Source organism: Tinamus guttatus, unplaced genomic scaffold, assembly GCF_059628265.1.
Source record: "Tinamus guttatus ecotype Peru unplaced genomic scaffold, ASM5962826v1 Tinamus_guttatus_pri_ptg000513l, whole genome shotgun sequence".
Taxonomy (NCBI): Eukaryota; Metazoa; Chordata; class Aves; order Tinamiformes; family Tinamidae; genus Tinamus; species Tinamus guttatus.
Genome location: NW_028289047.1, coordinates 75,587 through 147,675, shown reverse-complemented (window position 1 = coordinate 147,675; position 72,089 = coordinate 75,587). Strand labels below are relative to the sequence as shown.

The window sequence follows — 72,089 nt, the reverse complement described above, 5'->3', positions numbered from 1 at the left end:
CGAGGTACAAAGGCCAGACTGAGAAAAAAGTGCACAAACAAACCCACACAGTGACCTCCAGACCAAAAAGAAGTGAGGAGGCAGCATCTAGGACAGAGGGAGAAGAACCATGAATCAGTTCACAGAGAAACAGCAAATAATTTATTTTTGGTTTTGTTAATCTTTATGGAAGGTCATAACCTTTCCAAATCTTTTTCAGTCATAATAATTTTCATTACCTTCTTGATGCGGTCAAACAAGGCGATTAGATGTCCGATGTCCCTTTGCAAAATATCTACACACTCAGAATAACTAAATGTTATCTGACCTGAATAAATACACACTTCTTTTTTTGTTGTTTGTTTGTTTCACTACTGAAAGTTTTGAAAGATATTGGAACAATCACTTTTGTAAAGAACTATCTGTAAGAACTGCATTCTCCTACCTCCATTTTTCCCTCTAGTTGTAGTAGGGAGTTGTAAATACTCAGTAGGCCTAGGAGCAGAATAAGCTTTTTTACCTATTTTTCATCACACACTACTTCATGAAGGTAAATAACAGTCCCTTCCCCTTGGTGCAAACACCCTTGTGCTTCTTTTTAAGGTTATGAGCTGAATATAAAGAGCATCTCAAGCAAACAAGACTTTCCATTGACTCTTTAGGTCCATATCCCAAAGGGCTGCCTCAGCCAGGCTGCCTTCCCAGTTGGTATCAGTAACTTTAAGGCAGGCAGCTCTCTGAGCTGAGTTAAGAGCAGGCTGCTCTCTGAGCATCAAGCTCTGGCTTCTCCTTTTACCCTGCCAGAGCGGTCCTGGAGCATCACCCCTGGGGAACTCTGCCAAACTGGCATGTGAGAGCGGTGAGAATCATTCCTGTATGGGCAGCACAGCACAGGTAGCATTTGAAAAAAAGAAAAAAACAATAGTGGAAAACAAAGTTTAAATACTAATAGCCCACAACTGTAGATTTGTGGATGGGAAGGTAAAAATAGCTTTGTTTTCTTTCCCTATTTGGATTGGCATGGATAATGCCAGTTGCGAAATGAATTTTCAGAGGGATGAATTTTCAGCAACACGTCAGAGGCATAAATGCCTATTTCAAGTGAGTTTGCCTGTTTGTTTTTCTGTCCCTTCTATTTTGACAAGCTTATGAGGTTTATTCCCGCAAGCCAGTCAGCATGGCAGCATTAGGGGAAGCCTGATTTTTATTATTATTATTTATTTATTTATTTTCCATACAGGTCAGATAAATTCTTCCCTGATCCCTAAAACATGCAGTTCAGTAATAATCTTATCAGGTTGACATTGTGCTGTGCGCAAGGTCCAGCAGAAAGGGGCAGCTGGGATTTATTTTTGAAGTTAAAAAAGATCTTGAGGAATGGAAGTGCTTTGGGAGGAATTAGTCATGGATAATCTTTGTTAATGAAGCTCCAGGAAGGAGATAATGAGGTGCAGAAATGTTTGCAAGTCCACGGAGAGTTCATTAACAAAGATCATCTAGACAAATAGCTGCAGGATGTAGTTTGCAGCATGCAAAGAGCATACTTGCAGCAGGGACGACATTAGAACACCAGCCTGGCAGTGAATGTGCGTGACAGGAGCTTGGCCCTTTGCACAGGTGTGTCCTTGAGATATTCCTCTCGTGCTCCGCTTTTTGCCTTGTGGATAAAATAGGAAGAAGGAAGGCAGGCTTGTGGTTAAAATCACTCTAATAAGAAAACCTCTGTAGTTCTCACTGTGCAATGTAATTTATGTCCTGCTTGGGATGTTGGGCTCTTCTCTTGATGTGCACCTCTCCACAGGGTGATGCTTTTCCATCAGCTCCCTGGAGCACGTGGCTAGTTATGGCTGTATGTTGTCTGAGGGATACAGGCTCCATCTGCAAGCACTTTTGCAGAGGAGGGTTGGATTTGAAGAAATCTGCGTTCAAGGGCTCGTGATCTCCATGAAGACTCCTCCAAACTCACACAATTGCCTGCTGGTCTGCAGCTGCATGGCTATGAATAACTGCGGTTTTGCAGTTAAAGGTTCTTCCCTGCCAGGATGCCTCCCCCCTGGCCTTTGCAAAATGATCCAGAATCCAAGTCATTTGTGAGACTCCCAGATGCAACCAAAGAAAGGTGAGGTCCCATCACTGAGACCATCAGTGATGCCAGGGAGTGAAGGGGATCAGCACATCCCAAAAGTGGATGCATGAATGGCAGCTCCTGAACAGCACAGACAAGAAGGCTAAACACTTAAGCAAAGTGCTAAAGCGTTTGAGGATAAAGTGGGGGAGGCAAAGCACTAATAAAAATGTTAATCAGAATATGTGGAGGAAAGAAACAGGACACATGTCATTCCTTGATTTGTTTAAGTGCAGTTTGGATTGCAAATTGAATTTTGCTGAAGATGCAGAACAGCACAGGCATCATTTAGCTTCTTACACCAGCCATCCACAGCAGGGTCACAGAGACTGCAAACTGCAGAAATACTGATAGAGAGAAGAAATGCCGAGAGTTATTAGTTGGGTGCCTGTCTTACACAGTCATCATGGAGGACAAACAGATACGCACACCTAGAATCTAAAGCTATACAAATAATTTAAAAGTATTTGATTACCTGCCGGTAACAATTACAGTTAACATACAATTACCTACCGGTTGACAATTACAGATGGAGCAAATTTCCAGGTGGGGACAGCATGCTGCAGAAGTGATGCATACTATGTCTTGGATTCTCTTACTCCAGGATCCGGGCATGCTCTTCTTACAGGTTTCCAAACTTTCCTGCAGTCGCAGTTACTTAAGCTGTGAGTAACAAGGTGGAGAAACAGCAGGCCCTGGCTCTGCCCAGGGTCTGGGCTGGCATTGAGCAACAACCTGCAAGTCCAGTGAGCCTGGAGGATGCTCCCTTGGAGTATTTCCAAGGAGGTTTTCAGCTCCCTAGAAGAGCTGGAAAGGAAAATGAGATGTTTTGAGACAGTTCTATGGACATAAAAGATGAGGAAGCACAGATATAAGCAACACATGGACTGTGTATTAGCAAACGGGGTAAATAAAGCCACGAGCAACTTGATGGAGCACTGATGCTCAGCGAGTTTTGCACAGGAGGCTGGACAATGCAATGTTCCTTTCCACTTAGGTTGTTCTAGGATTCTGTAATTTTCTTTTTCCTTGAGGTTTTGAATAGCTGAAATAATTCCTATCATGTGAACTATCAGACTGGAAGAGGCCCGTAAAGAATGTTGATTTTGAAAAGAAGAAAATCTCCAAAATTTCACAATGTTTTCGGGGCTAGTTCCATTGCATTACACAATTTCAATATCTGCCTGTGATTTATTGTTGCTAAGAGCCTAGTCTCTTGCTCTTTCGACAGACTGCTTGCTTACATTGCATCTGAAATGCGCAAATTTCTAAATATTGTGGTCTTTGACAGAAGGACTTTCTTAGTTTTCAGAGTTTTATTCAAGGAGTTGGGGAGAACATCCCAACCAGATGATCTTCCCATCTGAAAAGGAAAAATATCATTTTTTTTTCTTTTCCCTCTCATTTCCTCCTCAAATAAGCTTGCATTTTGGAAGCCAAGTATTTTGCAGCCACCAAGACACTGGTGCTGATGAGATGTCACTCTGACTTCTGATATAAGGTCTGGGAGCTGCCTGTGATCTCAGCTGGAATATGAGCAGTGTTGTGATTCATACACTTGCTGGCATGTTTTTATAATTCAGTCCTTCTTAATGCTTACACACAAATCATCACACTTGCTCCTGGCGTGAATGTTCTGAAACCAGGCCCCAAATAGCAAAACACGATTAGCCCAATCAGCTAAAAGTGGAGATGAGGTTTGCATCAGCAGGAAGGAAAACCTCTGCCAACCGAAGAGACAGCCCAAAGCTGGAAATCTGCAAAAATCCGCTGGGCACCAGTAGCGAGCTGACATCTGCCGTGCCGGTACATTGGAAACAACACAACCGAGACAAATCCCAGGCAGGGAGCCCGCCGGTGCAGGCTGTGGCAGGTGAGAGCTGCAACAGGACACACTGCTGGCAGGGAAGCTGTTGAGCCATCGCATTTCAGCCATGCAACCCTGTCTCCATGCCAGGAAATGGAAAATGAAAGGCTATTGGAGGCGAGACCCCTCCAAAGCAGTGTCGCTGATGGCCTCGTCTGCGGAAAGCAGCAGCAGCAGCAGCAGCAGCAGGGAGACCTTCCGGGCCTGGGCTGGTGGCTGCCCGCGCGGGATGGAGCCTCCGCCAGGCACCGCACACTGGGTATCTGCTGCACACAGCTTCACCCAAGGCTTGCTAGGCCACCACCGACACCATTACCTTCGTTTTATCTGTCACGCTACTTATTTTATTCTAATGTGATGCAATACCATGAAACCAAGGCTAAATGATAAGTTTACAGACTCTTCCCTTTAGCTAAAATATATGACTGTATGAGTATACGCAGATTCTCCATACGGGGAGTTACTTTAACCCAAAGTGTTTTTCATACGTTTTACCTAAAGTCTGGTCTGCTGACAGCTACTAGCTGATGATTTGTTATGCTTTTAATATAAACAACACGAAACAGACATTCTAGAAGGCATTACAACTGACTCAGCAATTATCTGTGCTTTAAATTTTATTTCTTTCTAAAGAAAGAAAGTTTTATCTTAGTTACTCAGTGGGTCCCTTAAGGTTTGCCTAATCTCCTCCATATTAATTCCAGTTCTTAAAGACAGGAATCTTGCGCTATTTAATAGATTTTGTTATTTTAAATCTAATTCAGGCTTTGAAGGTTGAAGTAACTTCTTAAATTTTTGCCTGCATTTTTTCTATTCTCTATGTGTGGCAACACAGGAGTTCAGTCACTAATGCTTTTAGCCTCTGTTTCAAGACAAAAAAAAACATTAAGGGACTCTTGCAGCCTGCTCTACCACAGGAAGTCTAATCCTGGTTAGTAGCCGTGCATTTCAAGCTGTCATGAACACAAGCAACCTCCTATTTCTCCGGGTTTATTTATCTCTTTGCACGCCCAGCACATGTGGTCGAATCATTTGACTGTCTGCAGACAGGAAGGGGGGTCTGCAGTACACGGTGGTGAATTGTGGTGATCCCCTTTCTGGGAGCAGCACTTGGTCCTTGGATCTTTCTGTGCTTGTTGGAAAACGCCAGCGAAGGCAGGCGGGTTTCAGAGCAGTGGCCGGTCGGCTGCAGAGCTGCTAAATTCATCCATGCTTTAGTGTCCAGGTTAAATTCCGGAGTGAGACACGGACAGACTTTCATGTTTCATAAAACGTGGCACTGTTTTGACTGGAGCTGCTCTAACTGTGCCTGGGATGGAATTGTACTTGACTGGAATTTTGGGTCATTCTTCTTAAGAGCTGCAAATGTGGCCCAGGACCTCAGCGTGATCTGCTTCCATGTTCTGCATATTTTCACAAGGACTCAAAGAAAGGTGTATTTTGGCTGGGGCTAATCTCTAAACTGACATCCAGGAGAGTTTGCAAAAAGTTTTCTGAATTTTTTCTCCAAAGATAGAGGAAGATTTTTACTTTAAAGAATTATTTTTCTGAATTACTTTTATGGAAGTTAAGACATTGATTTACCTTATGCTACTTATCATATCATTCAGTATGTACTTGAATATTAAGCACAGTAATGTTCTTCCTGAGCTAATATTTCTATACCCGGAACTATGAGATTTACTGCTATATTAATATCTTCCTGTTGATCATGAGCTGCATGGTTTTCTAGTTTAGGTAACACATTTTTGAGCTAAAACACAATTAAGAGTTTGAATTCTGTGCAGTGCTTTCCCCAGTGTCCTCTTAATTTGCATTTCTTATTTGCATTTCCAATAAGAGAAAATATCTGAATAACATTGTGGTGAATAAAACCAATTCTCTGTTATCTTTAGAGTAAGGAAAATTATCCATATCTTAAGGAATGTGGATTCAGATCCACAGGAAAAGAAATTAACATGGTCTATTAAAACTGCTGGAAAAGGAATGGAAACTCAATCTGTCCTTATTTATTTACTCATTTTAAGGCTCAAGTGATGTGACTTCATTTAGTAGATCATGTATTTAACTTGAGGTCTAGATAAAGGTTTTCAGAAAGAGAAATCAGATTTGAAGACAGCTTTCATATCTCTCTGCAGTTAGTAACTGAAAGTAATGACACTGAAAATAATCAGGATTTAATATAGAAAACCACTTTTTTTCCCTATACAGTATTTCTAGAAAATTATTTGATTTAAAGGGGTACTTTTAAAATGAATTTTATGCCTTCCTATTAGTTTAGTTGTTTCTAATTTATTATTTTAAGTAAGTAATCAATTTCAAATTATGCTTTCTTTTACTGTTCTAGAAACTAATCAAGTTTGGTTTGAGGCTGCAAGTATTTCATTGTGATTGAGCCTTTTTACTCCTGGGAAGAAGCTGTTTAGTGAAAGATGTAGGAAAATACAATACTGATTTTTCAGAAAATGATACATGTAAATTATTGTCATGATATACCTGAGGTATATATTATGAATATTACAGAATTATTTCTCATTTCTTTTGGGAATAAACTTGAAATGTCTCTAGTAACCCAATTTACAAGTATGTTTGAAAAAGTAGTAGCTAAGCATTAGATTAGCTAATACCAAGACATTTGATTAGTTAAAAACTAATATCTCATTTGTAGAGCTTTTGCTCCTCCATAGGGTTAGGCTAATATGACTATTGCTTTAGTCCATTATTTGGTTGCAGTGCAGAGGAATATTTATTTCAGGTCATGCCATATTCCCAGGTTCTTAGAAAATATTGTTGAAGTCTATAATTCCTGATTGGCAAAAGCTGCTCCCAGGTAGTTTGGGGAAAAGCTTCAGAAAGCAGATCTAAAGCCTGGCATGGGACTGAGACTGCTTGTGGTTTGAAGGGTGGGTTATATCTGGTTACTGCAGGATTATTCCATACACAGACACCCAAGGATACCATTTTACACTTAATTTTCTAACAATCCATTTTCAGTATAAGCTAAATTAAGGCTGCAACAAGTGAAACAAGTGCTGCAATTCATAGTTCTTCTGTGATCCTTGTGCCAGCTTTACCTTGGAAATCCTGCTTCTCTATCTTTTTTCCCTCAGACTCTTTCAGGCCATTTGGTATAACAGGATCTCTGTTCTGCAGCTCAATGAGAGTGACAGAATCTGGATAGGTTTTACTATTGTTTTTTGCTATCTGTATTAAAACTGTTCAGGTTCACCAAACGCCGTAAAGGACCGCATTTTGTCCTGTATTTCCACAGTTTCTCAACTTTTTTTTTTTTAATTTAAAATCTCTTATCTTTTACAGTTTTCTTTTCCCATTTAAAAAAATTTTTGACAGTTTCTAGCCATTCCCATAAGATGATATTTGCACATTTTGTCACTGCACAATTGCAGGAGGTGAAACTGATATATTCCTGAAAAAGCAAAAATTGAGTGAGTTCAGTGAGAACCCAACTTAAATGTGAAAATGGTACAGCTGGGTTTCTGATGCTTGACTGCATTGCTACAATATCTGCTTTTTACTTCAACACACTGAAGTGCCTTCAATTTGAATATATCAAAATAGCTTTGGATGCTCAATTTTCTAACCATATTTTATCTGCATGCCTTGCACTAGTATTTTATTCAGCAACATAAAAACTCATGTTAACAGCAGAAAATATTTTAGAAGGGATGAAGACCTGCGAGGGGTGGGACAAAAAGGGTCTGTGCATTCTGGGAGCTTGGAGCTATTAGCACAACACGGAAGAGGGGTCCCACTGTACCAAAGTGCCTTTGGTAGCAAAGATGGTTTATTGTAGGCCACCTGGATCTGGATCTGGAATCATCTATATGGTAAAGATGCCATCCAGGGATGTAATCTGGTGCTGGATGTCCATCTTCAATAATGCCCAAACGTAGGTAGGTGACTCGACAACAGCGAGTAAAATATATCAGATGAAACCAGAATGAAATGGCCCATGAAAAAAAAAATCAACTTTTTTTCCCTTTTTTGACAGGGACCCGGTTTCCTTTCCATCGCAGCCGCAGCGCAGCGGAGGAGCCGCGCGCCCCAGCTCCTCGTGCGCGTCGTGTCGCGCTGCCCCTGCGCCTTCCTCCCCGGCAGCGGGAGCACTGAGTGAACTCGTGCAGGAATTGCCAGGGACTCGGGACGCTCTTCCTGAAACCCAGGCAGCTAAAATCCGGGTGTTGAGTACTCGTGTTTTACAGAAATCAGGACAGGCAGCTGTGATCAGGTCAGTGCAAAGTCACAGTGAGCCCAGCGCCAGCCCCTTATTTCACATGATTTCCTGTAAAATCCCTTCCGTCCCAGAAAACAGGGAAGTAGGTTCTGCGGATATTCCTCAGCACTTCCTCGCTGAAACCACAATTTGGCTGCTTAGCTCTGCACCCTTCAAGCACTCACGCACCAGCACGTTACTTCCCTGCTGCACAGTGGTTCGGTGACGTATTAAACACACCTGAAGGAAAGTTACAGGGAGTTGGTGTCTCTGCTACTTCCTTCTGCCTACCCGTGGGAATCAGTGAAAATCATAAAATCCTTCAGAGACATTTTCAAAGCTATTCTCTGGCAACATCAAGGGTCCTTCTGAACTTGCACAACCTGTGTCCTGCGAAAGAAAGGAAGACGTGTTTCTAAACTGCCTCTTCTCAAGCACATGCAGGTTCACATAGGTGAAGGGTGCTCCTTCATGGCGAGAGGATTATTTATGTCAAGTCTGCAGTCATGGAACAGCTTTTTACATCGTGGTATGGATCGCCCAGAGACAACCCGTGACGCCAGTGTCTCAAAACATTAAAATCAAGCTCTCCTAACCTGAGCGTTGCTTGTCTGCTGTCTTTTTGCTCTTTAATATGCCCAGTTCCCAGGGCAGGGAGGAAGCACTGCTGTTGCTGCATAGCACTACGCTCACAAGACTTGCTGGCCACATATTGGCCTTTCTTTTAGGCATTTTGTTTCCGTATTCTCCTGTTGCTCAATATCTGCTGCCTTTCAGCCCCTACAGTGACAGAGCAACCTCAGGCAGAAGGGAAAGTTCAAAACTGAAGGGAAAAAATGCAGAAGGAATGGCCATGTGAGAACTAGAAGTGCTGCTGCTCCTGAGCAAGGGCTTGAACTTTGTCACTGGGTAAGGCATGTGGCACACCAGCAGACCCAGAATAATGGAAAACATGAAGATTAGGATCTGAAAATCAAATGCATATGACTGGTTGGTAAAATGCAAGACTAGTTGTCCTCACCTACAGTCACATTGTCCCATCCTCTAATAAAGAGGTTTCAAATCTCCTGATTGTGGGATATCTTTAGGAGCAACCTTTAGTAAGGATGTCTCAGTGCCCTTGTTTGTTTTTTGATAGTACTTTAGACTGGATAATTTTTCAGTGAGTATCTTTTAATTGCTGGTATATCTTTTTGCTGCCTTCCAAGGAAATCCAGATTACTCCAAAGAAAGAAAATCAGTTTTCATTTTAGTAGTTACATCCTTGCTACAGACTTCCCTAACATGAAGGCAAATGTTATCATCAATGAAAGACAAAACATTTTGAAGAAAGGTGCTGAAAAAATCATGAGACTTTGAATTTCAGCTGCATCTTCTTGATTTCAGACAGATTCTTGTTTCTCTAAATATTCAAAATATTACTTCAATAGCTGCTAAGTCATTTTACTTGGGGGGAACTAAGGCTCTTTTTGAGCTGAATGGGAAGTTAATTCACCTATAATTTCTTCTGAATTTCTCCGTGGTGCCAGCATGCATTTTATCCAGGAGATGAAGTGGCAATTCTTGGGTATTGTTTTTTGGAAGGACGTGATGTCACAGTTATCAAATTTCAAGCAAGATTTTTTCTTCCAATGCATAAAGTTGCTGACATTAAATCGCAGTTTTTATAAAAACAAGGGTTTTTTTTAGAAGTAGCTAAGGAGACCTGATTGATAGGAAGTGCTGAGCATTACAGGTCTTTTGTTTAATGACATCTATGAGGAACTATATCAGCTTTGCAGATTTGGGATGGCCTGGATTGGTCCATGTACCAAACAGAAATCTTTGCCCTTGTGATTTTTTATTATGTAAAACATCACTAACCTTTCCATTGACAGATAAACAGAGTACTTTCTTTTAGAAACCAATATGGGGAGGGGACGGGAGAGGCCCTGGAATTTAATTTGTCTCATTTAATTGGGGCTGTTTAAAAAGACCATGGAACATAAATGGTCTATTTTTTTTTAATGGCATTTATTTAAATTCCCTTGTGCTTCTAAAGAACTCGTTAGGTCCAGGGCGTTGGAGCCCCTGCTTCCACCACAATACAAATCCTTGCAGAAACAGGCAGGGGGCTGCCTGGCTTCCAGCAGGGACCCTTCGCTAATTAGTTGGGAATAGGCACCTTAGTTAACTCTTCATCTACCAGAGGGAAAAAAAAGGTATGTAGAGTAGAAGGAACCATTTTTATTTTATTTTATTTTTTTTCCCCTGATGGTTTGAAATAGAATTTAAGAGATCTTAACCTTTTCTCCTCAAAACAAAACCCCCCAAACAGCATTTGTTGCTGCTCTCTTTCCTTTAATGTTCAATGCTTCCCATTGCCAAGAGGTTTGACTCAGGCTGGCCTCGTCCATGCAGCCCCTCCGGCTGCGCGGCCTGGGAAGCGGAGCAGGTCAGCGGCTGCCGCGCGGTGCCCGTTTTCTGTCGTCATCTCCCACTCTGGCACAAACCAGGACCAGTCGCGGCAACGTGCTGAGCACAGCACAGGATCAAGGGCTTGAGTCTGCTCAACCAGCCCGTGGCATTTTACGGTTATAACATTAACCTTCCCAGAGCAGTCAGTTTCTACAGGAAAGCTGCCCTGGGGTTTCCACCTGCTGCTGGACAATCCACACTTTCTCTTTTCCCCTGTTTTGCAGTTGAATACAGGAGCTCGGGCAGGTTAACCCCTTCCTGGACATCCATGTTATTCTTGGCATCTCCAGCTCTTGGCACCTCTTGGCATGTGCAGCAGCCAGTGTCCTGTGAATCCCAGCTCTGACCCCCTCTGCTTCCACTTCCCGCACGCTGCCAGAGGGGCCCTGGCCTTGAGACTCAGGGTAGATGCCCCAAAAAACTCCCCCCATCATGGCAGAGAGCTGCTGGATGGACCAAAGAGGACCCAGCAGGTCTCCAGTGCTGCTTACCTCCCTTCTATGCCTGGGAAGACAACACGGGTCAGGAAGTCGCACCATTGTTAGCAAAACTGTTAAATACATGCGGGTGCCTTTGCATGGTTACCATGACAAGAGCAACTATAAAATTAATCAGCTGCCTTATCTTCTGTATCTTTTAAGTTTTTCCGATAAGCTCAGGTATTTCCCCTACACAATGCTCTTTCTCAGGAAGACTCCTCAGCTGCTACCTGCTCGCAGACACCTTAGAGATCTGGATTTGGAAAAGCTTCCAGAAAATGCATGTTGAAAAGTTTGATCCCCAGAGAGGCTGATTTGCCCCACCTGTAGGCTCCTTCTGATGCCCTGGAACCCCACAACCATGATCCAAGTCCACTGAGTGTGAATGAAGACCAAAAACCCGGGCAGATCAAGCACTGAGCATTGCAGGCAGGCTCGACACACCGCAGGGCTTGGCTTGGGCAGCGGTGGTGTTGGGGGCAGTGGTGCAGTCACCGCAGTGCATGGGCATCCCTTTCCGTCTCGCCAGGGGCCTCGTTGAATTTTTCCTCATTTGGCTTTTCCGCGGGTGCACAGCATGGTGTGATGCTCAGCTGCACACCGGGAAACAACGGCCCCAGTCACCAGGGAAGGCCACGTGAGTGGCGTGTCTAGGGATGACCCCATCTAGTGATAGAAATGACTGAGCATGGATGATGAGATAAAAAGGCATATGTGTTTCTAAATGGCAAAGCCTGTCCTTATTAGGAGCCAGTGTATCCTAATCCAGAATGTTTTGCAAAATAACGTGAATCTTGCACTGCAGCTTTTGATACAGTTCTGCACCATGCGCCCTAGCTCAAGTGCAATTTCCTAGAGCACTCAGTGGTTTCTGAGTGCTCTGCTTGGTCAGAGGTGTTTGAGTTGTGCTGCAACACACTAGAATATTCTATTTTAAATGTAAATCCTTTGCAGTCGGTAGTGAAACCAGCCTGCTCGTGCTGGCGCCTGCAGCAGTATGAGAATAAAGATGACGACAATCTTCTCAAACTAATATTTGCTACATGGAAAACAGCACAGAGGAATGGTTAACGCTGCCATGGCCTCACAGAAGAGGAGGGGTCATCACCCACACTGCACAGGGCCATGGAGCGGGTGAAGATACAACACCAGCCCTGGAGCACTATGGAAAAGCTGCACGGCAGCTACACTGCTGGCATACGACTCAGACGTCACTCTTGCTTTATACATCTGCTTTAACAACACGTCTCTTCTTTGAGGTAACTTTTAAGAGGTTACATACAATAGCTGAAAGTGTTCTAGCAACTGAGCTCTCTGTATTCCTTCTACCACCTTCCTCTAACAGAACAGTGTTATTAACTTGATGGCAGATGCTCTGCAATCAAATACGTGGCAAAGGGAGGCACACAGGGTAGCCTCCATGCAAAGGTAACGCGGAGCTGAGATTGTGTAAATCATGCCACACTCATGATTTTGCCTTCCCATGTTGTGCATTTATACTAAGCATACCAGGAGGCTTATAACTGAGAAGTGAATTTTTAAGAAGACTTTAGCTATACAAATATTATCAAAACCAATATGCCTGCAAGTGGACATTTCTGTGGTTTGTGCATCAGCCCATTGGAGCTAAAGAGAATTACTCTGTGGTTTTGAGCATGGCTTTGGCTCACACTTTTTTTTTTTTTTAACCTTTTCTGTTAGGCAATAAGCAATAAATAAACCATCTTCACAATGCCAGACCTTTCTAGGCTTTCAGTTTTCTGGCTTGTGTGCAGCTGCTCTAACAATTGCTATTGTTTTCTGTCCTTGTAAAACTTGTGCTTGTCTGGAAATACCACCATGACTTCCAAAACTTTCTCTGAAAGAACAAAAGAGTGCAAAGCAGGGCATAAATGATCACAGAAAACCTGTGCTGTGATGAATTGGAGCTGGATGATCCCATGTTTCTCTGAAGGCAATATATCAAACCTGAGCAAGGTTTTGGCTTGGCAGGGAGCAGCTTCAGGAATTCTCTGGAAAAACACAGTTTGCTCATGACCGAGTTGTGAAGCAGAACAAAATACAAAATATATCCCTCTCCTCTGAAAGATCTGCATCAAAAGATTTCAGACTACATTACTTGACCTGAAGAAACACGGAAAGTTTTCCAGCTATAATTCCACCTCGGCAGCTCCAGAGACACTTATCCAGTCTTCTCAAGGGGCTTTGGGCAGCAAAGCATTGCTGTTAGTGGCGTCTTCTGGGGAAAATGCTGCTCCAGGAGGTAGCATGCTGAGCTGCCCCACCTGTTGCTATGACTTATCTGAATTTTGGTGTCAAAAGTAGTCTTAATGCAGTCAAAAGCCAGTATATAGAACAGGAGAACCTTCATCCTAGATCAGAAAACACAGTATAGCATCAATATATCTACATGCAAGCCACAGAAATTGAGGAACCCATACACCTGTGGCCAGGAGCATTTATCTGCCAGCACAAGCATCCCCTAAAAATAACTATTCCTTAAGTCTCTCCCTGTGTTTCACTCACAGCTTGATTATAGTGAAAACGGCGCTCTGGAAAGCTTGGCCCAGCGTTCCGCCATTTCCAAGTCCTGGGGAATGTGCTCTCAAAGTGCAGCTCCAACTACACTCATGTTCAGCTCCACTGCTGAGGCCAGGGGTCTTCTCAGGGCTCCGTGTGGCCTCACCAGAGCCATCTTTGCCATGTCTGCAGATAACGGTAGATGTTAGCAGCTCCTGCCCTTGCCTCTCCTCTTCCCCTAGCAGCCCCAGACAACTCCAATTCTGGAGCCAGAGGGAGCATCCCCTGCTCTTGCAGTGCTCGTACCCACCAGTCTCTGTGAAGGTGCCTCTGCCTGAAGGGGCAGTGGGAGCATCACGTATGAGCCAGGGGACAGAGCAGATCAGGCTGAATTTGCCTTCGGATATGAAGATTAAATTTAAAGTCTAGCTGAAGACAAAAGTAGTAAAGAAAGCTCTGGGGTCTGAATAGGTAATTTTTTTCTCTCAAAACTGTTCTGTGAGATGGGGAAAACTGTGATGAAACATATGCATTTATTTAATTATTTTAAAAGCCTTTCAGTAAAACCCCTGTCTCATGGGCCTGAGCACCTAGATTGATCCAAGTCATAGACCTCAGGGCAGGCCCTAAGACCACATTGCTTGCCATGTGGTCAGTAGTGCTGAGGCAAGAGCTGGTGTCTTGATTCTTTGCACACTCTCAAACAACAGCAACAACAAAAGGAAATACTTCATTTCTATTTCCAATGACTTTATATTCCTTTTTAATCGAAAGATGTGAGCTGTGAAAGGGAAGGGCCTGATTTAGGCCGGGAGCCGGGAGCGGGTGACGCTCCACAGGGGGGCAGGGCAGGTGCCAGTGGCTGCAGCACCGACCTGGCTACACAGCCGCAGAGCAGCCGCTGCCCCTGTCACACCAGGGCTGTGTTTACTCAAGCGGTTTGTTAGGGCACAAGCACTTGCATATAAAAATGAAGCAAACACACAACCTGTAAAGAAAAAGCGGGAGAAAGCCCTGTTTCTTCAAAAGGATCCTGTTGTGCAGTGAGCAACGTGCACTTAGCATTGAAGGGTACCTTCTTTGAGCATGATTTGATAGGGAAACAAGGGTGTATTTTCTAGGATCATGGTATTCATGGCCCTTCCCCACAAGAGGAGACATTCAAGTTCAAGACTGTACAGTACAAAGAGAATGGGACTCTCAAGGAGCATCTTGACAACTGGGCTTGAAAAGTGTCTACTGGTGACTGCTTTCCCTCTGGGCCTTGTCTTTACTTGGGAGCAAATTTATGCATTTATTGAAGTACAAAAAACCCCTCTCTTTTCAGGGGAAATTATTTATAATTTGACTTGCAACACAAAGGCTATTTCAGCTGTCCCCATTCCTCTCACTGCATTACTTCTGCCTATAAAGATGAGTTTTGCAGGGGAAAACAATTTCTTCCGTTCCCTGCCAGCACGCAGAGTTCTTGTCACGTTGCAGTCTGTGTGTATTTGCTGCTGACTCTGCAAATGACTTGTCCAGATAGCCCCCAAGGTTGACAACTGAAAACATGACCCTACAGTTGACCATAAAAGGATGGACGGTGGAAATAAAAATCACAAAAAACAGAAGTGGTGCATCCGTGTCTTCCCAGATCTCCTCTGTTATCTTTTCCCTTATCTCTTGAGCAAGATAGGCCTTTTGTTACTCATGTTCTTGCGAGTCCCTCTCTCCTGGCATCCCTCCATGGTTTTCTGCAGAAATAGTTGTCTCTTCCCCTACAGCATCCCTCTGGCTCTCACTAGCTTCACTCCAAACCAAAAAGATGATCCTCAGCTACAGCTCAAGCCCAAAAGGCTTCCAGACACTTGTCCTGCACAAGCTGCAGCACTAGGATCATTACTGGAAGCTCGAAGATGAAGTGTCGTGTAAAGGCTACTCCTAGTAGAATCACAGAATGCTTAAGGTTGGAAGGGACCTCTAGAGGTCATCTAGTCCAACTCCCCTGCACACGCAGGGTCACCTAGAGCACGTGGCACAGGACTGCCCTTTCAAGTCTGCGTCTGCTGGCTCGTTACATGCAGGAATGGACAAAAAGAGGCAAAGTGACTCTGCTGAGGCCCACAGCAAACGTGGCCCTGATCCTCCTCCATGACACTCTGGGAGCTGTGGAAACAGGGGTGCTCTGGGGTTAACTGATACCCAACTGGAAGCAGCAAGAGTTGGATTTTCAGTACCGAGGGGAACTTTTTTCATGTAAAAGTAAGTTGATGGGTCTGCCAGAGGCCTGTTTCCTCCTCCTCATGGGCAGAATACATTGCAGGCACAGAACTACAGGGTATATAGAGTAAGATCCGTAAGAGAGGATTATCAGAAGATGGGGATGGCAGTGTTAAATTAGCACTCAGGACACAGATGAGAGTCTAGCAGTTCTCATTTTATGTTATTAGTGGTTCAACCCGTGACAGACAGTGCATCTCCTATCTTCGCAGTTTGATACACTTGCTTTCTAAGAGATATGCACTCTGAAACAACTAACCGCAGCTGATCAGCGGAGGAAACGTAGCAAAAGGCATTTTGCTGTACAGGAGAAGAAAGAACACTGGGTTTTGACAAGGTTTTTCCCATGTGAAAAGGAGAAGCTTCCTCAAAATAAAGAAAGAAATCAATGCAGAAGAAGAAAGTCCAACAATACAGTTTATCCATACCACTTCTTTTTACTCCTCATTTAGAAAAATGAGTGATTTTCTAATGCTTTACTAATGCATGCTCCCTTTAACTGCTCTGGCAATCTGTGGAGAACCCAGGGAAAGGCTGATCCAAAACTTGGCAGCCAGAAGATCCTTACAAACTTCGGGTCAATCTACCTGTTAGCTGTACTTTTTAAATCAGAACTCTCCTCAAGATTTTCTTAGACCAGTCATTTCTCACGAAGAATCAGAAAAGTTTTATTGGTGCCAAAATCTAAGACAAGGATTTAAATCATATAATGCTAACAAGCACTTTTTTTTTCTTCTTTTCCTCTGCTGATTCTGAAAGTTCTATATTTAAGGAGTACTCATGCACCTTCTCTGTCTTGATTTTAAATCTGAGAGGAACGGAATAAAAAAGTAAATGTCAGAGTAGGCAAGTTTGAAATCCTTATCTCTACCTTCGGCTGGAAGACATAAATACAATCTGTTTCCTAGTGCCTAGTGAGGCTAGGCTTGTTTCTCCAACAAGAAAACATTTTTACTTTCTCCCCTACAAAGAGGAAAAAGTGCAATCGTTGGTTCCCACAGGATGTTGACTCCACTACAGAAAGGACAAAGGGAAATAAACACAGAATGTAAGCGAAAATATATGCAAGATAAGAAAGGTAAAAAAGTGAAAGTCTAAGAACAACATGTTTGCTTAAAGATGTCAAAGGCAGGATGGGAAAGGATTTATATTGGTTATGAAAGCTGCTTGTTTATTTGAAAAAAACAAGGGCTGATTACAGTGATTTGTGCCCAGGGATGACTGGAAAGAAACCTGCTGCTTCTGCAATTCAAAGACTTGTATCTGTAGCCTGTGATTTCATAACAGCTGGTGGCCAGACTCCTACCCCTGTGAGAAGAACCTTCTTTTTGAGAAATGCTAAGACTGAAGCATAAATTTCACTCAGATTACTCACCTCTCAGGAAAATGCAGCAATTTTTTCCAAGAGCCAGACAAAAACCTGCAAAATTAGAATATAAAATATAAGCCACAAGAAATGGTAATAAATTGAGGCAACACATGCAAGGACCTCCTATCAGCAACCTTTGATAGGAAGCCTTGCAAGTGGTTACCTGCAGACTCAGCACTGCTCCTGGAAAGGCAAAAATGCGCAAGGTCTCAATGTGACACAAAGAGAATGTTTTTGAAGGTCACCTTTAAAACCCTGCTGTAAAAGGATGAGCCTCTAAAGCTTTTTGTCAAGTGAATGCATCTAAGCACTATCTTGCTTTATATTTAGATCAGCACATTAAAGTGTAACTGCATAACCTATCTGCTTCTTCTAGACACATGCAAGAGATTTGGTTTGTAAATCTTTTTCTGTGTGCCCCACAGAGTTCTGCATCCCAAGTTCCTTGGATCTTCTTAGTGCTGTGGTATCCTTCCTAAGGCACCAGAGTACTGGCAAAACACATCCCTTGGAGAAAGCCCACATCTGCCTGGGCTCTCCCATTTCTGCTGACATTTTCTTATTCTGAACTGCAGGTAACGAGTAAGATCTGCTTAACGAAAGCCTGCACTTGCATTTATTAGTTTCCATGAATTGAGGGCTCTGGGTTCAGGAAATGTCATCGCTCCTTGCCAGTGAGTAATGCTTCTGTGACTCCCTATGACAGCCAGCTCCGGCTCTGCTGATCTTCAGATGCTCATAACAGGTTTTAAGAATGAACAGACTGCAAATGAGTATTAAAAAACCCACTGCTCTATAGCAGTTTTAACCATTTGCAGGGGACAGCCTGCAGGAATACTGAAGAAGTTTGGTTAACAGCTGCTCTGTGAACACTGGCCCCAATGAGACCTTGTTCTCCTTGGAATTTTATCTCATGATTGACTACAACTCTAACCGGACCTAAGCACTACTGTTAAATGAGCTCAACCCTTAGCATATACAAGAAAATAATCATGTACTAATAAAGCAATCCAAGATTTTCATTGCTGTTAGCCTTAGAGAGACAGAGAGACTGTGCAGTGGGTTCCTTAATACAGGACAGAGCATTGACTAGAGTAGTGTAGACTCTCTGGGGGCTGATAACAATAGAGGCTAAATTCAAGACTTTTTCCGTTGCCATTTTCCACCAAAAGGATGACTTTGTGATTCCTGTTGCTCTAGAATCACCTCTAAAGTGCCTATGGGATAAACATCATTATAGGGAAACAGAGAGACAGCTAAATTGTATTAGGCTTGTTTATTTAGAAAATAGTAAGCAAATCAGTAAGAAAGAGTAATGCCAAGAGAAACATTCATCCTATATTAATGAACTTAGATGAACTGATCCCAGCAGTAGGAATCTTTACTCACATGTGGTTCACAGCAAACCAGACCTAAGCTAGCGAAAGGAGTCTGGATGTAAAGTTCAGGATAAGCTGTCCACGGTTCTTAGACTTCGGACACGGCATTTTCAAAGGGACTTGAGACTTTGGAAATCTTAAATCCGGATTTTCAGAGAATGGAGGGCCAGGGTTTTTGTGAAATAAAGTCTCTTCAGGTATCTCTGTTTGCCCGCATCGTGCCAAAGCTTTTCAAATAATTTTCACCTCGGCCCTATTCCCATGAGAAGCAAAGCCTAATTACAGAGCTTTTGCCCAAACTGAAATGGCATTTTAGGATGTAGATAAACACAGGAAGCAATTACTCAGTACTCAAGGCAGACTTTAAAGGAAAACATAGGGGGAGAGAAATTCCAGGTAGCAAATATAAAGCCTGAAAGGAAAAATATTTCACTACCATCCTGATTTACTGTCAGCAGCTGGGACATGTTTGTGAGTAAATGGAAAACAGAACGACATCCAAGTGGGATTAAGACAGAATTGTTGCTTGTTGAAGGACTCTCTGCCCAGTATTCTGATTTATCACTCTTGTGATTCCAGAATCATTGCCATTTATGTCTAATCTTGTTACTCTGAATGCAATACACTTCTCAATGCACAAACTCTCTTTTTTTTTTGTTTTGGAGGGTAAACCTGAGTAAAGCTAGAATTGGGTCTTATTGTAAACTATATTATTGGACTATGAAATATTTGTTTTGGCTATCAGGGACAGCATAGCTGGCCTCCTCAAAAAAAAAAAAAAAAAAAAAAAAAGGATCATTCCTCCTGTAGCAATTATTTGCAGGGATGCAAGAGGAAGAAAGCCCTCGATTCTCCAAAGACCTCTCAGAAGTCCAAGCAGGAAGTATAACAGAGTATAACAGTATAACTCAACTAACTAAATCAAGCAATAGTATTTAAACACTGTTTGACTGATCAGTGGAATGAGCTTTTAAGAAGGAAAAGAACGTAAGGTGAAATTTCATATTTGAACAACAAAGGAAAGCGAAGATTTAAGCGCAGAAAAGTCACAAGGCTGGAAATCCCCTTCTACCTAACCTCACACCAACTTCCTGTTGAGTAATAGCATTGCTGTGTTCTCTGAAAACTGCCGTGACCGAACTGGGAAACGTTCTTACAGCCTCAGTCTCCTCATGAAAACGGACAGGGTATTTATTTGCCCCAGATCTCAGGTCTCCTCTGTCCTGAGTGAAAACATAAAACCAGTCTCTAAGCTAATGTAAATACACCTCACTCTACAAACTGAAGAAGGGACAGTGGTGATATTGACACAGGCTGAGAACCTCGATAACTTCATAACTTCAGGAGAAACTGAAGACATGAAAAGCTGAGGCATAAAGTTGAGTTCCTCAGCGTATTATGATATATGCCTGATTTTGTACTCATTTCATGGTACATCTGTCAGATAAAAGCCGCACAGAAAAAAGGGAGTAAGGGAGTATTTGAAAGAGCTGGATAGAGCCAGATTTCATTTAGCCACACTACTCTCAAATCAGCAAGCTGGTATGCACTGCTTAATCACACACACACACACACACACAACAAGACCTTTCCACCCATTTGCCCACAGGAAACTTATATCCTGCAAAAATGGAAATTGCTGAAGCACTATTTCCATGCCTCTTAGATGATGTTTGTAATTGCTGCTCATTTCGCATTCACTTGGTTCTACTTTAATATCTGAATGAATATTGCAGGTGATATGAATGATCTGGCCATTCATCACCTGGAATTAAAATATATAGAGAGACGCAGTGCTCACAAGGGGGCAGAGCACAACAGAACTTCCCCAAATCTTCATTGTCCAACGGACAGAGTAGGGTTGTCTGACACAGACAGGCGGTAAAGCTGACAACTGGCCAGTACCACCCCCAATTTCTCCTTGCCCACAGCTTTATCCAGTGTACTGGGACAGCCAATTTGTGCCCATTACCTTGGCGGCCATTTAAGAGAGCACAGCAATCCATCCAGCTCTCTGTGATCACTGCAAAGGAAACCTTTAAACTGTCATTAAAACCAAAGATAAACCACAGCATACAGGCTTAAAAGCTGCTGAGAAATACTCCAGGGTACAGATTAAAGTCAGCAGGAGTTGGGGCTTTGGAAAATAACCTTTACTGGGTAGTGAAATGAACACCCATGGTTTTATTGCTTTATTCATTTCTCTGTTGCTCACAAGTCTGCTAATATTTTTATACTCCAAGGGGCAGACACTCAACCTTTCCACCTATGCTGTGAAATTATAACTGTATTTCGATGTACTTTCAAACTAAAAGACAAATGACAAAACATCTTTCCCTCTCTCTCTCTTTCTGCCTCTATGTGTGTCTCTTGTTTTTTTGGACTGTGGTGTTCCCATAATGAAACCAGGGAACATAAAACTGCATTTGACATATGCAAATTGTGCTGCCTCAATGTGGAAAAACCCCAATAAATAATCAGTCTTTCTTATTCAGCTGACAGATTACAAGAACAAAAGCAGCCTTTCTGGAAAACAGAAAAAGCATTTGAAAAAAAAAAAGAAGAAAACCCAAACTCTTAGTTAACCAGACCAGTGGTCTGGCATGGAGACTTTCACAATTTCCTAGCAATGCTGTCACTAGGGAAGGACACATATCTGGGCTGGAGACCATGCCAGCTCACACCAGCCGCTGGCCAAGCTCTGCTGAATGCGCGATGGCTCTGTGCAGAATGGCAGAAGATGTGAGGAAAAAGAATGGTGACTCAAAACACGTAAATCTGAGACCACACGCAGAAATAATCAACATATGGGTACACATACCTGGCACTCCACCTGCACACAGCAAACACTAGCTTACTGATCTCTGAGGTTCAGGAAAGCTGTGCTTTCACTGCTCTCTTCTGGTCTAAACTTACTTTCCCTAAGAACTTAAGTGGCCAAAGAAAACTTGGGAAACAGCATCCTGTATCTGTATCTAAAATACAATTGATTGATACTATCAATGCCAATACAAACAAAAAAGGTGTTTTGTTGGCTGCCTCTATTACAGCTAGAGTAAAGAAATCACAAGCAAGACTTAAAGGACATTTCAGTGACATGTTGCAGGAAGTATATGAGTTTTTCACCTGACATATCCTCACTTGCATAACTGGATTTTTGCAACAGCCTGCATGTTACGTCCCTACTATAAAGAAAAAGGTAAAAAAAAAAAAAATTGACTTAAGCTTACATAGGATTGTTTATGCAAGAATAACAATTTGCTGCTTTCTCTACAGAGGAAAAACACTTCCGAAATGCTGCAAACATAGCTGTGTGTCTAAACTAAACAGTTTCTCAATACGGCACTCCCTCAGCATAGCACCAGAAACTGCTGCACATCAGCCATAAAATCAGGGCAGCTTCTCTTGGCCAACTAAGCCGACCTTTTTTGGGCTGGGAATGGAATATATGCTTTAAACGGCAAAGCAAAAAAACTGAGTAGTGCCACGGAGAAGATAGTTTTAGCGTTAATCGAAGGAACAGTGAAGGATCAGTGAAGGATAGAAACATTTCTGGAATCACTGGAATGTATGGTACATGAGGACATCATCATGTTAGTGATACAGATAGATCGGTTAAGACGCTATACAGTAAAATTCGGAGCTGCCATATCATTCCATTAACTTGTGAATAAAGACTGTAAATCTGAAAAATAAAAATACTTTGCGTAGACATTCTTAACTCCAAAGCCCTGTTCCAAGTGGAACTATTTAGAACTGCCCTCTCATAGCCAAATATTTTGGTAGGCCTAGTTAACAATTAGAAATCACACAGGTGACCTTTGCATGATACCCTTTCTAGTATAACGGCGTATTTGCTCCTAATGGACACGCAAGGGAACTGGCCCTCATTAGCCATGTTCTTAAATGAGATTCAGTCTACTGCAGAAGCCTCTTTTGTAACCAACAAAAGTATATCCATTGCAACTTCATGTGGTTCTTTAGTCCAGTAGTAGTTCTTTAGTCCAGTAGTAGTTGCTCTGAGCAAAGTTTTAAGAACTTCCTTCTATTTTAATATTTTCTTTTGATTTCATGATATTTAAACCTTTTTCTTTTTCCTAAAAAAAAAAAAAAAAGAGGAAAAAAAAGGCATTGGAAAGCTTGGCAGCCACTGAGCAACATTTGCGAAAGGAACAACAGAAGTCTGAACATTTGCAGAATTATCCGAAGAGGACAAGACTAAATAATTTTGTCCTCATGCTTCCCACATACTACACTTAAACAGTTATAGATGGAAGATAAGAACATGACAGATAAAGCACAACACAGCTCTCCGGCCATATTCACTGGTAAGGGGGACTTTATATTCCTGGTCCTGCCTGATGTAAGGTAACTGCAGGTGTTAGGAAAGGTGCATGTAGTTTTTCAGAGGAAGAAATGTCTCTTTAAATCATTTTCTGTGCCTTCAGCTCTCACTTATTTAGGAACAGCTGCTTATAGCTTCTCCCAGGATAAAAGCAGCAGGAGAAAAAGGGCATTGCACACCTGGAGAGAAAGCAGATATGAAATTAAAAAGTCAGTAGAAATTAGAAATACTTAAAATTTCCCCAAAGGATATCATATATCCAAAATGATGAAATAAAACACATCACTTGGAAAAAAGAAGACTAAAAATGCTCTTTATTTCATCAGAATGATTTTTCTAATATTTTAATCTTGAAGCAATGTTTGAACAGAAACACGAGTAATCACAGGCACTTTATTCCTGAATCTAAGCTGCACACCAGCTTGTTAAACAAACAGTGACTTTCATGGCTTTACTCAGCTTTAATTTTAAAACACAGATTAAGAAAACTGCAAGACAGGTAGCTCCTTATTTAAAATAGTTTCCTAAGTCAAGAAAGCTCCTCAGCTTTTTGGCAAACCGCAGTTTTACAGATAAGTGTGCTATTGATAATTATTGCTAATTGCTATCAGCAACAATTGCAGTACCTCTGGAACACATCTGTTGGTGACACTATTTAAATATGACACTTTCATGGCTAACAACTCAATACTCGTTATTGAAGTAGCACTACTCTTAAGTGAACGATGAAAATTACCTAGCTTTTTTACTTGGATACACAATAGGCATTTTTCATGTAGAAGGGTTGTATTTTCCCCCACAATGGGGGAAATTTTGTATATCTGAAGGAATCTAAAAGAGCAGTTGATCATAAAACAGTATCAAGGGGATCACGGGATTATTTATGCAATAAAGTAAATACAGGTACTCCTATCCGTCACCCTTGATAGAAGAGCTAAAGCCTGTAGCCAAAACACAGGATGCTGATGTCTGATAAACACCCGTTTGTCAGGAAACGTTCTCCTTTATACCCCATACCACCTGGAAACAAGGGGACACATAAACATCTTTCTGCTAGTAACAAATACATTTCAGTTGCTCACGCTATAATACATTTGTGCTGCACAGGTCCACCTGTATCTGACATACATTGACTTTGGTAAGGAGACTGGATTTTCTCTGCGCTGACTCGAGGGGATAAAACATTAGAGAGGAGAGACATTTTCATTCTCTAGGAAGGATGATGTGATCCCTGCTTGTGTCATGTCTGTGGTAGCAGATAAATGCACGGCTTCACAGACCAAAGCAGCAGGCGGGCAGCGGGCTGTGCTGTCCAGAAAGGACCTGGTGAAAGGGAAAAAAATCCAGTCAAAAAAAGAATACTTCAAAAACATTCAAGACAAAAGCACGAAACGCACAGGACATACATTATTCATGCTGATGGGAAAAATGGGAGAGTTTCTAAGGGTTTTGGAACACATGAGGTGCTGGTGATGTAGGTGGGGAGTACTTCAGAGTGTCAGATCACTGGCAGGTAACCTGACCTGGGTGAACCTTGGCCATGACAACACTTGGCACTGTGCCATAGATTTGGCACTGTGCTTCTATATCTGGATGGACAACACATACAGAATGAAGTGACAGTTTGGGTGGAACGAAGCAACGTGAATGTGTGACAAAACATCTTGGTGTTAATGCATTTTTTAAAAGAAAAAGATAAAAACCTGGGGCTGATGCAGTCAAAGCCTCTGTGCTTTGTGTACCCAGACTTGCATTCACCGAGAACAGTTTGGGCTGCTGTCAGTGGGTTTCCTAGCAGGAATTCACAACCTGGTCCTCTGAGATAACATAATCCTTGGGGCAGCAGAAGGAGGCACGCTGGCAGGCATGCGAACAAAGCGCTCCTTTGTGATGGAAACTACAGAAGCAAAAGGCTTAAAGGGACCTCCAGAAATAATCTGAGACCATTCTGATCGCACAGAAAGATTAGCTGTAACTGTTTTGCTCCTGACAGATGTTTGCTTAACCTGCTCCTACAGACCACCCACGTGCCAGTTTCACAGCAATTTATTCTAGTGCTGTCTCATTTAGAAACAATACTACTCATACTGTTGTTCACCAGACAGGCTGGTCTTTCTGTAATTGCTTTTTGTGTATTTGTGCGTTATCACATTCCTTCTCAGTCTCCTCTTCTCCTGGATAACCAGCCCCAAATTACCCTACCTGCAGGTTGGATCAGACAGATCTCTGGTCTCTTTTGCTGAGGTCTTCTGTCTGTCTGTCCGTCCCTCTCATCATGCCCCATCTTTCTTGGAGTACACTGCCCACACTAGACCACAGTCTTAAAACTGGACAGGAGGCAAGGTTGACTTCATATGTTTTTCAAATCACATTTTCATTCAGAAATGGATCCAAATGTTGCTTATTTTAAAATAAACAAGTACTGTGTTACTTATGAACATGACAGGATTTCTTCTGAGCACTGAGAACGGTCGTCTCGCACATGTACTTTCCTACCCCGGGCTCCCACATATTTAATTTCTGCCAAGGATTCTGTCTGACCCCTCTAACGCAGGGGAATGCATTTAGGTGTTCCTATACACAGGAGAACAGAGGCTTACAAGATATTTGCTGAGTTAACAAGCCCCAGTCCATAATATTACACGATAGAAGAGTATGATCCCTGTCAAAATATACTGAGCTCCCTACGGACAGTAATTGAGGATTTTGCTCCCACTGTTTTTAAAAGGAAAACTGAGATGGAAGATCAGGACCTTAACTCCTCTGCACTCATTCATGACTGACTCATACTCACATGAGTTTCTTCCATTCTTATTGCCTTTTATCTTAAAATAGCTCTCCACCCTCCCTGGCGCTAATTGCTTGGACATAGTTTTAAAGAACATTAATATCCCTTTGTCCCATTTTTGCAACAGAAACTGAGGTAACTGAGGAGTTTTTCAGCCCACAGTGTCCTAACGATGTGCCTTCTGCTGCGAACCATCTGCCAGGATGTGCCAGCTAAGACACTAGCACAGTTTTGCCCCCTCTGTCTTGAGTGTCAAAAGCTGATTCTGACAGCTTATGCCAAAAAGTAAAAGCAACCATCATGACTGCAAGCACAAGCTCATGACTGTATCTTATTGCCAAAGAAAATCTGAAATCCCTTTTCTGATTAATTACTTAGAGAAAGAAACTGTGGAGGTTTTATTTGGGGATTTACACTGTAAGAATTGAATTAAATTTCAGAAAACCACAAGCAATCCCACTAGCCTTTTTAAGGAAAAGCTTATCCTGCAAGCCATTCTCTTTCTGAATGCCAAATAATCAGCTTAGCTGATCATCTCTTGATGCTTCCTCATGGCCCCCAGGCTGTACATTCCTGATATTATGAGGAACATAAATCAGGAGAATAGTTTTCTGAGACAAATACATTTCAGAGACTAATATATTCAAATGAATGACAAGGTGGGGTTTTTTTTTGTTTGTTTTTTGGTTAGGAAATTTTACACTTACATAAATGTAAACAATTTCTGAAAGACATATATTTGTTTTACCTTTGAAAAAAAGGGAAGTTATAAAATTATTGTTCCTACATGGAGATAAAACACAAAGGATCAAAAAACACAAAGCAATCAATTACTTGAAGATTTCTAGCACATCTTTATTGTAGGCTTTTGTTAAAGATAACCACTTTTGAAAAAAATGCATTTTTAGATGTCTTGAATAAAGTTGTTAAGATTGGGGATTGTTCCATAAATAAGAAAAGCAGAGCACCACTTCTTTGGCATGACTTTACTTTTACAGTAGCATGCTGTATAAACATCATTTATTTAGCCACTATGAAATCAAAATATCTCTGAATTAAATTTCTGGCACTAATCACTTCCTGGATCCCTCCTTTACTAAGGTGTGTTCCTTATTTTTCAGATGCTCCCTGCTTGACTTCAAAGATACATGGGGCACCAATTCATGCAATGGACTAAATTCCAGAGAAGGTGCTCCCTGATGGACTATTAATGAAGTTTCTAATCGCTTAGGAGACCTTAATCAAGCTCTTTGGCGAGAAAGATTAAAAGTTGAGAGAAAGACTGAAAAGCCAAACAAGTAAGCTTTGAGCAGGACAACTACAATGAACTGTACATACCGTGCTGCTGAGAAAGAAAGGAACAGTATAAGGCAGATGGCAGCAACCGACCCTAATCCGACGGCGGTCACGTATTGTGGAGCGGGCGATAAATCTGAAAGGAAAATATCAAACTATTTAAGTGAACAAACGGCCCAGTTTCAGTCTGGGGATTTACTGGCTGAATCTGCTCCAAGCTAAATAATTCTAATAAAACTCACAGTTTAGGCTGACTGCTCCATCAGGCAATAATGATTTGAATATTCAGTAGCCAGCAGCCAGCTAACAAGCATGATTAAATGGTGTATTTCTCAGAAATGATTACATTTTGCTATCCTTCACCCTTCCTGCTTATTTTTTCCTTTTAATTTCTGATATGCAGTGTCAACATTTTCTCCCTTTCCCACTGGCAATTTCCACCCCAGTCACATGTCAAGGTGGTCTCTGGTGCCAGGAAATCCTAATTAAACAACGTAATGATTTTCTTTCAATATTTTTGCGATTCATGTATTGTTTTCCCATTCACTTTTTCTCCTCAGCAAAAAATATATAAATAAACCCAGTCATAACAGTATTACCCAAGACCTCCATGCCAGAAGCCACCTAGCTCTGAACAGAAGGTTTATACTAATTTAAGGAGGACAACACCAGAATTATTAAGAAGAACCTGTGAAGGGAGCCTGAACAAACAAAAAGTTGATCCCTCTACCTTCCTCATGTTTTCAGCAGCAGGGAAAGTTACTCCTTTCTTTCTGGATTTCCCACAGACATCTGGGCCACTGGATCTTATTCCTGCAACACTGCACACCTTTGCTTCCTGTTAACTCTAGCACATATAAGTACTTGATGCTTCAGCAGAAGTTTAAGTTATCACAAAAAGAAATGCAAATTCCTTTTTCAGTGAAATTACTGTGCACATCAATGAAGAGAACCCAAATGCCGAACCACCGGGGGAGCGATTTCTGCTGTATAAGTGGATGTCCTTTTTTTTGGCTCATGTGAAGGCACAGGTATAAGAAGCAGGCTGGGATTTACCCATAACACTTTCAACAGTTGGGTTGAAGCACAAAGACACATATGACAATAATAATAATAAAGCAAATAGGAGAACTTTAAAAGTTTGCCCAACTCTGCTAGTGTAGCAAGGTTTGTATCGATGTTGCATTCCCCTACCTCACGGGAAAGCTTGCAAAAGAAAAAAAAAATCAGTTGAGGACCTCATGAGAGAATCTGTTTAACTTCCAAGCATGTCCAGGTTTTGGAAACAGCTAAACTAGAACAGTTGCCACATGCAAATTAAAGATGTCTAGAACAGGCGTCAGTCCTCCAAGAAACTACAGAAATGCCTTCCCCACACATTGTAGAACATGTTTGCTGGAAAACCCTCGAATTAATTCTTCTCAGGCAACCTCTAATGACACAAGGAAGCACACTGTGCCTCTGACTTTATACAGCAACAATTTATCCAGCAATGTGAAGCACTGTCTGAAAGGCATCCGAAACAGTGCAGTTGGCTTGAGACCTAATTTATAGACCTGTCCTTCCACAAGTGGAATTAAGTGGAATACTCCTTAAAGGATTCAGTGAGCCAAAAATACTCTTGGCCTCTCCAACTGCGCAAGTCTCTTCAAGCCAAGAACACCGTCTGCTTAAAAGTCTCTCCAATACTAACACACAAGCAAAGGCAAAGCCCATATTTTTGCCTTTCCACCCCCAAAACACACATATGGCAATCTCTCACAGCATATATATATCACAATCTCTCTCAGTGCTCTACAAGTTGGCAAAAGAGAAATTCAGAAGAGGGCAGTTTTCAGTCCTTCCACCGCCATTTTACAGTTCTTGCCCCTTCGGACCTGCAGAACAGGCCTCAAATGTACTGGAGCTTAGCAGAATTTCTCATAAAAACAAGCAGCTGAGATGATATTCTAAACAGGGCAGCAACCAAATTGTGTGAGTAAGCAACTAGAAATAAACATACAGTTATCACTGGCAGATCAATAGCGCCAGTCAGGTGCGGCTTTTTCTGAGTAACAGAGGAGAGTCACCGCAAACATACAAAAGTATCTTCATCTCTTTCAAAAATATTATCTCACTCCCTAGTGCCACATTTCCTAACACATTTCCACATCTGGTCTTTGGACCCCAAACAGACTCTAGAGGGGACTCTCAGGGGGCCACTTTTTTTGTTAGGAGAGGCTAATGTTTGCCTTTTCCTGTAATATGATGAAATAGGTAAAGATAGTTCCTCCTAATACAGAAGAAAGGATTTTTTTTTTCTATTTTTCTGCATTTTTCAAAGCAAGCTTTGAAAACTACATTTATCTCTCATGTTTCAAATCTTAGTCGCAAAACCAGTGCTGTAAATGTGATGTCCAAATGTTTCTCCTCTAAATACTGAAGTGCACAGCAAAATTTCTACTTTACAATCCTGAAAGCGAACCAGCTACTAATAGTGAATGAAAGAATAGCCACAGCAATTATTAATTTCATGTTGAGATGTTGCCAACCCAAGCTTTGACTACTGCTTTCTCATTGAAAAAAAAAAAAAAAAAAAAAAAAGCACTTACTTTTAATTTGTGCCCAAACAGCACAGGACTGTGTTCTCACCTGAAAATGAAAATATTTTTTTAAAAAATCAGGTTCAGAATAGAAAAAAAATTACTGTCATTTACAACCTCACCAAGCAGGCAGCTGCCAAACATTTAATTTTGTTATTATTGAGAGTGGTTCTTGCCTCTCTACTTCCAGTAACAGCTCCTAGCTTTTCTGAAATGATTATAAACTGTAAAGATAATGGTTTTGACAGAAGTATAGCTCTACTCTTTTCTTCCTCTCTTTCTATTACCTATGCATGTAAGTAAGTGGCACAAAAGGATCTTTGAAGTTGTATGGTCAAAAAATTAGTAATTATGAAATGCTAAGGCTGAATGTACTGTGTTCTTGTGTAGCATATATGTGCTAAAACACAGTAGATAATTACATGGTTTTCATATACTACATTACAGTATTTTTGTGGTTATGACTGCATGCTTAGTACCTCTTAATTTTAAAGGATTTTTATACAATACTTGCAGAAGTTCATGTTCACAGCATCTAAAGAAATCTTCACCAAAATTCTTCTTTTAAACTGTTTTAACAGGTTTGTTTTTCCACAAGTCTTGGCATCTGTATAACCTTTCTCCCCTTTTGTCTCATAAAACATAAAAACACATGCGTGTGCCTGTTCTATTTTAAATTCTATTGTCTCCTGTTTAATTACTGGGAAGTTTATTTTCAGGGTGCTTCTATATAGATTTTCCTGCTAAATGACTTTCACAGACTTTCTCTGAATACATGCAATGCATTGCTCATGAAGACTTCTGGCAAAATATATTATGTTGCTCAGGGTAATGGCGTATTTTCATGAAATCAGAGACTTAGGGTATGAAGCATTTGTGCAACAGAACAAGACAGCATTTGTATGCTTATTCTTCCCTTTGTGTGCCTGCATGCCTAATCCTGAAACCTCAGTGTTTCTAAAAACAGGCTTTCATTTTAAATTTTCTAGTTATTTAAAAACACGAAGCACTGAAAAGGAATGTCTACTAAGATAGCAAGAAAAAAGAATAAAGAGTGGGTTTAAAAATTCTGGCAAAACCCACAACCTAGTAGAAAACTGTTTAAGTGCCATCATTTTGGAACAGCTACCTCCTTGGCACACTCTGGTTTGCAGTAAGTCAGTACTCCCCTACCTAGAAAACAAGTTAATAGACTTCCCAGGAATCTCAAAAACAAAATACACTGACCTGCACTTGATACCAAATTTATAACACCCTTCCTTTGATGAATTACCAGCTGGTAACACATGCAAACCCCCATGCCTTCTCAGAAAGCTTTCGGTCAGATTATTCCTGCAAATATTCAAGTTCCCTTTGTACATGACTAATTTTCTACCAAGTTCTTAGCTTATTTACTAAAAATACAAAATGTCACCAAAAAATAAAGCAGAATAAATTACTAAAATTATCACCACTTTTCATAGACCTCAAGTATTCACAGACACTTCTGTTATATGCATATGGTGTTTGCACCAGAAAAACTGATGCCAACAGTGAAGTAGTACAAAGTTGTGCCAAACAAATTGATCTCAAATCAGTTTAAACTCTTGCTATACTTCTTAATTCTCAACATTCACTTTCAGGACAATTTAAAAAGCAATTAAAAAAACAGATGTTGAAATAGTTGTTCTCAAATAAAAATTCAGTTACTTGAGTAACCAGAGTGTCAGAAACTCTGAAGACCCAACAATCCTCAATTTAGAATTCTCAATTTTTGGAATTTCTTAATAGTAACACTTGCACAAAATATGCCATCAAACGAACTGAAGATAAACCAGCAGGTTTGTGCCATAGATTTAAATCTCATTTCAGAGAAAGAAAATGAAGAGTCAGAGGTGTCTGGTCTTTGCAAATTCACTATTTTTGTATAATGTTATGCAACTTCGTCTGCTTCTTCTAGTAACAAAAACATAAGGGAAGGTGTATATTAAGGACTTGTTGCATTCTAAATAGAAGGAAGAGAACTGTCACTTTTATAAGTAACCTATATTCCATTAAATCAGTGGCTGGCCTAGAAAATATACCTGGAAACTTTGAGCAATTATCTTCATGAAAGAGTAGGAAAATACAACTTAGCAAAAACTTAACAAGCCTCTGAATAGATGCATATGCAATCTGTACTGTTCAGTGCTAGAAGACTCTCAAGACAAATAACAAAGTAAAATGTTTCCTCCTATTATAAAATGCTGAAGAAAAAGAGCTAGGGAAACCAATGTGTAAAATCTCAAGAAACGCAAACCAAACTGAAAGAAGTACTCAGGAAAGCTTAACGAGGGTAAACTTGTTTTATATTTGGCTCATGCAATAATCCTGCTCCACAGAGCCAATTCTGCTGAAAAATGCATAGGCCTAACTCCAAATTCCAGGTTATTTTGGGATAACAAGACTATTTAGGAGTTGAGTGCCCTTCATCGCCTTTTTTTTGCTGAATCTTTCAGAGTATTAACCTGAAATTAGTGACAGATGACAGGTTTATATCAGGATCAGGAACCATCTTATCTGTTCCACTAAAAACTTAAAAGTATGATGCACACATATTAATAGATACCAGTGTAGAAATGATGTATATTTATTTGATCTGTTTCATTTATTTTGGTGTGAGGCAGAACGATGTTTCTTATTAGAAGCTGTTTTCACTTACTGAAGTTTGGGCTTCCAAATATACAGAGAACTGAAAGCGGCCCATAGATGAGTATTTGCTCTGCCACATTGCTTTGTGCTTACACACAACACCTCCAACCCAAACCATCTTGTTTTCTTTGCAGGACGCACTGTTTGAGTGGTCTTTTGTTTTGTTTTTCTTACATTGGATATTCAGGACAAATACAACCCTGAAAACACAGTCACCTGACTCAGTTAGGAAAAACTAAATGTTGCTGAAACCTCTATTATCCATAACACATCCACTGTAGACCAGTGAGATGGATAATGATGGAAAACTAGTGGCATAATGACATCCTGCAAGGAAACACACTGAGTACTGAACAGCCGAGAGAAACGTACATTTTAGAAGTTTTGTATCTGATTAAAATAAATATTGAATTTAAAATGCCAATAATTTATGCTAATAATATGTCTTCCAGCCAGCCTTCTCCAAGTGAAGCGCAGTTAACATTCATTGCTACTTGAAATGTAACACACATGATAAAATACGTATTTACTTGGTTACTTGGAGAAGTAGAATACTTGGCTCCAGAACATTAAACTCAAAAATGAGAGAATTCTTCACTGATTGGTAGTAATTTCAGATTTTTCAGTACAAATCTCCTTCACTAGGTTCTGGTTTAAAGATATATCTTCAATTAATGAGGGAAGAGATGACCCTTCATCTTTAATTCTTTCCATTGTTTGCCTTTTGGCAACCAGAATTACTTCAACATTACAATGACCTGAATATAATATAATAGTTATTTAAAGATGCTTCAGATTTATTCTCATTCTGTCAATTTACAGATATTTTCAACATCATAAAAATTTAACACAGTGCTAAAATTCTTCCCTTTCCACAGTTACATTTCTTTCCACGGGTATAAAAGAAAATTTTAAAAATATCCATTACCTTATTCCACTCGCTTATTATTCTCAAAAAAACAGAATACTCTTTTCCCAACTTTAAAGGAGCATTATAAAACTTCCCGTAGTAATGTCTGTCTCCAAGAGTGACTGACATGTTATCAGCAACATCTTTGGCTTGGAATTCAGCTGCCACGTATCCCTCGGTGTCAGTGGTGTTGCTGAAGAAAGTTGCAGCAGCAAACGAATCACAAATAAAAGTGTTCTGCAAACCCAGGGGAACCACAATCACTTGATAAAAACTGGAGGAAATCAAAAAAGTAACTTTAGCCCTCAGTTCAATGTCCTAAGCATCAGACTTTCATTACATTTCCACTTTCTTTTTTTTTTCCTTAGCCTCTTAGCTGTTTTTAACCATCAATGTCCAATACGACCTTTTCTTATAGAAGAATATTTCTCTCAGAGTGTATTCAACAATATTTTGTACAAAGAGTAAGGCAGGCACAATTTAGAGTGGTTCCACTTAACACATGCATATTAATTTTAAATGTTACTGCATGTTAACTCAATTTCTGTTGGATGCCTACTGCTCTCACCTGGTGTATAGGGTCATTGACAAAGCAGAACAGGCCTCTAAAAACAATTGCTCAGAATTTCCCAGCAGCAAGTTCAAAGGAGAGGATCCACTTTCTAAAAAATCATTAAATTTCTCCTCAAACCTCTCAAGATTAAGTTTAGCCTAAGATGCTCTACCACAGAAGAGTAATTCTCAGAGTTTTTATATCAGCAATTTGCTCGTATATTACTAGCTTTTAAGTATTTCTGCTTTAGTGAGTTGCAATCACCATTTCCCTCCTTTCACAAGAAGTACTTACTATGATGTAAATGTTGTCTCTTCCCAAAAAAATACATCTTGGCAGTAATGCAATAATATGAATATGCAGAAATAGAAATTTAGAATATGCAGAAAGAAAAACAGGCTTTGTTATTAATTTCCTCTGTCTTCTATAAAAGTAATTCTATTGGATGCCCAAATTCATTGGAAAACAAAAATTACAGGGGTAGAACTGCTCTTGGACACATTAATAAAAGTCTAGTGTGAATTCACTGCGGCTAAAGGAAAAAATCGGCAAAACCTCAGACTGATTATGGACAGAATTTTGGTCCAGAAAGTGGGGAAGAGTCTGTAGCCAAATACTATCCTGCTAAGGGAGGCAAAACGGTGAGTCATAGCGCAGTTTTATCCCACTGCTAATAAAAAAATAACCTAACCCAAACAAAAAGCTCCTACATATAAATAACATAAATCTGAATAATGTTTTTTGAAAGGGCGAAGAATGCGCAGAGACAAACCTGATCGGGCCGTTCCGATCATCTGCTTTCCGGAGTCGGAGCAAGGGCACAGAACCTTTTACTGCAACAAACTCTACATCTGGGAACGGAGGATCTAAAAGATAAAAAAATATGGCAATTTCAGAGAGGCTTTAGAACTACTTGAAGAAAGTTCCTAACTCCCCCCCGCCATCCCAAAACATCCTCTATTAGCAGAACCTCAAATCCCAAAGGCTCAAGTCTGTATTTAATGTAGGGAACCTGATTTTAAAAAAAGGAGAAGAGGAGGAGAGGGGAGGAGAGGAGAGGGGAGGAGAGGAGAGGAGAGGAAAGGAGAGGAAAAGGACAAACATCACAGGGCAAATGTGAACATGACAGCATGCCAAACCTAATTCAAATCCTTTGATACATTTGCTACTTGGGAAAAATAGAAATATCCATAAATGATGATAGACTGTAAAGAAATGAGATACTGAAGATTTGTGGGAAGAAGCAATACTATTTATTAGAATAACCAAAATGGTTGGGGTGAGGGAAGCGGAACCGCTGAGCCCACTACATAAAATAAGATGAATAAATGAGAATTTATTAGGGCCCAAAACATTTTTAACATGGAACTTCCTTAGATATTGCTCATAGTCAGCTAGTAATACCCAGTCTCTTAAACTGGATTGGACTTGGATACAGAACTCTAATTTGCAGTAGTAATTAGTGGTAATATTACAGCGGTAAAATGTGTTCAGGACGAAAAACATGCAAAACCTTTTGCCCCCAATTTAACAGCAACACATTGACTATGGGTGCTATGGTAATAGAAAATTAACGCCACCAGCCTTGAAGTAAAACTGGAAGAGCTCCAGAGTGCCCACCTGAGAAGGAAGCTGGTGTCCCACAAGCCTGAAAGAACTAGCACAACTATTTACAGGTAGAACTAGGCTAGAAATTGGCCTACCAAGCTGCTGTCTGAATATGTGACTACACAGCACTCAATGCGGTGCTCATGTGTTGGAAATGAAGGTTTCAGAACAGTGTTAGAAAGAATAACCAAAATCACGAAAAGAAAATAAAAAAGTAATGCAGATTTGCCAACACCACACCAGGCAAATCCTTGCTGAGATGCATGGATTTTTCAAACGGTAGAAACTGAGTAGCTGAATTACGTGCTGCCATATAGAAAATCATTTGTGCAGCAGTGGAACATCATCAGCATTGGTAGAAAAACAGCAAAGTGGCTAAAGTGCTGGTAAACGGAGAGCTAGCAATATATAACATGTTGGAAGTAGAAATACTGGCTGCAGGAAGGTTATTAGAGATGTTCCTCCAAGATTAAACAAAAGCAGTGCTAAGATCAGTTCTAATGATCATGGCAGAAATTCCAGGTGTATGCAGATGAATTTCACTGCTCAGTGTCAAGCTCTATGGAGATGTTACATAAAGAACTTGAATCACCACGACAGGCACTGTTCTGGGAAAAACGGGATGAAATTCAGCAGTAGAAAGTGGTAAGGGTAGTGGGTATTAAGAGGAATATAGTAGTGAATGTCAATCACCAAAGTAGCAACAGGTATAAAGGAAAAGCAATTCCAAAAGGCCTAACAAAGGGATTTCAGTAATGGAACAGTACCAACACAATTACAGAAATTCTGGGCACAACCGTTTCACAACTGCCTGAACTCCCAACAAAGTCCAACCAACCCAGTACATGGCATGACCACAAGAAAGATCCAGAGAAGGAACCCAAGGCTTGTCTTTGCCAAAACAAAACCTGAGAGCCCACATGACCTCAGCTTAAAATAAATTTGAGTACATACACCACTGAGGAAAAGGAACAACATAAGCACAGCACGTGCAGTATAAAGATAACAGGTCATATATACACAACCAAAGGAAAACAGACTCTACCTTGCCTGCAATAGCAATCATCCTTAGCAGAACCTCTTCAAAGCTTACTGAGCCAAATGAATTCTCATAGTCTAACTATCAGAAGCGTTCAGTGTGGCTGCCAGCGAGAATAGGAAACAGTCTTTACTCAAAGAAGGTCTCCTCAGTCTTTTTAGAAATACAAATACCTTAATATTTATAGGCAATATTTCTAACTAATGTGGTTAGCCTGAACAATATGTGACATCCAATCTTTTCACCTTTTGCACCCTTCAAATTAAGCAAATGTAACTTAAGACATGAAAATATCCCCTAACTTCAAGGTTCCTCAGCACAGGCTTTGCCAGTGGGCATCCAGATAGGAAAATACATTCCACCAGGATAGATTTAAGTGGTACCTCTCTCACATCTTTGTTTCTTTCAGCATCCAGTACCACCAGGAGATGCTTTGTTTCCCTTGGGAGGCTTCCAATTCCCAAGGAAAGCTTAGGAATTTCTTCTCAAATCTCAACCAGAATGTGTAAAGAATTCAATGGCTTTGCATATTTTTCAAGCTAGCAGTGCAAGAGGATATAAGAGGCGAAAGGACTGTTGGTAACATAGATTTTTGTTTGCAAAATTTGACAGAAATGATGCAGAAAATGAAAGCAATCCCCACTGTCAGTCCTAATAAGTAAGCTGAAGGAAGCAAAATCCGCAAAGCACACTGCTTTTCAAGATTGGAGTCTTTCACCATTTTTAATTGCTGATAAGAAATACAAATATTTAAAAACATTAAGCACATATAAAATTCCCTGCCTGTTTTAATAAGAGTAAACAAATCACAACAATCTGTAATAATAATAATAATAATAAATGAAAGGACTGTATTTTTGCTTCAAGAATCAGGCCCTCTGAAGGAGTTCTTCCATATGCAACATATGGCAACAGGCTACTTGTTTTTTTTAAAAAAATCTGCTATTAGGTTCTCAGAATGTCCAAATTTAAAGACATGCATCGAAAAAAACACCCACGCTGAGCTAATTCCACTCTCAGCACTCCTCAGCACAGCGGCACTAGGTTGTGACAACCTGGACGCTTCATTGGGAGGCTCATTTTCTACAACAAGAAACCACACACGCTAAGTCTCCTGCAGAACATAAGGCCAGGCTACAGGAAAGGAACGCATGCCAGGAAGTGCCTGCTATTGCAAAAAACACGGGAAAACAGCACACGAACATTTTGGACCAAAAGCCTGTCTGCTGTTCTACTGCAATCTTTCTCCTCTGAAAAGTCTAGCACATGGGAAGCAGTTGTTCTTATGAAAACACTTCATAAAGGAAAAGGTTTTTTTTCTCTAATCCTGGAAATGTATTTTTCACTCCTTGTTTTACAGACCCGATTTTTGCAGATGCTGTTTATTACTGCTGTCCAAGCACTGCACAGGCGAACTGCCACAATATGGGCAATATCAGCACTTTCATGACATTCCCTACTAGAAACAACAAAATATTTAATGCTTTCCTGTCATCTGACCTTACTCATGACTCTGAAGACTCTGGAACAATACTGTGTTATTCATTTACCTTAAAATACATAAAGCAGGCAAGAAAGACTGTAAAGTTTCCTATACATGTTTGAGTCAAAAATGAATGTATACATCTCTATTTCTCTCTCTATATGGTTACACATAGATAAAATCTGCTAAACTGAATGACGTGTACCTTAGTAGATGCCCTATGCTTTGCTCCAAGGTAGCCCTATTTAATGCTTCCCTTTGTAATTTTGTGCCGATGATAAAGCTTTAAAAGTAGTTAGGGAAATAAGTCATGAAGTCCCAAAATAGATGGTAACTCTTTGCAAGTTCTGGGAAGTCAAATCAAGGATTACTCCTAAAGCCAAACAATAAGCAAGAACAACTCTTTGCTGAAATAATGCCACCACTGTGATCTTAGTTTCTTGCAAACAAGTGTTTTTTTTTTTTATCTACTTTGTTTTGCTTTCTTTTTTCAATGAAACAGCCCTAAGTGAAGACTTTACATCACAGCATTTTTTTACTGAATCTTAAAACAAGGAAGTCAAAAGCATTCATGTAAAATATACAAGAGTCATCTAGAAGTGCTAAAACAGCAGATTTTTTTTATTGGTATTATTTAACTACCAGAATTCTAGCCAACACATAAAGCAGTGGCTGTATAGAATTACCTGAATCACTTACATCAAGAGCTTTGTAAACAGAAGGACAGAGGTGATTGGAATGAGCATGATGTTTCAGATATTTATGGAAAAAAAAATGTCATTACAGAAGTCAGAAAAATAACTGAAAAACTTAATGAACTTAAGTATAATGCATTTAAACAGATTTGCATAAATGCAAAGTGCATGTATGAATGTTTGTATGGAAATGTTTACAGGATCGGCATTTTATTTCTTCCATGCATACAAACAATTTCATGCACAAGTTTTAATCATGCCCCTTTCCCAGAAATTTGCTTCTCTGTGCTGAAGTTGCACACTGTAATGGATTGACTCTGTTGGAATATATGAAGTGCTGTTGCAGTAGAACTGTTTTATCGCCAGATAGCCCAGGCTTTCAGTTCCTCATTGGAAAGTAATTTGCTTTTCCTTCTCCTTTTCCAGACCTTAAAGAGCTCGCTTTATCAAAGGATGACTGTAATTTTTTTCCATCATATGTTTTAGCAGAACAATAATGGATCTTTTGTTTTGTATACATGAACACAGGCCACAAACACAGGTTGGATTTCACTACCTGATCTGTCCTGCAGTGCAGGAAAAGGACTTTAAAGAACTGTACTTACTATGCAATGAAATTCACTTCTGTAACTCAAACCACTTTCCAGGCTCTGTGCTGGTCAGAATAGGTAAGAAATGGCAATATGTGTGAAAGGTAAGCATAGAAATTTAAGGATATTGAAGTGAAAACACATGCATTAACTCTCTTCCAATCCATGACTCCCCTGTTGCAAGGAAGCCAAGCTGAGATAAAAGCCCTAATCTGTGAAGATAAAATGAAGGAGTGGAAAGATGGCAGGAGATAACACATACATATCCACGCATTAAAATACAGCCTGAAAGTCTGATTTCTTTTCTACATTTCACAATCCTGGCAAAGGTCCTTGAAAATACCTTTTACAGAGTTGCACTGAAAACGTGCCGGTCGCTCAGCAAGATCTTCTAAAGCAAGTCTTGTAGAACTGCACGTGATGGAAAAAATATTATCCAAAGAAACAGAATGAAAAATGATGATTAAGGATTTTGTCTGGTTTCTGAACTGAGAGGCAGAAAATGAAATGTGGATTTCAGGGCGCTGGGATTAGAAAGGAAAACAAACATGCTGATCCTAACACGTCCCTCCACACTTCTGCGGTTCTGTGTGGACTGTTTCAAGATGCTGGTACCAAGAGCTCCCCCCTTCTGTTTTACAGAGAGTGTCTCAGTTCTGCACATTTTGACTATTATTCCACTAAACACCCAGCTTTAAGTGCGTCCTTTTCTTCACAACATTCATGTGGGAATGCCATTTGAAAGAATATCCTACCTCCTTTAAGTAATGAGTTTTTACCCTATTTACGCTTTACGGTACTGAATGTTTTCTGATAAATGAGGTAAAGGAAGCAGGTTATCGGCATGGCTACATTTCTTAAGAAGGGAACATGTTAGTTCTGTAACTGGAGCAATAGCACACGATATATAGCAACAAACAGGAATAAGTGAGATGACAGACTGAGACTTTAAAATACCAGTCAGAATTCTGAATGAGGAATCTGAATTACATGAGAAAGACTTGTTTTAGAAACCTTGCTAGTTTGTCACCAGAACTTGCAAGTGTGCCTATTCTGTACAGTTTGGCATCACTCTATTTATTTATTTACTGTATCACTAACTTTATTTAAGATCATTCTTTCTCAAGCAGTTTTGTTTTTCGAACACTTGACAGTGGTTATAAAGCTCAGTCTTCTTAAATTTATACATAAAAACAGGTAATGAAATTAACAGTAAAAAGTTGTCTGAGGATACTTTCATGAATTCCTACAAAAGGAAAGAACGGCAGAGCGACATATAACTGGAAATAATGAATGAGAAAGTACACCCAAGAGACACTCTCCTTCCCCTTGGAAATAGACACAGACTCTATTCCTGCTTAAAAGACAATCTTGCTATCATCTTTTTATATCTACAGTATAATCACTGCCTGACTATCTTTCCTAATTGACTCAATTTCCTATCTTGAGTAGACAGGTGCAGAGAGCTTGTCTAAAATAAGCTAAGAAGACAAAAAAGGTTGTGTGAGAAGTCTGTTATTGGAAATATGAAAGGAACAGAACTTCAATGATGCACAAAGCATTTGGTAGACTATATTTACTATTCACAAGATGATGGGCAAAAACAACTACATGCTGAGCACAGAACTATTCTTAAAGGATGTTACTTGCCAGGAGAGAAGCAAGCTCCTGGGTCCCAACTCTTGGGCTTTTCCTTCATAAACGCCGTGGACATATGAGTCCTCCTATTCAGGATATTAAATCTGGGAGTAGCATTTACAAAACTTGCTTTGAGAAGTAAGACTTTCACTAGCACTTGCATGTAGTTTACCGCATTGTGGAGCATTCTTAAAAGTTTGCACAGATGGCCAACCCTGTTAGGAAATTAGGTCCATTTGGTAGCATCCATTCAACCATCTGGGACGTGTCTCTTCATAGCATTTGAAACTCCATACTTAAGACTGTTGTGAGGGGTACGCTAAAGTCAAGGGGTTTTGACACTTTACAGAATATGGATTAACTCCCAACTGGGGAAACAGACTGACTAAACGTGCATTTGTGAAGAAATGCCACATGATATTTTACACAATAAATGCTACTTCAAGTAAATTAGCAGCACAACACCTCTGTCAGTCTCAGCTTCCTCGAAGCCATTAAGCTTTCAGCATATCTTGCATTTATACAACACCTCTTAGCAAGAAAATCACCAAAATGAGAAGCTACTTTTCAGACTTAAGATGGAAGACAAATTGAGGTCATTCCACCCACCACTGAAACACACCCATCTGGTTTAAAGTATTATTTATTGCAAAATAAATGGAAAGAGTAGAAGGAAATTACAGACTCATTCTAAAGTTAAAATAGTTATTATATAAATTAATGCAATTTACCAAACAGAAGGAACAAAAGTCAAATGGACATTGCCAGACACTGCCAAGTATTATTTAAATATTTCCCTTTTCATATCAGAACAGCTGAAATAGCTAGAAAATGTTAATATCTGGTTTAGATTTTTATCCTCTGATGAGCTATTCATCCTGATTTCTGATGCCTTTTTCATTTTCCCTACACTTCAAACACAAAAAGACCTACTTTTTCATTTTTGGCTGTCATTAAGAAAGCATAATAAGGAGTGTATGTGTCACAAGTGTCACAAGAGGAAGATTCGTAGTGGTATAGCAATACCCACTTTCTACTGCTCATTGAAAGGAGTGTGCACATAGTTTCATAATGTTGTCAATAATTTTATAACATTGAAGCAAGAGCTATAAAACTATGATAACATGAATATTGTCATTTATACCAGCAGTAAAATGATCGGTATAGTAGTTGCTTCTTTCAAAATAGAAATGACCTAATTTTTAGGCCAAGACCTTTCCTGGCACCACGCACGTGTATTTATTAAGCAGTAACTTAGCTGAGCAGGAAACATGCCAGCTGCCATGTCACCAGCACCACTTCACACATACCTGCTGCAAAGCCCCTGTCCAGAGGCCTTCCGAGCAGGTGATCCTGTGCAATCCTGCAGGTCTAGGGTGTTTGACAAGATGACAGGGTACAGGGGTAAACAGGTTACTCTGAGTACAAAATCACCTCCATCAAACAAGTTCTGGTCAGTTTGTTAGTTTTACAAGGCTCATGAGCGTGGCAGTACTTTCAAGTGACTGCTAGGAAATTTCTGAGAATGAATTATGAAATCACTACTCTAACCGGATAAAAAACAATCCAGTTCTTTGTGTATCCTAAACACACCATTAGAAAACAAAAAAGAGATATTCTGGCTTTCATGAGGCTTAAAACCTCTGCTTTATTAAAACTTCTGTATTACTAATCCTTAGAAGCATCACAAATTCTAATCCCCAGCTCTTCACGAGCAGTCAGAAGACGACTGGTTCCACCTAGTGCCTGAACATTGTAACATGCACTCGGAGGGTTGGGAAGGTTTCTTACCTATTCCAAATGTTTGCTAACAAAAACCTGGAGAATTGATACAGGCAGCAAAGCCCACACTCCATCTTGCAATAATAAAATAATGCAGAAAGCACAGCAACACAGGAACAGCGCAAAACTGTTCCAAACAAAACTGAGTTAAAGATGACAGACAATCTTTATCACAGCATTTTGGTGCAGTGAAAATATCTTGCAAAATACTCAGTCTCCTTAGTGTGACATTTTTGCTAAAATGCCTTTACCATTTTGCACTCTGCCAGCGGGTGAGGGTCCTGCCAGAGGTACTTACTTATAAGGATCTGTCTGGCAGCTCCTCACTGACTTTGGTGATATCTTTTGTCCTCAATACCCACATGAAGCATTATGATCTCCACAGCAGACACAACTGATACCAAGAATGTAAGTAACTCATTCCCTAGCAGTGCAGGGAACCAAACCCAGCTCTCACACCAACCTCATGTCTTTCCCAACATCTATCTTTTCCTCACTGTGCCAGAATGACACTTTGAAACATACTGAACACACTGTGCCCCTCGCGTTTCCTCTCCAGCTCTAAGCGGAGGGTTGATAACAGTACGAAACCTCTAAAAATGAACAATGAAAAGAGCAAGGAATGAGCTTTTTTTTTTGAGAGAGAGCATTACAACATAGAGATCAGCAATGCTTTTCCATCTTGATTTCTTGCACTCAACGGGTCCTTTTGTAAATACATAAAATAAATGGCAGGACCTACCTGCAATCTGTGTTGTCATGGAAACCAGCAGTGAAAAATTCAAAGCTACTATGGAAATATTAACAGAGTAATTTGTGCCCGGCTGCAAATCAAAACAAACTTCTGGAGCCTGCTTGTACGTGGTAAGGCTGAAAGTCATTTCATGAAAAAACTCCTTCTGATACCAACGCTGGCCTTGCACATGAAACTGTAACAAAAAAAAAAATCACTGCATGGAAACTGCCATGTTTTAATACACCACTTGCATTCATTTATGCCATATAGTAAATGAGAATGAATAGAAGAAACACACATCATAGTATACAGAACATCAAGCATTACTATTCTAATTCAAATATTTCCTAAATTCGACATGAAGTGCAGCCCCTCTTGCTTATCAGTTCTGACATTGCTCTAATTCCCTGCTTCTCCTCCTCCTAGTCTATTCTCTTTTCTATGAGGAACATAACTCCCATGAGTCTTGCTTGCACGCCAATAAACATGTTCAGCACAGTGTGTCCTCACTGTGCAAAGTAATGAGACATAAAGGTGAACTCACATGCAAACTTTTGTGGCTTGACCCTGAAGGTCAAATCAAGGTATTTCATTTCAGTAAAAATCAAGAAATTTCAAGCTATGTCAAAATGTGTTCTGAATGCCAAGAATCTCCCAGAATCTGTCTACAGAAAGCTATGGTTCTATGCAAAATTAGAGACGTGTTTTTTTTGTTTTGTTTGGATTTGTGTGCAATTATTTTACTGTTCATGTCCTACACTACATAGAGTTATTTATTTAACATTAAGAGCTCTTCTGGTCATTTTCTCATTAATAAAAACTAAAATGCTTGCTATATTAAAATCACATGCTGTTGTTTCTTTTAAGTGGACCCCATGTCTTTATATAACCCTGAGCACCTCCAAGCACAGGGAGGTCTCTCGGCCTTCTGGCAGAGAGATCTTGTGCATAAATGTCCTACCAGGATAGAGCAGACGGGATAGAGCAGACGGAAGCCTTGCTACAGGACAGACTCACTTTATGGAATTGGAAGAGGCTTTTTTGGCACTGGGAATAAGCCAGCTGAAGGTACAGACAATGAAGGCAAAAGACATTTAGAGTAGGACAGAGGAAAAGTGCCCAAGAGGCAGAGACTAGAAAAGGATCATGGTGATGTATTTCTTTTTCAAATATTGCCATGCGAGCTTACTCCATTTTTTCTTTTTATGAAAGATGTTATTAGCATGAGGAACATAGAGGAAAACAGGTTTGCTCACATACATGATTGAAATAGAAAGGCAAAAAAGTCACAGATTCAAAACATGTATTATCACTTACTGAATATCTGTCTTCTATAGCAGCTCCCCTGACATTTCTCTGCCATTTCAAGCAGGTGTCATTAAAAATTAATACATTGTTGAAAGCTTCCTTTACTGTGGAGACAATAAAAAATTGAACAACTCACTACAATAAAACCCCGCCTTCTTTAACATAATTGAATGTAAGTAGCTCAAAAAAATATATATATTTTCATTCTCTTCTGAGTAGGAGGTAGAATCTCATTCTGTTCTGAGCACACCATTACAGTAGATAAAGCATAAACAGTTTTCCCCCCAAGAATGGCTTTGCTGTTTGGGAAATCAAGAAAGGATTTATTTGTCCCAGACTTAGGGATGTAAGGACAGGAAGATCTAAAAGTTCAGCCCTCCTGATGGGAATAAATTTATTGCAGAACCACTTGTAGCAGCAGATTCATTCGAGGATAAATACACTTAAAAATATATGTTTTTTGAGATTCCACAGGCAATTATTTCCCCAGGCTTGTCTCATTAGAATTAATTTGCCAGAAGCAAACTTAAAGGATCCATGATTAAAATGTTAGAAAATCCAACTCAGAGAGAAGGCATGACCCTTCTCTGCAACTGCAGAAAAGCTCTAAAACACTGTTCATCCCTGCTGAAGAGGGACGTTATCTGCAATGCTCACATGCACAGCTCAGCAACAGACAACACCTGAAAAATGAACACACCAAGTCTTTCCGAAGGCCAACTGCCACCACAGCTCTAAGTTCGCTCACAGACTTGTCATCTATGGCGAGCAGGAAGAAAAACATCTTTTCTTACAGAAAAGGAAGGATGGTGATGGTGGTTTTATTTGAGAAGTGAGAAAAATAGGTGGGATAGTCTTGGAAACAGCCTGTTATGCTGTCTGCTAAACTCCGAACAATGAACCAGAGTAACATCTTCTACATGTCACAGTGAATACAAAACACAACTCACCTTTTGTCTGAACTGCTACTGTACCTGAGACGGTGACGTTTGCAGAAGAGATGGTGGTAACATTCACCAGATAGTTAGTGCCGGAGTCGAGTTCTAGGCAGACCTCTGGGTTGTCTTCTCTTGTAGTGATGTTAAGTGTCACAACCTCTGAGAAGGTCTTCTCATCCCACCTTTGGCCCAGTATGCGAAACTAATCAGGGATTAACAAAAACGATTTTGTGGCTCTACACAATTCAAAATTCAATTAGGGCTTGAGAATTAGTGCTAATTCTAGGATTTTTTTTTTTTTTGAATACAGCAGGAGTCAAAAAATACGCTTGTGTCTAAACGTTTTGCTGTATCAAGTGGCTTAATAAAGCAGATTCTTAGTTTCTTCTGGCTGCTAAGAAGATTGTTATTGTTGTATATTGTAAAACAAACAATGGAGGCCCTAAAACACCTCAAATATAAGGTATCAGTAAACACACACTTTTTCTTCTTTACCGCATATAGATGTAAATGGCACCAGGTTGCTACTTCTGGGTTTTTGGGTTTTTTTTTCTGCTCTTCTCCCTGTGCTCTATAGAAGCAGCAACAAGACCGTGAGAACCAACGGGAAAGGGCTTCCACTGCTCAGGACAGTGCAACAGAGAGCCGGCGTTTACACGAGATGAAGCAGCAGATAAAGATGGGTCATTAGCTAATCACCTAACTCAGCTCAACGCAGACCACGCTGCACTGTGGACCTTAGCACATACGGTTAAGCCTCAGTTTTCACAAGCTCCTCGCTGAGACCTAAACTCGGGCACAAATGCACAGAGCACACTGCACAATGTACAGACTGATCTGCAGTTTGCCAGGCACCACTGCGTACCCTGGTAAGAATTTCCAACTGCTAGCATCATTTGGCAGCTGCTTTGTTTCCCATCTAAGTGGTGCTTAATAAAAGCACTCAGATTGACAGTGCACTAGTTTATAACCTATAGGACAGGTTATTTCCCTAAGTTAACAACCAGCCTTGTAATGTTTTACATATTAGCTTCCCACCTCTAGAAGTTCTTCCTTCCATGTTTGGGCATGCTCAAAAAAGTCAAACTTTCTTGGATGCTGTCCTTGTCAAAAGAATTCTTGACTATTATTTAGTTATTTAGATAACTAAGCAATTTGTTCCTGAATTTTTATGTATTTCTGTTTCAAAGTACGTATATTTTAACATTTACTCTTATGCTTACAGGTGGCAAAAGAAGTAGTTACAAAAGCTGCATTCAATTTCCAGGAAATAAAGTTACAAAATGTTTAAATATAAGATGATTGAATCTCTTGAGTAAGACACAATATTTCAATTTACCTTTCATTTCTTGTCCGGTATCTGCATGCGATTTGGTGTTTACTTGAAATAATTACATCAGAGAGCGGGGCAGAGCACAAGTTGTACTTTTCTATGTCAAAGTGAGCTCTCTCTAATGTAATTTAAATAAAAGCTTTTTTTTTTTTCCCTAGTTTTAGGCAGACATTTAAATGCTTTATTGCAGCGGGACCCCAACAGCTGTTGAGCCCTTCAACTGATGCTAGGGAAAGGATGTGTTTCCTTCCTCTCTCACATGGAGGGTTTTAGGTGGTTCACTGGAAAGAAAAAGCCAAGAACTAATGCTGCCAGCAAACCCCAAAACAGTTCTCCATTGCTGACTCTCCAGAATTAACCAGGACGAGGCTTCTCCCTCAGTTAAATATTGCATCACTTACTGTGTATGTTTTCTGCACACCAGATCTTCCCGTTTTCCTCTGCCACTTCACACAGGTTTCATTGAATATGGACAAGTTACTGAGTAATTCTTCCTCTATGAGCAAAAAGATTAACACAGAAGATCATTATTATTTCTTGAGTAAATGTTATAAAGTTTGGAGTAATGTTTTATTTCTCCTTCCCTCTAAATAATTCCTTCATAAAAGACAAACAAAGCGCACAGAAGTTAGGTAGAAACTTTTCACCTAACTGTGTATTCTCCTAAAACTAAAATACAAGACCAAGTGAAACAAAAACTTCTGAGCTTGTGACTGCCCAAGTCCTTAAACACAGGGCTGACATGCCACAACTACCACAAACAATGAAAATAAAATACTTCCCTAGGTTTGTACTCTAATGTATGAAAAATTTAATTCTAATGGTTTTACAGATCTTTGAGATGTTAAAACTACATTATAGTCCCCTGACACTAAAGCAACAAGCTCATTCACTCCATCATGCATGTGCCACTCCATCACCGATACAGTTCTATACATCAAAGAATACACACAAAATGGCACTTTTTGTTGCACAAGAACCTATAGGCTCTACTAAATATCAAATTCTTCCATACTGCATGACAATCCAGATGTCATAGCCCCTGAGAAAAGAGATTCTGCTCACTTTGGATATTCCTCCTGGTCACAGTATTTTAAACCTGTGCCTTGTGTCGTATCTCTGCATGGCAGCCCAAAGTCTCTCATTTTAATCTGCTTACAATATTTTCACACCACAAAAAACAAAGAGCAAGAAAGAACGCCCCACTATTTCGGACTATTCAGGAGCCTCCTTACACTTTGGTGCCAGCACCTGGATCTCATGAGATCCAGTGGTCTACAAAGTCTTCAGATTGACTTGTGAGTAGCTCAGTCTTAAGAAGGCAGAATCAATCTATTCCACATTATACCACTGACAAAAGAGTCACACTGGATCATGCAAAAGACCTGCCTGTAAGAAAAGAGAGGCTACAAAAAAAAGACACTTTGAATACAGCACGCCGCAATAAAGTGCTTTAAGAAAACTTCTGCGCTAGATGGGAGAAGAGCTTTTCTGAAGCTAAATGGATGTTTTTTTCGTTATTTTTCTGGTCCTTCTTTTTAACTTTTTAACTTTTGTCAAAATTTTATCAGTATTACTTATAAACATATTCATAAATAAATACTTGTATTTTATAAATTAAATAAAAGAGTCACACTGGATCATGCAAAAGACCTGCCTGTAAGAAAAGAGAGGCTACAAAAAAAAAGACACAATCACAGTTAAAAAACAATTAGAGAAGATATAAGATTAAAAGAATGAAACCTACAAATCTGAGCACATAGTGAGTGCAGGTGTAGCAACCAGGCACAAAGCCTTTAGCACACCTGTATTAATTTACAAAATATTTAAAAGCTGATTCATGCTGCAGGGAAAACACAGGAAGATCAGTCAGGAAGATCAGCTTGTTGTTTCTTTTCTTAGACAACTGTCTCACTGCTGTCAAGGACACAGCAGCTTCCTCTCCAGGCACCAAACAGATAAGCCTCTCACTCCCTAGACTGATTTCTCAATCTCCCAATGCCTCCTCGCCTACAAACAGGTGTGGTTAAACGTGAAACCCTGTTGAAACTTCCTTTTCTGCAAAACTAAAGAATAAAACCCAGAATAATACAATTTTCCTGACAATTGGCCATGCAAATTAATGTTACAGAAATGGTAGATTCTTATTTCTATTATTCATTGTTTTCTTCATAATAATGCCCAGAAGCTCCACACGTGTAAGATTTCTGTGCCAATATAAAGCACAAGAATATGTTCATTTGTTTTTCTTTAAATACTTATTTTTATTAAAAGAATGGATGGCAAAAATGACTCATTAGGGCACAGCTAGAGGGAAAGCATTTGCCTATGCATGAGATCTGAATTAAAATGCATAGCAAGAAACAGCACAACAAGAAAATCAGACACATGGAAAGATTTGTTTACAAAGAGAAAGGCAGAGAGAGAGAAATAAAGAGCCAAAGAGGATTTAATAAATCAGAGCCAATGTTCAAGAAAACAAATCTTAAGACAGCACCCAAATCGGACAGGAGGAAACAAAGCCAGGGGCCTTTTTTTTTCTTCTACATCTCTCTATCAGTTCTGTGACACGAACCCACATGGACCCAACATACCTTCACCAAATGTCCACAGAACAGCCGGCAGGAACAAAGTTTCCACCCTAAGTAGTTAGCGGAGAATGAGATAGGAGTGAAAGTAGCAACATGCACACTACAAAACACCACCTCGACACCACAGAAACGCCCCGGGCTACAGCGAGGGGCTAATTTCTGATTTTTATTAAGGGCTTTCATTCAGACTCCCAAACAAAACAGGAGTGCCTCCAATTTCTCCATAATTTTGGCACTGAGAGTTACAGCTTGTGATGATCAGGGAAGGCCACTGGATGCCGGTGTTGCTCCACCAAGCTCTGGAGAAGGCTCCAGGTCCCCCTCTCAATCTCCTTCCCATCCCAAGAATGGGATGGTAACTGGTGGGGACTATAGCAGCAGGGGGAAAAGGATCCAGAAGTGTCAAATACAGAACAGCAATTTGGGAGAGGACAGAAAAAAAATGGCAAATCTGCCACTGACCTGAACTGCAGAGAGAACCATCTCTTATCCATGAAGTATTTTTGAAGTTACTAACACACACACAAACAATATTTACAAAAAGAAAATAACAACAGCTCCAATCTGCTACTTCATCTTCTGCAAGCAGCCAAAAGATCGTCCACACACGCTAATTCACTTACAGCGATCTTCCCACCCCTGCATATGTGCAACCCAGGAGGCAGGAAACAAGCAGGCGCACGCAGCCCTCCTCCCTCGGCACGTTTTGCCTTTTCAGTTCTGTGAAGGCCGTGACTGACGCGCTGCAAACGCCATCTGCTACTGACAAGCACTGCACACATGCACACAGAGCTGCGGTGACAGGAAGGGGAGCCTTTCTAAGGGAATTTCCACTCGGTTTCGGGATATTTATTCCACAGGCAAGCTCCTTTTGCATGTATATATGTAATCTATTTTACAGATGTATCTTCTGTATTTCTGTCTTTTAGGGCAGCATGGGAAGCTTTTAAGTGTGTTTTCTCATCTGAGTAACATTCCAGTTCCTCCAATGTCCACCTAACATTGCAAATTTGATCAGGTCTTTATTTCCTATTCTATTTCCTATCCCAAACAGAGCTTCCACAAAAGAACAGCAGAGCAAGAAGGACCAGGCAGATACCTAATGATTTGCCAGATCTTTTGGACTAAAAATATTACCAGGATACAACTAGGAGCAGAGTAATTCCTGTATTGAGCTAGACGACAGACGTGAGAGATGCAAGTGTGGTCCTACTTACAAAGGAAAGATACAGTAATCGTGCACATGCAACGGACTCTATTAGATGAGACAGGACTAGAAATTCTCATGATCTACTCCTTACTTGAAAGAGGTTTCTGAGGTTAGAGACTGATATTCGCCATTGGGAATTACAATGGTTGGCTTGCAATACTTACCATAACATAAAGTCCACCTATGTTTTTCCAGGTAATTAAAGAAATTATCAGATTACTAGATGTCTGTTTTTAACATATCAAATTACCAATTTATGAGAGCCTAGGCCGATGAGATGTTTTTCATCAATAGCTATAATCACCCTAATTGCTTGATAGGGTTCTCTTTCCTCCAGAATTATATAGGTTTCCAATCAACGCCCGCAGTATTTTCTATTCACTTATGCATTGGTCTGTTACACACATTTTCTGGGACATGTCTCAATAGCAATTAACACATTTTCTTTCTTAGTGCCTTTAAGGTACTCCTCATTACAATATATCATATATATATAGAGAGAGAATGTAATACCCAAATTCCACATAATCACCCCAAAAAATATCTCCAGAGTGTAAGACAGGCCATTAAACCTTCCCACTAAACCTTCCCTATGCACCACATAAGGGGCATGCAGCCTTCTATGGCTCTTACTGTACCTTATACTACTTTGGAAGACTCTCATAACTAATCAGTAAAATAGTTGTGCCATCGGACTCAACAATAAAGGGCCACAGAAGTCAACTTCTCCTTTTGCCTATCACCAGCTATTCCCTACCCCTGAATTTCGGCATGCTTCATGTATAATTTGGATTGAGTTTTTCCAGCAGGTCAGATGGCATTTCTTCTCCAGCCTCTTTACACATCCAGGTATTTTTCCCACCCATGTAGGCAGTTGTGTCTACTGCAGGGACAGGACTTCAATTTTTACATTCAGAAGTTACTTAATAAATTTATTGCTAAAAATATAGGGAACAGTGGTAATGGAAAAAGTATTAAACACTGTAATGTTATTTTTTAATACAAATGTACATTTTCTTTGGATAAGAATAATGAAACTGCCTGTAATTCAACTGTTTGCCTTTCTTCGGACACCATATTGTAGCTACCCACAGCAACAGATGCTAAATAATGTCACTGAGTATTTACAACCTCCACAGAAAACAGATATACAGAAAGAAATTTTGGGGACCAGAATAATAAAAAGCAGACAACCCAGAGGTTGTTGCTGGAACTAGAGCTTATTGTTACAGGAAGGAAGATCAGATACTATGAAAACCTTCCAAGGGCATTAATATCTCTCAAGCTTCAGACTGGGAAATTGGGAGAAGCTTGATGAATAGCAGGAGGAAGCACTATGGAAACAGGATGAAAAAAGAGCTGCAGTAAATAAGGGGACTACTTCCCTCTAAAATAACCCTAACACTTGTTTATTTAATCTAGATTATTGCACCAGGACTCCCCTTTTTCTGCATGAAGTAACCCCTTGGAATGAGATGGTGAAAAAACACCAGTTTTATAGTTATACCTTACATGTGGTATCAAGAGACAGGCAGTCTTGTAATCGCCTTTTTCAACACAGTTCATTTCAACCTTCCCTACATACTCAAGAAACAAATTGTCAAAGGTTAAATTCCCTCTCTCCTTCTCTCTTGTCCCATTTGTGTGTACCCCTACCTTGCAGTCAGTCCACATCCACCAAAGCAGAGGAGACTTTAAAGCTTTCCTGAAAGCCACAGGACAAGGTCGGCAAATGCCAGCATAGGAAGACAAGAGCAAATAATCAAAATTCTGCAGTGGACTTCCTTTCTTGTTGCCTTTTTTTTTTTTTTTTTTTACTATATGCACATACATGTGCACATTTTACCATGTACACATATTAGAAGAGAAACAAGACTGACCTTAGCTTCTACGTTAGTTCTCCCTGACATTACACTTTCAAATACTCTTTGTGTACAGATTGGGTTTATAAAGTGATAGAAGTCAAAAGAACATTTACAGCCCCCTGGAAAATGTGTTGGTGTTATTAACCAGAGGAACACGCACCTGCAAAAGACAGTGACACTGCTTAAAAACAAGAGAGATGAACAGTCACAGAGATATTTCCTCCTCCTTTCTGAGGGCACATTAAAAAGCTGAAGAGCACAACAGTTCAAAACACCTGCCGATTTTTTGCTATTACCTAAATGTCATTACATCCTGTCTCCAAACCTACAGGATGAGGGCATCTTCACTAGAGATCTTCTCAGGGGGGTCATTCTTTTATGAGGTAAATCCTATTGGATTGAAATTCTGAGAACTGAGAATAGGTTCAAATGGCAACCACGAAGAAATACTCAGTGTACTGGGGGATTCCAAGAGTTGTGGATTCCAGTGCCTTTATTGTCACAGGAGTGGACTTCACAGTATCAGGCCCATAATAAAAGTATTGCTAAGTGCCATCTACTCGCCTGGTGATGCTCTGTTGTCTTTTAAAGTTACAGGTTCCCAGGGCAACAATGAAACTCCTTCCATTACCGCCTTTCTGTTTGAAACAAAAACTACATCGACTGGACAGCTGGACTAGCTAGGTCTGGCATCTCACACCTGTGACATCCACTAGAAATCACTGCATGGTTAACATCCTTTCCTTAACTTTTCTATCCAAAATATGACTACATTTTCTAAAACAGTAAATTATAAAGGACTTTCTTGCCTTCTATTGACCCCACCTTCAGGACAGGAACTTGAAACTGGATTAAACTACATAAATTAAAATGCTAAGGAGGTTATCATACTGTTACATTTGCATGTTGAATGTGTTACTTCCCAGATTCTTTTACAAAGAATGCTAAAAAGTGTAAAAAGAAATTACAAAGAATGATCCTTTTACAAAGAAAGTGTTCCTCCTACTAGGGCTGCGGAATTATTTGTGGCTATGGCAGTGCATTATGACCCACTAGAAAATTATTTTTCCAACATACCTCTGCAGTGGGAAGTATTTGGATTTTGCCAGTCTGTATCAAAAAATATCAAAAGCCAGCTCAGGATTGTCAGAACAGACAACAAGTCTATTCAGCTTTAATACCTCAGTTAATGTAATATAGTTAATCAGAATGAGCCCTGTGAAGTTTACTAAGATTGAAAGCCATTACAGATACAAAACAATACTGTAATGAAGGCAGTCATCGATGATTTCAAGGATCAAAATGAATGATCCTTTTACCTCTAAAATAAGCAACTCATTTGCAACTTTATGAACTAAAATGTGGATTGGAAACTGTGTGGGCTCTTTCCTTATTCAGTGAACACACAAGTCACACTCTCCATAGGTCAGGAACAACCCTCTCTTTTGCCTCAGCAAGACCAATGTCTCTGGAATCAGCCTATGCAAATAAAACTTCACTATAAATTCTACTGGCACACGAGCCAAAGGATAAGCCAGTTCCTTGGCCCTCCAAATATGATGTTTCTACAATCACAGATTAAAAAAAGGAATAAAGTTATGTTTTTCATTTATGACAGTGAATGCAATTTGAGGCAAAAGTAATGATACATCCAGAATAAAATTCAGCTTGTTTTGTTTCAATTTCTTTATAGCACAGCCAATTGGAAAAACTAATCTGAAGCCCCACATTTGAAGTCATTTGAAGTAAACGGATTCCAAAGCTAAAAAATCAGTAATACTTACCTTTGCATAGGTATGTAATATTTTCCCACTTCTGGTCCATTGTGCACTCTGAAAAGTTCCTGTCTCCATGGAAGTAATATCCTTCTTCACATCGATAGTACACTCTGCTCCGTAGTGTGGTAGAGTTGTCCCAGACCATTTCTGTGTGTGGAATCAACAAGGGTTTGCCACAGTCTATTTCTGGAAGAGAAAAAAGACAGAGAATGATAAATCTAAAAATGGAAACAATCAGGGCATGTCACAACGGAGGGATTGTGGACTCCAGTTCATACACTTCCATGCACAGAAATATCTGAAAAGTCATACATGGTCCAAGAAGTGACAAGAAAGAACAGCATCAGGAAGGTTGTATTTTATTGCCCCACTGTAGGTTTATTGTAGGTTTAATTCAAACTTTGGATAAAGGAGGAGCTGCTTCAGGCAAGAATAAAGAACATTTCCATGTAGAGGGAGGGATTGACTTGATTGGTTATTCACATCTTGGCAGAAATAATTAGAAAACTGGAGTAATGTAATTTGAAATTTATTCATTTACTGTGTTGTTTGCAAGAGCTGCACAATAAAAGTAGGGAATTCAAAGAATTAAGAGAGAAGATCAGTCAACTGAAGGATATTTTGGTTTAAAATTCCATCTCAAATTCACAGTGAATCTTAGTCTTGAGTTAAGCATTGCTTCACTTACAGGAAGTAAAAAAAATGTAAGAGTTCAATCTTACCTTCATTAAAGCTTATATGCAGAAAACATATTTTAAAATTCTTGTGTTTTTGTGTTAAAGTGTTTTTAAGTGTCTTTTTTCTTTAATTTGATCAATGAGTGATCTTAAATGATTCTGAGATTCCATTCATAAGAAATATAAAAAAGTAAAAAATAAAGCATGTAGAATCATATTTTGATAATTTACAGTAATACCTTCAAAGGCACAGCTAATCATATACTTTGCGAAGGAAAACACATCTATTATTATGATTACCTTTCTTTCAAACATCAATATGCATGCTTTTATTTAGAATGACGAATTTACATGCAAATAAAACATTTAACTTACAGAAACAGTATGTGCTGGCATACAAAAATTACTGCTCCTCAACTCAAGCTATCTTTCCACAGACATTTGGTATACCAAAGACTGAAAGACAGAAATGCTGAATTATGTTCCTGTGTAAGTAAGCAATACTTTTATTTCTAAGAGCAGAGGTTGTTTGAAACATAGATGAAGTGTATTCAAAAAATTACTAAATTTGATACCAGTGAACACAAGGCTTGACCTTATTGAATCTACTTGATGAGATACTTATCCTCTATTGAATAGAAAAGTGAAGTTGTATTTAGCAGCTGTCTGAAAATGGGAAGTTCAAGGGGAAATTACCTAGTAACAGCAGCTCAGATTCTAAGTAGTGACTTCAGCCACAGAGTAGGCATTGGGCTAGAAGACAGTGGTTTAGACTGGATTTCCATCTCATGAAAATCCCGAAGTCTGACAGGCAAAAAATGGTCAAGATGGTCTTTCATCTTCACAGTATATAACATTTAAGAATCTGCTGTAACTTAATTAACAACACAGCTAAAAAGATGTTTAATATTTGGCTTTTTGTCTTCCAGTGCTAGAAGACTGTATAAACTGAAAGCCCAAAGGCAGTGCCTCCAGCTTATAACTGCATGACTGCTATTCATACTGATGCCTGAATCAATACCCACGCTAAGCAAATCTGAAGGCAGATTTGATTTACCTCTGCACACCAAATCGGCACCATCCCATTGGCCTTTGGCATTGCAAACTGCAGTCTGATTGCCACTTGTAATAAAGTAACCATGAGCACAACGGTACGTAACTGCACTTCCATATGTGGTTTCATTTAAAGATGGTGGATACGTATTTATGATAGAAGGTGGAACTCCACAATCCACACCTACATAGGGAAGAAAGAGGAAAATACATTGTTATTCAAGCAACGAAAGGAAGGAAGGCTGCTCTCCCGTGAAACTATTCTTTTCATCATTTCAATATCATCTCCTACAGTAACTGAATTCTCTTGCATATCTTCTCCCACTGAGAGATTGACAGTGTGTCCTTAACTATGGTCAGATCCTTTTCAGGTTAAATCAGAATTTTCCAAATAATTTAGTAGTAAGAAAAAAGCAATCTGTTTAATAGGATATACATTTCTTAGTGTAAGCATACACTTACCCTAAGCATGTGAAGTATTCCACAACAGCATGATAAAACAAACAAAAATTCAAGTTTAACTACACCTCTCCAGATGCATCTCCTCTTCCTAGAGAACTGTGTGATTTGACACAAGACAATTCTGCTCATTAATATTCAAGAAAAGCTGTACTCTTTGAGGGAACATTATACTTATATTCAGATATTTAAATCAGGAAAAAGATGAATCTGTTCTGCCTTACAGCACCTTGATGTTAGATGAAACATTGTACCAAACTTGACATTTGTTCTGTTAGTTTCATCATAAATAAAACTGTAAGTAAAATAAATTTAGAAATAAATTTAGAAATTACAAGGAAATAGCACAAATTCTAATTGGAAGCTTTCTTGATTTTCCTGAACAAGAAGGAATTACAGTTGACCAGGAGAAATTCTTAGGTTAGCTAAAATAATTGTCAGGGAAATTGTGAGAGTTCAAATTTTTTTAAATCTCCTTTTCTAATGTAAAGAAGATATGGCCTCTTCACAAAAAGAGAAGTTTTTATTGAAATCCAGGAAAAGCAAATTGCAATAAAAGAGGAAATAGTGAGAACATCCTGAGATGTTTGGTGGGGTTATTTTATTCCAATAATGACATGCGCATAACTTCACTAAAAATATTACCTTAACAAATGTACTGACAATTCACAAGGGGTGCCTTCCACAAGCTTTCTTTAGTGGACCTCTTGAGACTTTAGGCACCCTTTTTGTTGTTGTTTTGAAATTCATTTTGCTTTATTTATTTTGAAAAGTATTATTGCAACTGCCTTATTTTCCATGCCACTGTATTTAATTACTCATAAAAAACAGCTGCCAGTAATTTCACCCTAAATTGTCTGGTTCTTTCCCTCCTAAGAAATTTCTGATTTTCTGGCGATGTTTAATACTTTATCTTTTCCCGTTGCACTGATTTAGCATCCTTATTCTAACGTTCACACACAGACAAGGTTATTCATTGCCAAATAATAATAATAATAAAGGGATATTCCATGTTTTGCGAGAAGGATTCTCTTCATTAACACATTATTTTAAGGAGGACAATCTTTCTCTTCTCTGTAGTGTTATTATACATATTGTACACTATGTTAACTAGCATTTTTTGTCATTTAACTAATATATACACTCTCCAACTATTTTCAGGAACACAAAATACTACAGAATGGGTGATGACAATACAAAAGTGAAAGATACTTATGAAACACATTCAGAAATTTTCTGAAAGCGTTTCACTATGTGCAGGTGCTCTTAAATCATGAAGGCTATCTAGCAGTGATGCCTCTTTTGCAACTGCAGTCAACCTTAGGAAAAAACTTCACATGCTCCAGAGGAGGCTGGGTTTTGTTTTTCCTATAAAGTCAAGTATTTCAGTGCTTCCCATGAACTACTCCAGAAATCTTAATGTTTGCTAAGACTCAGCTCACAAAGTCAAGAACACATTGCTCTGTCTGTAGAAACAAATTGAGCAGCATCCAAAATGACATTCTAGGAGCAGACGGTGGCATAATTTTGTTATATATTTACTAGAAAATCAATCTGTTCCTGCTAAAGGTAAAAAAATACTGACAGAAAACAGAAACTCATTGCTCACATAATGAAGGGCATGTTATTGCCAAACAGCTTCAAAGCCAGAATATCTGCAAGACATTGTATTCTTTCTTTTTATTTGGTAATAGCCAGCACTTGTAGAAACAATCTTTGAATTGAGCAACTCACCTACTCTGACAAACATACTCCAAAGAATCACATAACAGTTAAGGTTGGAAGAGGCATTTAAAGATCACTTAGTTCAAACCCCCTGGTTAAGCAGGGTCTCCTGGAGCAGGTTGTCCAGGACATTGTCCAGTGGCTTTTGAATATATTCAAAGATGAGGACTCCAAAACCTCTCTGGGAAACATGCTCCAGTGCTCAGTTGTCTCCACTGTAAAAAAGTTTTTCCTTAGGTTCTGACAGAACTTCCTGTGTTTCCATTTGTGCCCACTGCCTGTCCTCCTATCACCACTGAAGATTCTATCTCCAAGCTCTTTACACCTGCCCTTCAGATAACTATGCACATTGATAAGATTCCCCAACCAGTCTTCTCTTCTCCAGACTAAACAGTTCCACCTCTCTCAGTCTTTCTTCACAGGGAGATGCTCCAGTCTCTCATCACCTTAGCAGCTCTTCCCTGGACTTGCTCCAGTAGCTCCCTGTCTCTTGTCCTGGGGAGCCCTGAACACGGTCTTATTAGGGCTGACTAGGTGGGAAGAATGGTCTCTCTCACCCTCCTGGCGATGCTCTACATAACGCAACCTAGGTCTACTGGCCTCATGGTCAACTTGGTGTCCACCAGAACCCCCCGGCCCCTCTCTGCAGAGGTCATCTCCAGCCTGTCCTGGTGCATGGAGTTATTCTCCCCACATGCAGGACCCCGCACATGCCCTTGTTGAGCTTCATCCATGAGGTTCCTCTATGCCCTTCTGTCCAGCCTGTCCAGGTCCCTCCGTAGGGCAGCACAGCCCTCAGGTGCATCAGCTACTCCTGCAAGTTCTGCACCATCTGCAAACCTGCTGAGGGTGACTCTGTGCCTTCATCTAAGCCATTGATAAGCGAGCAGAACACAGCCTTGAGCCCTGGGGCCACTAGCTACAGCTCTCCAAACAGGCTTTGTGCCAGTGGTCACAACCCTCTGAGCTCTGCTGTTCAGCCACTTTTCTGTCTGCGCTTCCTGAGCTCATTTAGCCTGCACTTCCTGAGCTCATCTATGAAAATGCTATGGGAGAGGGTGTCAAAGTCCTACTGAAGTTAAGGGAGACTCTCTCCTGTGAAATGAGGTGAGAAAGGCTCTCCCTTCATCTAATCAACTAGTCACCACGTAAAAGAAGGCTCTCAGGTTGGTTAAGCAGCATTTCCCCTTGGTGAATCCACACTGAGTACTCCTGACCAGCTGCTTCTCCTTCATGTGCTTGCAACTGATGTCCAGGCTGAGCTGCTCTATCACCTTTGCAGGCACCAACGTGAGTCTGACTGTAGTTCCCCGGGTCTCCTCCCTGCCCTCTTGGAAGACTGGGGGACACTGGCTTTCTTCCAGTGGTCACACTCCTCTCCTGATCACCATGACCTTTCAGAGATGACTGGGAGTGCCCTGCACTGACACTGGCCACCTGCCTCCATGGGTGTACCCTCTACGGGCCCATGGATTTCTCTGTGTGCAGTTTCCTTACGTGATCCACAACCCAACCCAACCCAACTCCACCAGGCATTTTTCCCATGCATAAACCCCTTCATGAAGAATTTAAGATTTTAACGCATAGAAACTCCTTTCACCTTTACAGCTTAAAGTGGCAGGTTCCCAAGTTTCATTTGCAGTGCAAATAGAAAAATCCCCCTCTTCGCTGTAAAACCCTTCTTTACACTGGTAACGAACCGCACTTCCTGGTACCAATCCGTAGTTCCCTACAATGTAACCATGCTTCATCTCAGGAGGGGAGCCACAACTGATTTCTGCAAAGAGAAAAGTTTGAGTTGAAAGGGGAGATTTCACAGTACAAAGAAACAGGACAACGACCGCTTTAAGAAGAGCTGGGCCAGACAGTCACATCATAAAAACTGTCTACCTGCAGGAATCTGAAGGAAGCCAAACAACTGCCTTGGCCACAGTCTGATGAACACAGCGATCCAATGATGAGTGTACATCTTTACCATCTTATTAACATTCATCTGTTGCAATTCACAACACCAAAAACAAGACACTTGAAACGTGTTGGTGCCCTGGACGTCCTGGTTCTGTTACACCAAAGTCTGAATTTTCCTTCAATGCTGGAAGAAAATTTCAAGCCCTAATGCCCAGCTGTACTTCCCTGCATGCAGGAAAGGTGGAGCACTGCAGCTAAACTGAAATCAGTCTGCCCCCCATTCCCACAGCTCACTGAACCATCCTAGTGCTACATTCCCTGCCACAGAGCCACATGATAGGGTCACTTGTCAGTCTCCACAGCTGGCACAGTCAATATAGATACGTTTCTTTACCCCACTGGGGGAGAAGAACGGGCAGCCAGATAGGCAGGGTACCAACAATCCTGCCAAAATTGGAGCTGAGCACTTGTAGCTGGAAATAAACAGGAGGCTGGAAAAAAACGGAGGCAGTGAGCTGACAACTTGGCCTGCTACACATAACGATGTCACTCCCACGGTTTACTGGGCTTCCCCGACTCCGCACACTCCAACCACTCCTGCAACCCTGTAGCAACCACATCCTGTGTCGCCTCTGCCAACCAGACATCATTGCAACACACTGAAGAAAAGCCAAGTCCACACAGGCCTTACAGACTTAGGTCAGAGCAAGCACCATTCCATCATGATAGATCTGATTTTATTAGCCAACACAAACAGCATCAAAAGGCTCTCACCTTTGCATGAAACCATATTCTCATCTGGATGAAAAAAATCTTCTCCATTTTCTAGTTTATAACCATCAATACAGTAACACTTGTAGCTTCCTTCCGTATTCACACATCTTGCATTGGGACCACACATCCCAGATTCTTCACATTCATCTATATCTAGAAATTCAGAGAGCAAAATGTATAAATTTCTTTACTTTTTCTTTTATTATTATTATTAATTAATGTAGGACTCAAGCTTAAAATGCACAGAAACATTATGTGTAGATCCTGATGGGAAATAAAGGAAGCCCAACATTCAAACATCTTGAAGGATGAGATCCTTACAATTTTGTAAATTTTGTAAATTTGTAAGATGTTTTAAAATCGGTTTCCCTTGCACCTGACAAATAGTTTCCAATTTATTTCCTGCCCCTACAGCCATTCCAGAAAAGAATCCCACTTCTGCAAATATTGTAATCAGTCACAGTTAATTACTGTGACAGGGAACTAACATCCACACTGAACACAAATATGATGCTCAAGCAGAAAGAAGTATGATCTTATTTTCTTAGATCTAGCCACTTCTACTGCAAAGATATTGCTCAAATGTAACTTCATAGAAATAATTAATAATAAAAGAGGAAAGAATCAAAAAATGGAACTAATTTATAGTTGTTAGAACCCAGATGCCAAACAAATGTTGGCAAAATACAGCAGAAAATTCTACAGTAACCAGAAAAACAGAGGTGCAGTAGAAAATGAATTTCTGGATTCCTGGTTGCCAAGATTTCTTGTGGTATCTACCTGTACAGTTCGTTCCATCGTTGGGAATAAAAGTCTTGTTGTTGTTAGAGGCACGATATCCATCAAGGCAAACACAGTAAAAACTTCCATGTGTGTTATGACACAGGGTATGGTTCCCACACATCTTGGCAGCTCCAATCTGGCACTCGTCTTTGTCTGTCAGCACAGTTAAAACAGGTTAGAGAGACCAAAAGAAGTCAAATACCCTCCTCTCCTCACTCATACCCAAGTAACTAGAAATGGGATAAAATACTTAACCAGCTAAGTACTGGAATTAAATACAAGTGAAGAACAGCCCATGCCATTAAAAGAAATGTAAATCGAGCCATATATATTGTATGTTTTGGAAATATTGTCAGGAAATAACAGAGCTCTTACTGTTTTGAGTAACTCAGTGGTATTACCCAAGAGAAGACAGTTTAGGACAGCACAGTTTCTAGCCAGTGTACAAACAGGCACCCTACCTTGGCAATGCGTTCTTCCATTCCCCACAAATCCATAGTTACAAATACAGACACTTTTTCCTTCTATTTGTTGGCAAGTGGCATCAGCGTGGCAAGTAGCACACACATCTGGAACTGATCTCTTCATGTCTGTTTTAACACAGGGACAGAATTATTTAAAGAAATAAAATAGTGATCTGATATAAGGAATTAGCACAGAGTTTAGAGTAGACGTAAAAAAAACAGATTGAAAGCAAAAGAATAAAGTCATACTTCATCCCACCTCATTTTCAAACTGGAAGGAAAACCACAGCCCTACTCAGTAACTAAGCTTGGAAAATAAAGAGAAAGAAGAAAAGACTAAGCAAAATAACTACACTGGACATCTTTCTCCTACTATCTGATAACAATTAAACCAGCTTTTCAGGACAGTAGTTGGCAAGGCATACATGACAATATAATAGCTCTACCCAAAATTAATAATCTTTTCTACAAACTCATTTTCTTTCCCTTGGTCAATCTATTTGTTTCTTAAATGCTCAATATGTTACCATTTAGTATAAATGCTATTCACAAAAATGATGTTGAGAATGCTGCCAGATCGCAAATGGCTTGTGATAAAGTCACTTTAAAAATGAATTTATATTAGAAGTAGTAGAGCAGCATAAGACACAGAATCTAATTTATTATAAGGTGATAGGATGACAAATGGATATGAAATGAGAATTAAATATGAACTTATTTCCTTATTTGCAATCATACTTTTGGTGTATTTTGCAAATTTTTATCTCCTTTTTTGTAAGATCTTTTCTTTATCTTCATAAATGCAATAGCCTTCCAAATGGTAGACCTCAGGATGAAGAGCCTGAATATAGACAATGCACATGTCCGTATGCTTATACCCTTTATACATTAAAAAGAAAACTATTTAATCCTGCATATGAGATGGTTATGTCTCATAATCATCTGAGATGATTATTAACCCTGATTATGTCTCAAAGTGCTAGACCTAGCAAGAACAGAATTTTTTATTTTTCCAAGAGACATAAGATGGGTAAGGATGGTGCAGTTCCTATTAAATACAAATCTTACAGTATACGTAACAGTTCTTACGAAGGTTTCTTCATATGCCTGCATGCTGTTTTGAAATACATGAATATGACCTGAAGGAAAGGGCAGTTGAAGGTTCCAGGTAACTTTTTTAAGCTCACAAATTCACCAGATTGCAAAAAAGAAAGTGCATGTAACTAGCAATTCCAGGTGCACAGTGTTTGTTTTTCCTCCCAGTGCAATTCTCAGTTTATTTAAAAGACACTGGAAGCATCATAGATTCCTACCAATTCTCTACTAATTTACAAACTTTTGTTTGTGTGTGTGTGCGCTCCCAAAAAATCTATTAGCATAAATGGTAACCAGCATGGCTGAAAAATGAAATTAAGAACAGCGGTGGTAGGAGAGAGCTCCCGAAGCTTCAATCTTCCGATAAGACGTGGGTGCGCCTGCCCCAGATTGCCGCAGCAGGAGATAAACCGTGCATGGCCCCTACTACGGCAGATGATGTTTTCTGACTTGCTCCCTCACGCCCCATCCTTCCCAGCTGCACAAAAGTCAGCTCAACGATTGCAGCCCTATCTGCCGGATCTGGCGACTGCTGTGAGAAGAGATACCCAATTCCCACGGAGGACGAGAAAGTGGCATGGGTCACCACCACCACCACCAGCACCACAGCTGGGCAACCAACACCACCATGGCTGAGCCACCACCATCACCACGATGGCTGGGCTGCCAAAACCACCACCACGGCTGAGCCGCCACCAGCACTACCACAGTTGGGCCGCCACTACCACCATGGCTGAGCCACCACCACCATCATGGCTGGGCCACCATCGCCCCCATGCTTGGGCCACCACCACCACTACCACCATGGCTGGACAACCACCATGACCATGACTGGACCACGACCATGGCTGGACCACCACCATGGCTAGACCACCACCACTACCACACATCATGGCTGGACCACGACCATGGCTGGACCACCACCACTAGCACCACCGTGGCTGGACCACGACCCACCACCACCACCGTGGCCAGACCAGCACCAACCATGTGCTGGAACACCAAACCAGCCCCAACCATGCGCACAGAGCAACCCCGAGCGAGCTGAGGGCAGCCCAAAGCGCGCGTGGGACCACCCCGAGGACGCGGGGCCACCCCTGAGCGGCACCAGGGCAGCCTGGAGGCTGAGGGCGCCGGTCAGCGCGAGCTCGTGGGCAGCCCCAGCAGCGCGGGCCGCCCCCCGCCCGCCCGCGCCCGGCACCCGGCACCTACCCCGCGCCCGCGCCGCGCCCGGCGGCAGCAGCAGCAGCAGCGGCAGCAGCGGCAGCAGCGGCGGGCGCCGCCGCGAGCCGCCCGCGCTCATGTCGCCGCCGCCGCCGCCTCATGGTGCCCGCGGCCGCGCCGGGGCCGGGGCCGGGGCCGGGGCGCCGCGCTGCCCCCAGCGCCCCCCCGGCCCCGCCGCCCGCCCGCCCGCCGCGTTATCGCCGCCTCCCGCCGCCTTCCCGCGCGCGGCGGCTTCCTGCGCCGCGGCCGCCTGGCAGCGCCGATAAGGGCGGCCGCGCGCGGGGCCCGGCCCGGCCGCCGCAGCGCCCCCCGCGGCCCCGGGCCTGGAAACACGGCGGGAGCCCAGGGGGCTGCAGGAGCCGAGGCGGCGGCCCTGTCTGCTGGGGGGCCGAGGGCGCTGCATGTCCTAGTGCAGCAGCCCTGTCTGCTGGAGAGCCGAGGGTGCTGCATGTCCTAGTACAGCAGCCGTGTCTGAAGAGCCCAGGACGCTGCATGTCCCAGCCGTGTCTGCTGGAGAGCCGAGGACTTTACGTGTCCTACTGCAGCAGCCGTGTCTGGAAAGCCCAGGACGCTGCATGTCCCAGCATGGCAGCCGTGATCTGTACTTAAGCCTGTGTGCACTCGTGTCCAGCTTCTGCTGTTCTCACCTCAGCCAGGACCGATACCACAGAAGGGGTATCTATCGCAGTGGTATCTGTCACAGCAACGTGACAGATTCTCATGCAATGCCCAGTCACCACCTAAGTGAACCTGCACCTCAAACAGCATGCTGAAGACCTAGGTGCTACTTTTTTCTATCTGAAGTTCAGTGGTGGCAAGTATTCTCAAAGGCAAAAAGTTGTTTATCCCGGGAAAAAAAAAAAAAAAAAAAAAAAAAACGGGATTCAAATGAGCTGCTCAGGGTTACTGGTGAAAAATGGTTTCCAGATGTTATTTTTCTCTCCCTTAGCTGCCTGCTGGGATGCAACCTCCCTAAGTAGAGCCGTTTCTGCATCACTACTCATAGAAGCATCAGGAGCTACTGCGGTAGTGAAATTACAAGCACCTCATGCGCTAAGCAGGAAAAATAGTTTTGGCAGGGAACCTGAGGAAGTATGGGTGTTCATTATGTTTATACAAAGAACAAGTAGAAAGATGTAATATAAACATACTCTGAAGAAAGCTACACAGAAATGTGTTGCCTGAAGGAAATACGGGGCCTGGACTGTAACAGAAGTCCCTGCATGATGGTGAGAAGACATGTTTTAATAGTAAATAACCTAAGAACATACAGAAACTAGCTTAAATTACATGCACTGGTTAGTCATCTAAATTCAAATGCAGACATTGGAAACAAGGATTAAAAGGATCTTAAGAGGGCACATAATCCTTCTTTTTCTGCGCTAGGACAGGATCAGTTCTGCATAAATGACTCCTGAGCAGTGCTTGTCTAACTCGTTTTTTACAACATCAGTGAAGAGAATCCATACTCTCCTCAAATAATGTATTCCAGTGGTTAGGTATCTGCATCACTGCTTGCTTCCATTTCTCTTTGTGGTAAGAAAACATTTGTGATGGCCAAAGTAACTGAATCACCCAGAGACGCCTAGAAGTTTCCGGTGCAGCTTTTTCTGCAGCTATCTTGATGTAGGTAATTGAAAATCAAAAAAGTGATCAGGATTTAACATCTCAGTTAGCCATATTTTCCCACCTGCCCCGGAGGCAGTGCATGTCACTGTGTTATTGGAATCATTCTTTCTCTGAGCATGTTTGTCTTAGATTACACTACTACTTCTACCATAGTAAGATAAAATATTAGATATTAATGACTTTTCAGCAAATAGAATTTTAAAACATGGAAAACATCCAAACTAAGTAAGTGTAATTCATGCTTGTGAACAGATCTGAGCACTCTTCGAAACACAGTTGCATTCTCTAACAGCCTGCTTTCAAGTGCGTCTTCACAGCTGACAAAGATGAGAATATCTCTAAATCGATGGAAGCTTTTTCACTATTTCTAGCATACACACATACACATGTGCACACTTGCACACACACTAAATGAATCAGATTAATAAATGAATCAGTTTCAAACTAATCAGATTAATAACTGGTTTCTGGTTATTCATTCAGTTTCCAGAATAAGCAATAACAGTAGTTAAAGCATAAATAAGAAAAGAAGCCTTAGCTGATGCTCTTCAGTTTCTAATTCAAATGCTTTACTATTGCGCTGTCATAAAATTTTCTGTCATAAATTTTGCTGTAAATATGAATGAAATCATTTGCATTTTTCTGTCTCTGTGCTCTCATGTGCGATTTTCTGCCATTACCTATGCCCGTATCTCAAGTCGTAATAAATGAAATCAAGATGAAAAGAAAGAAATGGGGAGGTGGGGGGAGGGATCTCTGCAAAAGTTTTAGCATGAGGTAAACCTGAAGGTAGTTGGTTAAGCCTTATTTGCTACTGAATGCTCCCATGACACCATTCCCGAGGAGAGGCTCGGATGGAGCAGGCACCGGAGCAGGCATGCAGCACGATAAGCCTGCTGCCGTTGCTGCTAATCGGGGAAGCAGCTCCGCAGAACAAGAGCGTTGCTATCTGCACGTTTTAGGAGAGGAGCCCAGACTGAGCTTTTCCACAGACTGTGACTTTAGATAAGATAGTTCGTTTCTGTCTCTCTTGGCCCTCACTTCCCAATTGACTGTTGAACTGGGATAGTATTCCTGACCAGGTGTTTTGAGATCTAATACTGTAAAAGTGGGTCTAAGCATATCCACTGCAAACTATCCTGAGGAAAGCTTTGATGTCACTGAGGTTGGACCCAATGATTAAGCTGTCAGCAGAGAGAAAGAGTTAGGTTCAGTCCATTTATGGAGCAGCACCAGAATAGTGCTGGGTCTGGGAGCACCCTGTGAGAAAGCTGCTGAGCGGCCCCTGCCCTGGGTGCCTGCAGGGGTATAAGCAGACTGGGTCTTTATCTGGGGGCATCCTTATGTTGGCTGAGAGTAACACTTGTGAGAGAGGCAGAGGGCCAGGAAGGAAAAGAAGAAAGCACCCCTTAAAACAGGTCCCTTTTCACTCACTATAAAAAGAAATAATAGTGTTGGGATTTTTTTCTTCTCAGGAAGAAGCACAGACATATTTTCCTCCCTGATCATGGAATACCTGCTCAAAACAGAAGAGAAAGGACTGCCAAAGAAGCATCCAGCTTCTGCATGCACTTTGCTGTTAGTGCCCTAGCCACTCTCACCCGAGGCCCTGGACGGAGGGCTGTTCACATCACCACGAGGCCTAACGCTTTGCCAGCCAGCTGGGGCTCTGCTGCAGGGCTCCCGCCTCTACCATGGCAGCCTGCAGGGCTTGATCACAAGCTACAGCTAAGGAAGCAGCCAGTGATAACTTATTCGACAGGCAGAGAAAGAGAGAAATCCCATTGCTTGTAAGTATTAACTTCTTGCTTACCATTAGCTTTGCTAGTCTTTGGTGCAAGGTCTCTAGCAGTGTAATCATTACACAGACAGGAGGACATGTCAAATTATGTTATCTGTGAAGACCCAAATCCCATAAGGAGGTTTTGTGAAAAGAGCAATCCAAACTTTGACTAAAGACTGCAAACCAAACAGCTCTTTTAAAGGCAAGCAGGCCCCTAAGGATTTTCCCACTGCTGCTCCTTTTCTTACAGACTAGCTGCATTTTGTCACATAGTAGTTTTGTATTTGTACCAGCAGTTCCTAGTGAGAAAACAAGAGGACAAAATCTAGCATCTAAAGCTTGGGTAGGAAATACCTTGGTCTTCTCTTTCTGGGTTGTTTTTATGAAGGAGTCAGCTTTCACCTGCTGCTTACTTAGCATGAATAAACATTTGTCACCTCAGTTATAAAGCTACTGTGTATTTCAGACTGGGGCAAAGCAAAGCGAACAGGATGGGCTGGAGCCTCAGATCCAGAACACTATGTATTCATTTTCAGCATAACAGATTGCTTTTGTTTGGCTACAGAAAAAAAAAAACCCACAAGTCCTGCTCTTTAGACTTTCAAAATTCAATTAAGTGTAACTCCATTATTTCTACATTTACTGGCAATCAGAAGAGGAAGATGACTGTGGATGATGACATTCATACATTGTCATAAATTGTAATAAAGATAGAAGACTTCCAAGGAAAGAAAAGGTCACCCAGTCTTCTTCTGATACGAATTGCAAACCTGACAGTCCTATTTATCTTCAAGGAGATTATAGTATTCCCATTAAGACTCTTTGAATCTGTTGGTAATGTGGCTATTCCAAAATTGAGTGGCAATAAGAGTCCCTGTGCCACAGCAATTAGAGGTTGAAATCACTCTACTACTGAACACTTGTTCAGCACCACAAAAATATAGTAGTTGAATGCAAAATCATTGACCTTTACCAAGATATTGTGTACTACCTGCTTCTTCTCATCAAGAAGAGGGTCTGTGTTAGTCAGCATGACCTATGTAAAAACTAGAAATAAGTGATCCCTAAATGGGGATCAAACTTTTCAGAAAAAGATTAACTCTTGAGTATCAAAAAGTAAATTTGTTTATATATGTAAACTCTGACACACCAACTAGTTTAAGGGGCCTCAGACACCTTAAGGAGTGAAATCATTACCCTTAAAAAAAAAAATCCGAATCTTATCTATACCTGAATAGGGCTTGCTTTTTGCAACATTCAGACTGAGGTAAAGGTCAGCAGCAAATGCCTGAAACACTCTGAAAGGATCCACTTCCCTTTGTAAGGATCCCTTCGAGAGATTTCGTTTGCCCTCTGCTGTAGCCTCCCATGTTTCCTCCTACCCATGTATTCTAATGAGGAATTTTAATATCTTCCTTTTATTCAGGCTTGCACTCATCCATTATTCTTGGAGGAACAAAATGCCAAACACCTGAGCCCACTTAAGAAAATGCAAGGAGATTTGTTGTTGTCGTTATTAGTTAAATAGCTTATCTTATTCCAATGCTAATAGAGTTACTGGAGCTGCAAAATGAACCTTTGGGACAAATCCAATATGGGATCCTAGCATGTTGGGAAATTCACTAGTTTCACTTTGGGAGAAAAAGACCAAATTCCGATACTATTAAATGGATACTTATGCTATCTAAAATATTCATTTTCAAAGACACAATTTTTTAGGAAAACACATTTAACATGTAATCATATTAAGGGGTTATATATAAAGGGTAAGACCTGGACGGAATGGACAACTGGGCAGTGAAAAACCTCATATAATTCAACAAGGCCAAGTGCAAGGTCCTGCACCTGGGGAGGAATAACCCCAGACACCAGTACAGGCTGGGGACCGACCTTCTGGAGAGCAGCTCTGCGGAGAAAGACCTGGGTGTCATGGTGGACGACAAGGTGACCATGAGGCAGCAGTGTGACCTCGTGGCCAAGAAGGCCAATGGGATCCTGGGGTGCATTAAGAAGAGCGTCTCCAGCAGGTCGAGGGAGGTGATCCTGCCCCTCTACTCAGCCCTGGTGAGGCCGCATCTCGAGTATTGTGTCCAGTTCTGGGCTCCACAGTACAAGAGGGATGTGGAGCTGCTGGAGAGAGTCCAGCGCAGGGCCACAAGGATGATCAGGGGCCTGGAACATCTGCTCTATGAGGAGAGGCTGAGGGAGCTGGGCCTGTTCAGCCTGGAGAAGAGAAGGCTGAGAGGGGATCTAATCAGTGTCTATAAGTACCTCAAGGGAGGCAGTGAGGAGGATGGTGCTGGCCTCTTTTCACTGGTGGCCACTAACAGAACTAGAGGAAATGGCCACACACTTAAGTTCCTGTGGAAATTTTGATGCTTAAGGAAAAATTTCTTGATTGGGAGGGTGACAGAGCACTGGAACAGGCTGCCCAGAGAGGCTGTGCAGTCTCCTTCTCTGGAGATCTTCAAAACCCGCTTGGACGCAGTCCTGTGCCACGTGCTCTAGGTGACCCTGCGTGTGCAGGGGGGTTGGACTAGGTGACCTCTAGAGGTCCCTTTTTTTACCTTAACGATTCTATGATTCCGTAACAGCAGACAAGAACCAGAAGTGGGATTTTATTTTTGGCTAGAGGAAAAGGAGAGGAAAGGATTCACCTGTCCTATTACAATTTCTCAGGCAGATGTGAACAGAGAAAAGAGGTAGGATTTTAGCCACCAAAAGCTAGGAAGACTCAAATATTTAAGTATGAAATACAAAATTAGATTTCACACCAGGGCAGTCTAAATCTAGCCTTCAGAGAACAAGCATTTCACTCAAAGCAGCAACCCATTTTAATGTGAATTAGCTTTTTCTCTCCAAGCATCAATGTTAAATCAGAGATCATCTACAACATCGCTCGGCCTAGGTCTACCCTAGGCTCTAGGCCTAGATATGAGACATGGGTAGCTATGGAGAACATGCATGAGACCAGATTTGGTACTACTAGGACTTGGCTGAGTTTCATCGCCCACATCCTTGGGCTACTGCCTACTCACCATCAGCCTGAAATTTTCCATGCAAGAACACGGAAGTGTACATTAACAAGATGTATCACAGAGAAGCAGAAGAGTATCAAAAATAAAACAAATCAGCAATTAACAAGAAGGCTGAGAAAGACGCAAGCTGAAAGCCGCTCATCTTATTCAGCTCCTGATTATTATTTGAAATTTCTGTGCAAGTAATATCACCTTGAAGGCTATAAACTGGTGTTGCTGAGTTTCAATTGTGGTTGTGGTGCAATAGTCCTGCTAAAATCTACTTGATATAAAAAGTTAAAAAAAAAAAAAAAAAAAAAAGGATGGCTATGTATGATAAGGGAAAAAGAAAAAGAAAAGAAAAAAAACAACGAAAATGAGACATCACTACCTGTACAACTGTAAGATCAGAAAAAAACAAAGCAATGGACAAGACCACATGAAAATTTAAGAGAGTAATTACATTTATTGAAAGGCATGCTACAACAACTAGAGTTGTTAGGAGAAGTGTCTGGTATAGACATCAGGCAATCAGTAAGTGTACTAACGTAAAAGAAACAGAATGTATTGCAGCATTCACAAGTTCAAATTAACCAGCTTAAAAATAATTTTATTTAATATTACATCTTCTTTGCATTATAATATAAGTCATTTCAACAGACATGGAATCTTTTCTTTCCAGCGCCCCAAGCTGCTTTTCAAATGAAAGCTTGTTCTGTTGCTTATCAAAATATACATGACAATTGATGTTTTTATATACAAAACAATTTACACTTTAACATGTTCTCCCAACCTATTTTTTCCAGGTTAAAAGAAAAAGTTACAAATATTTACAGAATTTTCTTGTGCTAGATGAATGGACTGAATGATAGATGAAAACAGACTTTTATGAACAGGCTATGTAAAATGAGAAAATGTCAGCAATTCATAGCTGTGCTACATGTCTTGAATACAGTACTAAATGCAGTCCATTAACACCTTGCATTTATCCTGCACCATTTGGTTCACATTGATATTCTATTTTTCACTGAGTGGTCCATTCACCATTAGTAGACTCAAACAAAGGCAACTTTGCACTTTCAAGCATCC

General features: G+C 40.7%; 1 protein-coding gene across 1 annotated transcript; it reads right to left on the bottom strand.

The window, feature by feature from the left end:
- Positions 1 to 23,913: 23,913 nt before the first annotated feature.
- On the bottom strand, positions 23,914 to 64,650 carry SUSD1 (sushi domain containing 1). Its single transcript, XM_088533664.1, has 16 exons — positions 64,560 to 64,650; positions 62,250 to 62,378; positions 61,786 to 61,941; positions 61,006 to 61,158; positions 59,924 to 60,100; positions 56,144 to 56,323; positions 54,416 to 54,595; positions 47,367 to 47,461; positions 45,645 to 45,834; positions 44,704 to 44,798; positions 43,393 to 43,579; positions 34,588 to 34,681; positions 33,281 to 33,536; positions 29,692 to 29,731; positions 27,143 to 27,236; positions 23,914 to 24,339 (listed from the first exon to the last, which is right to left on the bottom strand). Exons 1-16 carry the CDS (start codon positions 64,648 to 64,650, stop codon positions 24,201 to 24,203), a joined length of 2,256 nt encoding a protein of 751 aa, XP_088389790.1. The 3' UTR covers positions 23,914 to 24,200.
- Between the last annotated feature and the right edge of the window lie 7,439 nt (positions 64,651 to 72,089).

Excerpts from the sequence above, each read along its gene's own strand:
- SUSD1 (XM_088533664.1), bottom strand. The coding sequence starts at position 64,650 with ATGAGCGCGGGCGGCTCGCGGCGGCGCCCGCCGCTGCTGCCGCTGCTG. Across the intron at positions 60,101-61,005 it reads GAATATGGTTTCATGCAAAG|AAATCAGTTGTGGCTCCCCT; the intron begins GTGAGAGCCTTT and ends TTCTCTTTGCAG. Across the intron at positions 44,799-45,644 it reads AGTAGCAGTTCAGACAAAAG|TAAAGGAAGCTTTCAACAAT; the intron begins GTGAGTTGTGTT and ends TTGTCTCCACAG.